Source organism: Pseudophryne corroboree, chromosome 4 (assembly GCF_028390025.1).
Source record: "Pseudophryne corroboree isolate aPseCor3 chromosome 4, aPseCor3.hap2, whole genome shotgun sequence".
NCBI classification, from domain to species: domain Eukaryota; kingdom Metazoa; phylum Chordata; class Amphibia; order Anura; family Myobatrachidae; genus Pseudophryne; species Pseudophryne corroboree.
Window position 1 is genome coordinate 71,352,993 of NC_086447.1, and position 72,089 is coordinate 71,425,081.

Consider the following 72,089-nt stretch of genomic DNA (forward strand, 5'->3'; position numbering starts at 1 on the left):
GTGGATGGTAAGCAGATGAGAACTTAAGTTTTATTTGTAAGGCTGAGCAGAGGGCCCTCCAAAATCTTGCAGTGAACTGTACCCCTCGATCAGAGACTATCTCCCGAGGTAACCCGTGCAGGCGGAGGTGTTCACGAATAAATAGTAAAGCCAACTTGGGAGCCGTTGGTAAACCGGTCAACGGAACAAAATGTGCCATTTTTGAAAAGCGGTCAATAATCACCCAGATGGTATTGTAACCCTTGGAAAGGGGTAATTCGGTAATAAAGTCCATAGAAATATGGGTCCAGGGTTTCTTAGGAATGGACAGTGGACGAAGCAACCCCGCAGGAGGCAGACGAAGAGTTTTGTGCTGAGCACATTGAGGACATGAATTGACATAATCTTGTATATCCTTCTACATGGTATCCCACCAATATGACCTTCGTAGAAATTCACACATTTTTTGAACTCCAGGATGACCGGAAAACTTGGAGATATGAGCCCACTGCAGTAACTTTGGTCGAAATTCAACTGGTACAGACATTCTCCCAGGAGGAGGACCCAGAGAGGTGGGAGCTGCTGAAATAGAGACTGGACTGAGAATTAAACTCTTTTCAAAGGAATTCTCCTCATCCGAGGCCGTTAAAGAACGAGACAGAGCATCAGCCTTAGCGTTAAGAGCCCCGGCCCGGTACTTAATAACGAACGAGAACCGATTGAAGAAGAGCGCCCCCATCTAACTTGACGGGGATTCAAGCACTGGGCCGTCTTGATATACAACAAGTTCTTGTGATCGGTGTAAATAGTAATTAGGTGTTTAGCACCTTCCAATAAGTACCTCCATTCTTCTAGGGCAGATTTTATTGCTAAAAGTTCCTGATCTCCAATGGTGTAGTTTCGTTCAGCAGGAGAGAACTTACGAGAATGGAAACCACATGGATGTAACTTCCCATCAGAAGAGTACTGTGAAAGGACGGCACCGATGCCTACTGAGGAAGCATCGACTTCCAAGAAGAATGGTTTTGAGAAATTCGGTTGTTGGAGTACCGGAGCAGACATAAAGGCTAATTTCAACCGGGCAAACAAAACGATTCTACAGCTTCGGAAAACCAGAGACTTGGGTCAGACCCCTTTTTGGTAGGGCAGTAATGGGTGCAACGATGGTAGAAAATCCCTTAATGAATTTCCGGTAGTAATTTGCAAAGCCCAGGAATCTTTGTACCGCTTTCAAGGAGAGAGGCTGAGTCCAGTCCCGAATGGCAGTGAGTTTTTCCGGATCCATGCAAAGCTCCGTACCCGAGATGACATAACCGAGGAACGGAATCGAAGGGACCTCAAAGATACATTTGGAAATCTTGCCGTAGAGACGATTCCTTCGCAAGCGAAGAAGTACTTCTTTGACCTGTACTCTGTGCTCTGCAAGATTCTTAGAAAATATCAGAATGTCATCCAAGTACACCACTACGCTTTGGTATAACATATCTCGGAAGATTTAATTTACAAATCCCTGAAAAACGGCAGGGGCATTGCTGAGGCCAAACGGCATTACCAGATATTCGTAATGCCCGTCCCTGGTATTGAAGGCCGTCTTCCATTCGTCCCCCTGTCGGATACGTATCAGATTATAGGCTCCTCTTAAGTCGAGCTTAGTGAAGACGTGGGCTCCACGAACCCTATCAAATAGCTCAGTAATTAGCGGCAAAGGGTATTTGTTCTTAACGGTGATATCGTTTAAGCCACGATAATCAATACATGGGGCAATATTTACTAATATTCGTGTTTGAGTCGGTGTGTGTAGTGTTTAAACTCGTTTTGTATCGGGTGCATTTTCATGCAACTTTTTGAATCCATATACGCAAAGTTACGAAGCAGTCGACTTTATGGTTGTCGTGTTTTCCGATGTCGATGCCAGTCGGTTTTTTTTTGGCACATTTACGGCCGTCATTGTCGTTTGCGTACGTGTTTTTGTTGTATTTGCTGTTTTTTTCCCTAAGTTAAACGCGGCAGGGTTTTTTTTTCCCCGCGGCCGCATTTTCACTTTCAGTTTCGATTTTCATCCCCGTTCGTGATTGGTTGTGTTTTAGATGATAGGAGTGTCTGTGCGCAACCATATAAATACGCCCCAAACCGTCCGCACCTCGTGGGTTTAGTTAGTGGTGAGGAGGAGGGAGGTTGTGCTGTGGAGGTAGGTGAATTTATGGTTTGGTGAGGAGTGTTGGTAGCGATTTCTGAGTGTGGTATTGTGTTTGAAAGTCGTCTTGTCATTCTTGTTGTCTTGTATTTTGTGGTTTTATCTAATTTTTAGTCCAAGTTATTTTTCTTTATAGTGCCTTTTCAGTGTGTGTGTGTGTGTGTGTGTGTGTGTGTGTGTGTGTGTGTGTGTGTGTGTGTGTGTGTGTGTGTGAGTTGTGTAGTGGTAGTGGAGGAGTGTGTTGTTTGTCTTTTTTTCCCTGTGTTAACTGTTTAGACACACAATTATGTGTGACTCAGAGGTGGGTGAGGTGGAGGGTGTGAGTGAGGGGGAGGAGGTCGGTCAGGTGGAGGAGGTGAGTGTTAGTGAGGTTAGTGAGGTGGAGGAGGTGGGTGAGGTTGCTGCAGCAGCCTCAAGTGATAGTGACAGTCAGAGTGCTCCGCAGCCACGCACCACTACTAAGACTGGGCGGAATGTAAAGTTTAGTTTTGCTGAAAATGTGGCATTGGTGCGTGAGCTGATGAAGTATCAGAGGCAGGTATTTGGCCCTGAGTCCGCCAAGGTGCCAACACGGAGGAAGACGGTGTTGTGGGCGAAAGTTGTTGCTGCTGTCAATAGTGAGGGGGTGGTCAAGCGGATGGAGGACACGTGCCGCAAACGGTACTATGACATAAAGCGACGTGTCGAGTCCAAAATGGCCAAGGAGGCGAAGTCGGCTCGAAAAAACAGGTGGTGGGCAGCCCTATATTGCAAGTTATCTGGAGTATGAGGAGCCCATGCGGAGTGTAATCCCTCCAGAAGTTGTCTCTGCAACCCATGTCCGGGATTCAGATAGGCCCAGGAAGAATGGTGAACATGTGTATTTGCATTTACATTCTATGTTTTGTTTTGTTTTTTAAATGTGTGTCATGTGACGTTGCATATTACTCCCATCTTCAAGTGTGTGTCAGCAAATACATTGTTTTGGTTAATGTTTTATACAAAAGCCAATGTAACATCTTACTTTATTGTATGTCATGTGTTTTTCTGTCAGATATTTTGCATGTGTAGTTTGGACTTGGTGTGTCTCTGAATTGTCCTGCAATAATGTTTTACTTTTGGCCGTTTTTTATTTAAAATTGTGACTATGTTTTATATTTAAGTGATCCATGTGCAATGTTTAAAAAACAGTGGTTGTCATGTTAGAGGCTGGAGTACTGGAAAGTGGTTTGGAAACCACTTACATTAATGTTAATTATTTAATTTAAAAAACAATATATATTATTTTTTTTTGCTTGTATTTGTACCGTGACACCACACTGCAGTGTAATTTTTATATAAATTGCTGCATTTTGTTTTTGCTCATATAGTGGTAATGTGTCTTTGGAGTGCCACATCACAGAGCAATTTATATATTGCATCTGTAATATTTTTCCTTTCAATACAAAATGAAGTTGTGTGTGTTTTTCTATTTGTTTTTGTTTTCTTTAACTTGTGGCCTATGTCAGTGTCCTGTACATGTTTTCCTGTGTTGATGTTGCCATAGTGCATATGTGTTTTGGTCAATGTTTTTAGTTTTTTGTTTTTTATTTTTTTATTTCTGGTCCTTATGTTTTTTATAAATAAAAACCAAGCATTTCTAAAAGAATAAATGTTTATAAGCATAATGGGTGGATGTATACACAATAGCATGAAATTATTTTTTTTTCATTTATTTTATACAGTTTTTGAAAAAAGCAGTACTACTCGTCGGCCAGTAACTCCTATCACATCTGATGATGATGACGCTGCGGAAGCAGGTAAAGTGTCCATTGTAGTATAAGGTATGCTTGTAAAGGAATGGCCATAACAAAATTGCACTTTCATTAAAAGGTCCATCAAAAGAAGTATGGAGCAGCAGAAGTGGCACTTCTGTAAGACATCACCACAAAAAATCTGTGGCCGAAAAGAAAGCAAGGTCGTATGTCCTGCCACAAATACAGCAGGCTACCCCGCCACGAAGATTATCGTCCGTATGTTCTGTACCCCCACTCCAAATTTTGGACACACCTCCAAGACATCATCCACACTCCCCTTATCTTGATTGTGAGTATCAAACTGAAAAAAAGTGTAAAATTTCAGAACGTAATCAAAATCTTTAATAACCGCATTAAGTCAAAACACATCAAAAATTAAAATACTTACCGCAGTAAGTAAAAGCTGAAATGGAATCCAAGCTAAATGGCCTTGTCCACATCCAGTAAAAATATGTATGTCCACTTGAGCCATAGAGTATGACATTGTGTGTAAGATGCTGCAACAAAAAAGCATGTTGTTTTTTTTTGCAAAAAGTAAGGTTGTTTTTCCAAAATTCACATGTGTGCTTGAGGTAACATTGCAAAATACATATAAAAACATTACTATGTTTGTTTGAACAAAGCTATAAGGTAACACATTATGTATTCCAATGTGTTTTTATGGTGGAGTATGTGTGAGCTACAATAAAACTAAAGTGTTTGCTTTCACAATTAAGTAACCAGACACATTTGCCACAATCAGGCATATGTATGTATTTAAGCTATGAGTGATGATGTTGCTAGGCAGAATAGTTGAAAGCAACAGTGAATGACATGTGTTCCATGTGTAGTGATTTGTTTACATTTCTCAAACATATGGATAGCTAACGGAGATTTGTTTAACATTTCAGCTTCGAGTCCTGGGAACAGCATCCCTCCGCAACAACAGCAACACATTGACATGGAGGAGACAAACATCTTAGAAATGCAGCCATTAATGCAAGGAATGAGCCCCCCAGCACCTGTGAGTACACCACCACAGCAAAGCACACCACCACCACAACACAGCCCAACAACACCAGGAACACAAGGCCCTGATCAGGTGTTTTGGGCTATTTGGGCTAGACAGCAGGCCACTAATGAAGATTGCCTGCGTAAGCAGACACAAATGTTTGCAAGCCTACCATCTCACCTCAGAAGAATATCAAGAAATCTGAGTAGACAAAATGAACAAACAACCAGAATAGGCAATACCATTGAACTCATGCGTACAGACATTACACAGGTCATGGGCAACTTACAGCGCATAATGGAAGAACAGCACAGACAACAGTAAAGTTATATGTGCATTTTTCAAAAAAAATCAAAAGATTAATGAAAGTTTATTCCGAATAGTAGACAATCAAAATGCTGCTACACGTGAACTCAATGCCACCCTCACTAACCTGAATGAAACACTCAGATGCATGCACCAACAGCAAACAAGCAGCAGTTCTGGTACGACTACTCCAAATATCACGCCAGTCTCATCACCACCAAAGCACGACAACATGACAGTGCTAAAGGCAAAGGGCTGGACAAGCAGCCACCCAAAAAAACGTGAAAAAAATACAAGTTAGACATTTGTGATAAGTAACTCAAAATAGTTAGCAAGTGTATTTTTTGCTAAAAATATATAACACTTAGCTCCTTGACACTTTTTTCTACATCATTAATTATAAGTGGTACAAACAAAAACATAAAATTTGTACGCACATTTATTCTTTACCATTTTTTTTTTGTATTGGAGGAGGGAAATGTTGATGGAGCCACACATACATGTTAGCAGGAAGTAAACAGACCACTTGATTTTTTTTTTTAATCATTACTCTTTCTAGATTCCAATTATTCTCTTTTCCTGCAGATACAATAATTGCCAGCCAGGCAGAATGTCTTTAGCAGGAAGTAAACTGACCACTTGATTTTTTTCTAATCATTACTCTTTCTAGATTCCAATCATTCTCTTTTCCTGCAGATACAATAATTGCAAGCCAGGCAGAATGTCTTTAGCAGGAAGTAAACTGACCACTTGATTTTTATCTAATCAATACTCTTTCTAGATTCCAATCATTCTCTTTTCCTGCAGACAATCCAAATTACAATGTTATTGATACATATTTTAGCTTTCTTCTCTATACAACATTACAAGAACACAATTGAGTTGCGTAAAAAGCTTGTAATATGTTGGCTTTGTTTTGTTTTAAAAACATTGTCAAAATGAATGTCAGTATTGTTGGGACATGTTTGTGTGTGTTAAAAATTAGTAAGAATGTTTTTACACATGATGCTGAAACAAACAAATATGTACTTTTTGAACAAAAAACAAAGAATGTGTATAATAATGTATATGTGTGGCAAACTGTGTATTTACTTACACATCATCAAGTTTACAGCATCAAACATTAGGAAATAAATTATTCCTGATTACAGTAAGTTTATGTGTCTTAAATATGATGGTGCATCACACATAGGGACACATGTATTCCTCAAGGCTAACATATTATATGTTGAGGAGTGTTTTTTGGGAACACAGGTTCACAAACTCGGCCCTCAGGAACCCACACAGTGCATGTTTTGCAGGTCTCCTCACAGAATCACAAGTGACATAATTAGCTCCACCTGTGAACCTTTTAACATATGTCTGTGAGTAATTCATACACCTGTGCTTCTACTGGGTTACGTGAAAAACATGCACTGTGTGTGGTCCTGAGGGCCGAGTTTGTGAACCTGTGCATTAGGACATTACACACAATGATAAAGTTAAATACTAAATGGATTATGTGGGCTTGTAAGAAATTAGCACTGCAAGTTTACGATCACTTATCCAGACTTAATGCATGCCACTCATAATCTGTTGTTTTGAGAATAAAAATACACACAATACACATGCGACATTTGTTTTTCATAAAGCGAGGGTACATTACTAGGAATGTGTCTGTCAAGGAGACAGACACATTCCTAGTAATGTTTTTTGGGGAAAAAAGGCAAAACATCTATTTATGATTACACAACAAATGAAAAAAGCAAACCAAGCTTACTTTAGAAATAGCGATTGATGATCTCTTGCCTAACCTGCCTCCCTACATCTGTACTCCAAGTATCACCAGATGTCTCTAATTCCTCTGCTTGCTGGCTGCTTTCTTCCTCCTCCTACTCCTCCTCCTCCTCCTCAACATGTGGCAGATGTTGTTGCAAGCACATGTTATGAAGAAAGCAGCAGCAGAACACAATTTGAGTCACCTTGGAGGGACTATACAACAAAAGGCCACCAGACTTATCCAGACAACGAAACCTAGATTTCAGCACACCAAAACATCGTTCTATCACATTCCGCGTGGACTTATGTGCATGATTGTTATTGTGTTCAGCAGGGGTATCAGGTCGGGACAATGGAGTTAGAAGCCAAGAGAAACAGCCATATCCTCCATCACCTAAAAGACAGATATAGTAACGTGATTCATGTTAAGATACAGCAACACATAAGTAACACAGTGTGGGGCAGATGTATTAACCTATAGAAGGCATAAGGAAGTGAAAAACCAGTGATATGTGCAAGGTAATAAAGGCAGCAGACAATCTGTTCCTAAATGTTCATTTACATATTGGAGCTGATTGGCTGGTGCCATTATCACCTTGCACAGATTACTGGTTTCTCACTTCCTTATGCCTTCTACAGGTTAATACATCTGCACCTGTATTTGGACAAAGTATACGCAGGCCTACACATCTGAAATTACATACCCAGCAGCCATCCATCTGGCATTTGTCCGTCCTCAAACTTAACAAAGAGGGATGACTGACTGAGGATGAAGGAGTCATGGCAGCCCCCAGGGTAACCAGCAACAACACTCATTATTTTGAGATTTGCATCACAAACCACCTGCACATTTGTGGAGTGTTCAAAATGGCGGTTTGTATATATGTGCTGCCTGCCCCTAGGTGGTCTCAGCTGAATGTGTGTGCAATCTATAGCTCCAAGCACATTGGGCATGCCAGCCAGCTCATAGAAATCTACCCTGACGGCATGCCATTGAGACTCCTGGGTAGGGAAGCAGATTGAGGCCTCGATGTGGGGCTGCAAAACAGCCAACACCTGTGTGTATATTTTAAAGAACAATAAACATGAGATTTTAGGACAGAACTGGCCACCGAGAAATTAAAACAAACACAAAACAGAAGAGGTAGTTAGGTATACATCACCTGTGTTAAGATTCTGGAAAATGAGGGCTGTGAGATTCCTATGACATCCCCAGACACAGCCTGAAAGCTGCCAGTAGCCAGAAAGTGCAACACAGCCAGGAGTTTGTGCAGGCCTGAGACAGAGCGAGAGCGTGCTGTCTCAGGGTCTAGGCCCAGTTTGACAAGGTCATACAGACGGAAAATGTTGTTACGATTTAGACGGAACATCTGTATGACCTTATCATCGGAAAATGCGTTCAAGTTTAAACGCCCCCTAAAAAAACGAGGCCTGCGCAGCCTCCGCGGAACCTGTACAACCTGCTGACCATGTTCAGTTTCTTGGCCCTGTTAACTTACAGGCTGATGTCTGAGTCTGAGGAATCCCACAGCACACAAAAGATCACTGGCCCAGAGTCCTGCTGCCATTTCTGAGTGTAGGTGTATTGAAATGGGCCTAAGATCGTTTTATAGGCATCCTAATTCAGGTGTGAGTGATTTTTTATTTGCAACACATGTAAACACGACTGAAAAAAGCAGGTCTATTTTTTTGCCGCTTTTTTTTACAAATCGCAAAAAAAAACGACCGCATTTGGACACTCAGAGACTAACACCCAAATACGAATGAATAGTGAATTCCCGTATTCTATGTAATAACAGCCGCGTTTGACCGATGGTCTATTCATTCGTATTTGTGAACGTTGTCATTCAAACCATTACGAATAGTCCAAACACTGCCGAGATTTGTGCTTAGTGAATTCCCGGATTGGGACTTAGAAAAAAACACAAATCAGACAAACTCGGATTCTTAGTAAATACTGGCCATGGTCTTAACCCCCCATCCTTCTTCTTCACGAAAAAGAAACCTACTCCAGCCGGGGAGGTAGAGGGGCGAATGAATCCTTTCAGTAGATTAGATTTGATATAGTCCGACATAGCTTTGGTCTCGGGTAATGACAAGGGATATGTGCATCCCCAGGGTGGCATTTTTCATGGGATAAGCTCAATGGGACAGTCCCAGGGTCTATGGGGTGGTAACTGATTGGCCGCCTGTTCCGAGAACACATCTGTAAACTCCCGATAGGCCTCCGGAATGAGCTCCTCATCCGACATGGAAGACGCACGGAGCGGGTAAACAGGAGTGAGACAACTAGAGTGACAAAACGAACTCCAGGACAATATTTGTGACGACTTCCAGTCGACGTGAGGGTTGTGAATTTTAAGCCAAGGTAGACCAAGAACAAGATCGTGAGGCATCTCCGGAATTACTAGAAACTCCAAATGTTCTTGATGCAGAGCTCCAACCTGCAGCTTGATTGGCTCTGTGCGACTTGTAATAAGACCATTAGATATTTTGGTACCATTGATGGCAGTCAACGTTATAGGTCGTTTGACAGTCTGTAACTGTAAACCCAGACTCTGAACACAAGAAAGAGAAACAAAATTCCCTGCAGCCCCAGAGTCCAGCAGGGCCTTAACAGGTTTGGCTATAGACTCAGAAAACAGAGACACGGAGAGTAAACAATCCACTGTCGGAGAAGATTTAGATGTAACCCCTAACTTGACTCCTCCGGAACAAGCTAGGCCTGCCCGTTTCCCGGACGGGACTTGCAGAACTTGATAAAGTGATCCACGGCTCCACAGTAGAGGCAGAGTTTACCCTCACGACGGCGCTGTCGTTCCTCCGGGGACAGCCGGGATCGGTTGATTTGCATGGGTTCGTCCGGACTCGGGGTAACTGTTTGCTTAGGCGGGAGAAGCCGGAATCTGGATCGATCTGACCGACTACGTTCGCCACCTCGTTCCTGCATGCGAAGATCCACCTTGAAACAGAATGAGATCAACTCTTCTAAAGGATCCAGCAGATCCCTAGTGACCAGCTCGTCCTTCAGACGGTCAGAGAGCCCGTTCCAGAAAGCGGCCCTGAGAGCATCATTATTCCAGCGTAGTTCTGAGGCAATGGTCTGAAAGTGAACCACATACTGTCCCACAGAACGGGAGCCTTGACGGACTCGGAGCAGGTCCGAGGAAGCAGCGGTCATTCTGCCGGGCTCATCAAAAATCCTTCGGAATGACGCGATGAAATTAGTGTAACAGGAAACCAATGGGTCAGATCGTTCCCACAACGGAGACACCCAATCCAACGCTGAACCTTCAAGCAAGGAAATAATGTATGCCACTTTGGACCGATCCGTGGGGAAATTGTGTGAGAGAAGTTCAAAATGCACCTCACATTGGTTGAGAAAACCACGGCAATTCTTTGGATTCCCATTATAGCGAGAGGGAGTGGGAAGCTGAAGGCGTGACCTGGTTCCAGACGAGGATTGAACATTACTGGAGACGACTACTGGAGCGGGTACTGGAGCAGGAGCCGGAACTACTGAAACCAGGGAGGCCTGAATCTGATCCAGCCGGCCGAATAATTCCTGGAGATACTGCATCACCTGGCTCTGTGCCGCCTCCTGACTCTGAACTCGGGAAGCCAAGTTTTGGATGGCGCTTGACTCTGGGTTCCGATCCCCCGGGTCCATGTGGCCTGAGTATACTGTCACTGACCTGGGTTGGGAGTGTTGAGAACTCGGGGGTTCTTCCGATGATAGGGAAGAGGAACCACAGCTGGGCCGGAGTAGGGATGGCCGGATGTAGGTTTTCCTCATGCAGAACTTAGCCGTTGTAACCGACGTGTAATGCTAAAGAATTAGTTGTGGCCAAGGCTTGGGGGCGATGCTGAAGTACACAGAAGAATGAAGAACTTGTGAGCGATGTTGAAGAAATGAATGAAGATTTGAGAACGATGTTGAAGCACACAGAAGAATGAAGAACTTGTGAGCGATGCTGAAGAGATGAATGAAGGTTTGAGAACGATGTTGAAGCACACAGAAGAATGAAGAACTTGTGAGCGATGCTGAAGAAATGAATGAAGATTTGAGAACGATGTTGAAGCACACAGAAGAATGAAGAACTTGTGAGTGATGCTGAAGAAATAAATGAGGATTTGAGATTCAGTGTAACTCTGGAAGTTTGAGAGGCGTTCCACTTAGGGATACCCTGTAATACTGGAAGCACAGGAGGTGTCCCTCTGAGAGATACACTGTAACGCTGATAGCACAGGGAAGGTTCCACTGAGTGATACACTGTAACGCTGGTAGCACAGGGAATGTCCCACTGAGAGATACTCTGTAACGCTGGTAGCACAGGGAAGGTTCCACTGAGTGATACACTGTAACGCTGGTAGCACGGGGAAGGTTCCACTGAGTGATACACTGTAACGCTGGTAGCACAGGGAATGTCCCACTGAGAGATACTCTGTAACGCTGGTAGCACAGGGAATGTCCCACTGAAAGATACTCTGCAACGCTGGAACACAGGAGACGTTCAGCTTGAGAACACGCTGAACGCTGCTAGCACTGGTGATCATTGGAAAGATGATACTCAGGCGCCGGGGCTCTGTACGGCGTCTGCCTTTGAACTTCCCGCCCTCTCCCGATTGGCGGAAGGGGCCGATGACGTCACCCGCTCACCACGCTCTCGTGGATGCCGGGCGCAATGGCGGCGCCCACACCCCGGGAACCCGCCGGAGGCAGCGCCAGCAAAACGCGACGACCCGGAGCCCACCGGGGGTGACGACCGCCGGGAGACCCGGCGCACCTGGAGCGGTAAGCGCGGCAGCCGCAGCGCCGCGAGTGTGACAATACGGTGGTAATGTTTAGACACTACCCCTTTTCTGGCCTGAATAAGTGTGGGAATGACTTCACTGGGAATACCCTTACGGGCTAGGATTTTGCGCTCAACCGCCATGCCATCAAACGTAGCTGCGGTAAGTCCTGATACACGCATGGCCCCTGTTGTAACAGGTCCTCGCGCAGAGGAAGAGGCCAGGGATCTCCTATGAGTAATTCCTGAAGATCTGGATACCAAGCCCTCCTTGGCCAGTCTGGGACAATGAGGATTGCGCAGATCTTTGTTCTTCTTATGATCTTTAGAACTTTTGGAATGAGAGATAGTGAAGGGAATACATACACCGACTGAAACACCCATGGTGTCACCAGTGCATCCACTGCATTTGCTTGAGGGTCCCTTGACCTGGAACAATATCTCTGAAGCTTCTTGTTGAGACGAGATGCCATCATGTCTACTTGAGGAACTCCCCAACGACTTTTCACCTCTACGAAGACTTCTTGGTGGAAGCCCCACTCTCCTGGATGGAGATCGTGTCTGCTGAGGAAGTCTGCTTCCCAGTTGTCTACTCCTGGAATGAAGATCACTGACAGAGCGCTTGTATGCTTTTCCGCCCAGTGGAAAATCCTTGTGGCTTCTGCCATTGCCACTCTGATTTTCATTCCGCCCTGACGGTTTATGTACACTACTGCTGTTACATTGTCCGACTGGATCAGCACAGGCAGATCTCAAAGAAGATGTTCCGCTTGCAGAAGGCCATTGTAAATGGCCCTTAACTCCAGAACATTTATGTGGAGACAAGTTTCCTGACTTGACCATCTTCCTTGGAAGTTTTCTCCCATTGTGACTGCCCCCCAGCCTCGGAGGCTTGCATCCGTGGTGACTAAGATCCAGTCCTGTATCCCGAACCTGCGGCCCTCTAGGAGGTGAGAGCTGTGCAGCCACCACAGGAGTGATACCCTGGTCTTGGAAGACAGGATTATCCTCCGGTGCATGTGTAGGTGGGACCCGGACCACTTGTCCAACAGGTCCCACTGGAACACTCTGGCATGGAACCTGCAAAACAGAATGGCCTCGTAGGCCGCAACCATCTTCCCCAGCAACCGAATGCATTGATGGATTGACACTCTTGCTGGTTTCAGAATTTGTTTGATCAGACTCTGAAGTTCCAGAGCCTTTTCCACTGGAAGAAAGACTCTCTGTAGTTCTGTGTCCAATATCATTCCCAAAAATGACAACCGCGTCGTCGGAATCAACTGTGATTTTGGCAAGTTTAGGAGCCAACCATGTTGCTGAAGAACTGTCAGGGAGAGTGCAACGTTTTGCACCAACTGGTCCCTGGATCTCGCCTTTATCAGGAGATCGGCCAAGTATGGGATAATCGTGACTCCTTGCTTGCGAAGGAGAGCCATCATCTCCGCCATCACTGGTGAAAATCCTCATAGCCGTGGACAGACCAAACGGCAACGTTTGAAATTGGTAATGACAATCTTGAATTGCAAACCTCAGGTAAGCCTGATGCAGAGGATAAATGGGAACATATAAGTAGGCATCCTTTATGTCCACCGACACCATAAAATCCCCTTCCTCCAGACTGGAGATCACTGCTCGGAGAGACTCCATCTTGAATTTGAATTTCTTTAGGTAGAACTTTAGGGATTTCAGGTTTAGGATTGGTCTGACCGAGCCGTGCGGCTTCGGGACCACAAACGGGCTTGAATAAAAATCTTCTCCCTGTTGTGACTGGGGAACCCTGATGATAACTTGATTTTGACACAACTTTTGTATTGCGTCGCAAACTACCTCCCTGTCCAGAAGAGAAACTGGTAAGGCCGATTTGAAAAAACGGCGAGGGGAACGTCTTGAAACTCCAGCTTGTACCCTTGGGATACTATTTGTAAAACCCATGGGTCTGGGTCCGAACGAACCCAAAACTGACTGAAGAGTTTGAGACATACCCCCACCGATGCGGACTCCCGCATAGGAGCCCCAACGTCATGCGGTGGAATTGGCAGAAGCCTGGGAGGACTTCTGCTCCTGGGAGCCTGAGAAGGCTGGTGACCGTTTACCTCTTCCCCTTCCTCTAGTAGGAAGGAAGGAAGAACCTCGGCCCTTTCTGTATTTATTGGGCCGAAAGGACTATATCTGATAGTGATGCGTTTTCTTTTGTTGTGGAGGAACATAAGGCAAAAAGGATGACTTACCCGCGGTAGCTGTAGATACCAAATCATCAAGACCGTCACCAAATAAGGCCTTACCTTTATATGGTAGAGACTCCATACTTTCCTTGGAATCAGCATCAGCATTCCATTGGTGAATCCACAACGCTCGTCTAGCTGAGACTGCCATGGCATTGGCCTTTGATCCCAAAAGACCAATATCTCTCGCAGCTTCCTTAAGGTATGCTGCAGCGTCCTTGATATAACCCAGCGTTAAGAGGATGCTATCTCTATCTAGGGTATCTATTTCAGAAGACAAGTTGTCTGCCCACTTTTCGATAGCACTACTACTTACCCACGCAGACGCAATGACAGGTCTGAGTAGCGTACCTGTGGTCACATAAATGGACTTTAACGTAGTTTCTTGTTTACGATCCGCAGGATCCTTAAGGGCCGCCGTGTCAGGTGACGGGAGAGCCACCTTTTTAGACAAACGTGACAGGGCCTTGTCCACAGTGGGGGGTGACTCCCACTTTTCCCTATCCGCCGAGGGAAACGGATAAGCTACCATAATTCTTTTGGGGATCTGAAACTTTTTGTCAGGACCTTCCCAGGCTTTTTCAAATAGCGTGTTCAGTTCATGAGAGGGAGGAAACGTCACCTCAGGTTTCCTTTCCTTATACATACAGACCCTTTTATCAGGGACAGCCGGGTCCTCAGTGATATGTAATACTTCTTTAACCGCCACAATCATGTACTGAATGCTCTTTGCCAATTTTGGATCTAATCTGGAATCGCTATAGTCGACACTGGAATCAGAGTCCGTGTCGGTATCAGTGTCTGCCAACTGGGCCAGCGTACGTTTCTGCGACCCTGAGGGGACCTGACTTTGCAATAACATATCTTCTACAGATTTCTTCCATGCCTGGGTCTGAGACTCAGACTTATCTAGCCTCTTACTAATAAGAGCCAAATTAGCATTCAAGGCGTTCAACACATTTACCCAATTTGGCGTCAGCGGTGCCGACAGGGTCACCCCTGCAGCCGTTTGTGTCCCTAATACAGCCTCCTCCTGGGAAGAGTCTTCAGCCTCAGACATGTTGACACACATGCACACATGCACCAAACACCCACACCGGGCATATAGGGGACAGACCCACAGTAAAGTCTGTCAGAGAGACACAGAGGGGATTTGCCAGCTCACAACCCAGCACTAAATCAATGGGTCCGAAAACACCAAGAATTTGCCTCAGACCTAAAGCGCTTTTAGAATCACACATATATTGCACCAATTGACCAGCCTCCCTCCCCCTCCCCCCCCCCCCCCGTTTTGTACCCCTGGTACTTGTCAGTGTGAGGAGGACCAGCGTCTCTGCAGCCTGCGGAGAGGAAATGGCGCCGTGAGCTGTGAGGTAGAAGCTCTGCCCCCTCAATTGCACGCTTCTGTCCCGCTTTTTCTGAAGTTTATACTGGCAGGGGTTAGGACAGTGCCGTGGCACTAATGTCTCCTCTTGCCAGTGGAATAATGAGCATGTTCTTTAGCTGCCCAGTGCCACCCCCCCCCCCCCCCACGCCCTGCACCCTGTAGTGCTGTGTGTGGGAGCTTAGCGCGCAGCATCTGCCCGCTGCGTGGTACCTCAGAAAATGCCATCACTGAAGAAGAAGTCTTCTTTTCTTCTGTTACTTCTGGCTCTGAAAGGGGGTGACGGCTGCGGGAGTGAGCATCTAGGCGTACCCAGCGATCAGCACCCACAGGAGCTAATGCATACTTACCTACTTTTTGGCAGCTCTCTCCGGGAGAGAGCTGCCAGGACGGCTCAGTGGAGGGGCTGGGCTGAACAATGATGAGAGGAGGAGGCGTAACGGGGTGTGGCGGAGGAGGGGCAGAGGCAGAACGAGGGCGGGGTTACAGCGGGACACTGCTTAAGCCACGCCCCCGCTCTGTAATGCCGCTATAACCGGCATTTTACAGCAGGGGGCGTGACTATGATGACGCGATTCAACAAGAATCGCGTCATCTACTGTCCGGACCGCCCACTTTACTCTCAAAGTGGGCGGCCGGGCAGGGGGGTACTGAAAAACCGGGAGACTTGCCTGCTCTTCCGTGGGGCCGGGAGGGTCACCCGATTTTCGGGAGCCTCCCGGCCATTCCGGGAGAGTAGGCAAGTATGAGCTAATGGTGTCCTGTAGCCAGAAGCAGAGCCCTTGAACTCACTGAAAGTGGGTCATACTTCTCTCCCCTAAGTCCCACGAAGCAGGGAGACTGTTGCCAGCAGCCTCCCTGAACATAAAAAAACTAACAAAAAAGTATTTTTCAGAGAAACTCAGTAGAGCTCCCTGTAGTGCGTCCAGTCTCACTGGGCACAATTCTAAAACTGGAGTCTGGAGGAGGGGCATAGAGGGAGGAGCCAGTTCACACCCTTTCAAAGTCTTAAAGTGCCCATGTCTCCTGCGGATCCCGTCTATACCCCATGGTTCTATGATGACCCCAGCATCCTCTAGGACGTATGAGAGAAAAAATCTCAGTGTAATCATACATATCAATATAACAATCTGTTATGGTCTGTCCCATCTCCAGCATGCATGTCCAGTGGGAGCCAGGTCACACACACCGCCAACTGATAGGCAGATGGGACAGTCCTAGCTGGAGAGGAGGAGGACCAGCAGGGACACCGGGCACAGTTTACGTATGGGGGTGGGACAGAGTGGGGGTAGGAGGCAGAGTGGGAGGTTGGGTCAGTGGGGGGGGGGGTGTGGGACAGAGCAGCAGAGAAGGGGTGGGACAAAATGGGGGCAGGTGGGAGTGGCAGAGCAGCAGAGGGACAAAGTAAGGAGCAGGAGGGGGCAGAGCGGGGGCAGCCTGAGGTGACCTGGCATATGCCTCGTCTCTTTAATAGTGGATAATAATATACTGTAGTAAGGGTTGCGAGGATACATCAGTTTCTATAGTATAGCCACAGTTTATATGCATTTAATTCAGAACTTGTAAACATTGGACATGTGATCAGGGCTGTGGTCACATGATCGTTGCACTCGGGAAAATAAATCCTTGTGCACATAAACAGTGGTTCTCAAACTCGGTCCTCAGGACCCCACGTGGTTCACGTTTTCCATGTCACCGGGCAGGTGCACTGTGTATCACCAACTGTCATGTTTTAAAAATCTACAGGTGACCTGGAAAACATGATCCATGTGGGGTCCTGAGGACCGAGTTTGAGAACCTGTGCACATAAATATGGCTAATTCCATTTTGTTTAGATTCATGTTGCTCCTAGATAGGTGACTATCAGGCTAAGATAGCTGCCACTGGAAGGGAGATCAAAGACTACAAGAGATATATATAGGGGTCTATTTATGAAGCAGTGAAAAGAGTGGAGAAGTGAGCCAGTGGAGAAGGTGTCCATAGCAACCAGTATGTGTAACCCCCTTTGACTAGCTACTCCCTTGGGTTACCACTAAGTACTGCTAACGAGTGCCTCCACCCAAGCTGTTTTGGGGCTAGCTTGGGAAAGCCCGTGGTATGAAAGGTGAATGATTTTGGTATACCTTAAGAATAGTACAGTATATGTTTCACTCTCACCTTATCTAGGTTCTTCTTTCTTTTCTTTCAGACCCGCACAAGTGATTTTCTCCGGAATCTCGAGTAACAGGTAAGTACAGTAAATAGGAAGACTACACAAACAACCACTTTTTTAGTACTTATATTGTGTTCTTTGACTTGTATAACGACCTCACTATAAACATTTCAATTCAAATATACTTTTTGTGTATATAATAGTATCTGCATGCACTACAAAAACACATTGGAAACCGGTTATGAATGAAAAAACAAAACCCCGTGACCAAATGATTACCTTTAGCATTTAGGCTCGCGCAAGAGTACCAATGTTTATTATAACTGTCCCTACCATCTGAGGGTTCGGTTAGTTGGTGCGCACGTTGGGGCCCAGTCGAATATGCTAACTGGTAGTTCAGTCCGTTGAGCTGACGATGATACTTATATATCCAACGGATATTATATAGTGTATATACCGTGTAATAATGTAATAATAATAATGCGCTGAAAGAGAGTCCGTCTCTCCGCGGCCACTTCACGGATACTAAGTCCACCTGATGCAGTAGTAAAGACAGCGGTAATCGCCAGATGCGGAGGAGACGTTTCCGGAGCCCTGGATCCCGCCGATCACCGAGGTACCTCACAGCTCCGGTCCCGGCGCCACACACTCCGCTCTCGTCCTTCCTCTATAGCAACTGTCCTCTCCTGCGCCACACTCTTGTTTCCCCGCTGCGCGGCTCGTGCGGCCACGTTCTCCGAGTATCTGTTACCCCTGCACCACTCCAGCGGCGCGAGGGCTTTCAGAACAGTCCCTGAAGTACCCTCGTGCCCCCCAATTCACCACAGTACATATAATTATATAATTTATTATAATACACGTTATAACAGTAATATATCATCTAACTTTGAACAATAACTTATCCTCCATTGCATTTACTAACACAGTGTTACATATGCAAATGATAATGTTACTTCAATGCTGATTGGTTGCCATGGGCAACTTCTCCACAGGCTCACTTCTCTACACTTTTCACTGTTTCATGAATAGACCCCATAAAGTGGAGAAATTGCCCATAGCAACAAATCAGCTTTTATGTAGCATTTATCAAGCACATTCTACAGAATTATATATTGTTATGAACCACAGGTAGTGGTTCATTCCTATTTTATGTTTATAAGTTGTCTTGCAGACCAGGATTTCCCGTTGCTCTGTTTTAGAATACTCTTGGTTCCTGCCACTGGTGAGTCTGTGTAATTGCAGCTTGTTCCCATGTGTTCAGCCTCACCTGGCTGCTAATTGCATCTTGTCAGTTTGGAGTCATGCAACAGGGCAGCTGCATGACATTATTAATTAGGCCTCTCTGTTATATGCTGGCTCAGTGCAATTCACAGACGCTGGTGATATTTCTAGGTTTCCAGTCTGCTTGAGTTCTGAGCTTGTACCTGCCAGTTCCTGAGCTCCTGTGTAGCTGTATCAGTCCCTGTGTCAGTCCCTGTGTCGATTCCTGTGTCTGATCCCGTGTCCTGCCGTGAAGCGTTCCTGTCCAGAAGTCCGGTGGCTTTGCCTATGCCTGGTCGAGTTTCTGGCTTCTTGGTGTCCACCGGTCTGTCGTTTGGGATTCTGCCTGTCCTCCAGTTCTGAGAGTCTGTGTCGGCAGCATTGGGGGTTCCTGTCCATTTGCCAGTATTCGTACCGGTTCCGTGAGTAGCGGCTCTGCCGCGTCCGTCGGCCTAGGCCGCTGTATTCTGTTATTATTGCTGTCACTGGTGTTTTGCAGAGGGTTCTGCTTATGCTGTCACCGCCGGTACACAAAAGTATTGTGTCGGCGTGTGGTCAGCATTTCCTTTGTTGTTCTTTTCCTTTGGCGGCAAGCCGCACATACTTTGGTTTTAGGTTTGTTAGTAGCCCCTGGCCTTGTTGTTTAGTCAGAGGGCCCCTTGTTATCACCCTGTCTCGGTTCACTCTTTGTCTCTCATTAAGACCTGAGGGGGCATCGAAGTTGGGCAGACGTAATCCGCTCTTCAAACGCGGCTGCCATGGGCTCAAGCAACCATAGTCTCGCAAGAGTGTACTGACAGCACGGGCGAGACAACGGAGATAGGGCGCCAGGGGCTATTCCCTTTCCATTCCCCTTTCCCAGCATTACGTCCTGGTGCTCTGGACTCGCTTCATAACATCTCCATTGTTCTGAGCACCAGGAACCTAACATATATATATAAGCTGATTGGTTGTTAAGGGCAACTTTCCCAGTGGTCCATTCCTCTATTTTTTTACCTGCTTGATAAATCACCCTAGTGCTGCCAGTCTATGTAAATGAATGTAACCTCCCATACCAAGCAGCAACAGGATCTTCCGTTTGAAGCTGTAAAGATTTACTTTGGCACACAGCCCGTTATACGTGATATGGTAAGCGGTACGTCGCTCAACACAACGCAGTCACACCTGGAAGCTGTCAGGTCCTGTGGGTGCTGTTTAATGCCTCTGATGTGTAGATGGACCACTAAAGGTTACTGGATCATCTCAATGACCTTTACAGTTGGTCATGCATGACTGATCCTGCCATATGGTGGCAGGATGGGCCCATGCGGTGGGACAAATTGGATGAGGAGATTGTAGGTGTGTCTGGATGGTGACCATAGACACATTGCAACAGAGGTTATCTTATGGCTAGATTTACCACACCTGATTTCATCATTGCTGGGCGTCACAATCATTCTTATGTCAACTGCTGTGTCAGAAGACCTGACATTGAATATTCACTCAGGATATGTTTTTCACAAAGGTTCTAAGTTGTCAACTGAGCTTGCATATACCTGCATCTCAATATATATATAAATATATATATATATTTTAATTTTTTAATTTTTTAATTATTATTATTATTATTATTATTTTTTATTAAACCTTGGATCGGGGTAAAGTGGACGGAGATAAAGTACCAACCAACTAGCTCCTAACTGTCATTTTTCAAACAAAGCCTGTAGCATAGCAGCTAGGAGCTGATTGGCAGAGCCGTCTCTAGACATTTTGGCTCCCAGTGCAGACAGCTAAAAAAAAAAAAAAAATGCGCGCCGCCCCCATGGGCATTATAAAAAGTTATTTTTGAGCACGTGCCCCCCAGAGAGGGGACGTGGCCTCACAAAAGTGGGCATGGCTTCACTAAAATGGGCATGGTCTTGCAGGAAAGAAAAAAATCCACAAAATTATGCCCCACAGTAATGCCCCCTGCACCATTATATGCCCCACACAATAATGCCCCCTGCACCATAATATGCCCCACATAGTAATTACCCCTGCACCATAATCTGTACACTGTGTGGCATAATAAATTCTCCTGGGCAGTACTGTGTGGGGCATAATAAAGTGATGAAATGATACACAGTAATTCCCCTGACAATTTATTATGCCCCACACAGTACTGCCCAGCATAATTTATTATGCCCCAGTTATGCCCTGGCCTGCCTCAGTATTAGTATCTTTTTGCCCATTGTCAAGGGGTTTCACGCCACGGGCTGACACCCGCATGGCGTCCACGGCACTGAAGCATCTCCGGGCGGGTCCTCGACAGGTGAATGCGGCTCCCGGCACTTACTGGTATCGGCGTTGATAATGCTGATTTTGATTACCTTATTACCTTCACTATATGGGTAAGAGACTCAGTACGCAATTGGCGTTTGGGGTACCGTAAGGGTACGCGCTTAGCGTAGCATACGCTCGGCCGTGATCGAGACGCACATGCGGCACGCTCGCTCACAGCTTAATGCGTGGTGTCGAGCACGCTATAGGCGGGCGACTACCGTAATGCTATGCTACCAGCGTAGCGGACGCTCGAGACCACGAGGAGATCACGAGCGGCGCAGACGCTCACAGGATGACAATCAGTAAACCTTGAATGTAACACACAGAAAGGATACTCTTATGCTGTAAACCTTGTACTGAAATACTGCAGCGATATAACGCTGCTTAACCTTGTTAATCCTAAAGCTGTTTGAGCGATCGAGACGCTCCTATTACCCTCTGCAATGTAATGAACACACGATACCGTGCTAAGGTTCCAACACCTTTACTAACAAGCTTTTAGTTATATCGAAAAGGGGTAAACAGTTTACAAGTCATACACTACAAGCTAACATATAATTCTAACAGAATATCTAGACAGGAATATACAATAGCGTCACAATCTTATACTATAACAGAGAGAGAGAGAATGGCCAATACAAACAAAGAGTGAGTTGATTACAGAGAATTACTTACACACACTGGGAACGATCGCTGCGCTATTCCTGGTACCAGCTCCAAGTTAGTCAATATGAAAACCGTTTGTGGAGTGAGAGAGTGAGCTGTCCAGGCTGTCTGATCTTATATACACTGCATACAGTATACTACAAAGGGACCTATAATCTCATTGTTCATTGGACACAGGAATGTCTCCTCGCATCATAACAAAAGGTCATAGGTTAGTTTGAACAGGTGGGCTGTGACTATTACAAACAGCTCAGGTGGGAGGGAATCGCCGGATTCCCGCCGCATGGATAATGAACTGCAAATATAAGAAATGTCCAGAAACTACTAATGGCCATAACTATATGCAGGAGCGATTAATCTTTACCTAACCAACACCGGATTGTTGCTATTAAAATACTCTTCGGTTAGGTACCAGACACAACTGTTCTACCTTAATCAGACCCTTTGTACCACGTAAAGAGGGATTCCCAAGTCCGTGAACAAGTCACATTAAGCAAACTTACAGTTATCACTAAGGGGAACATTACCTATTAAACCTGCTATATGGATTTATTAAGTAGCGATTGTGTCGCTCGCTAGACGCACACAAACTCTACCGTAAATGCACATACCATGCGTTCAAGCGCACGCCCGTAGGTGCGCCGTCACGCAACTGCGAATATGTGCACGCACGCCAGAGAAAGTGCATGTGCAGCGGGCGAGCGCATGAGGTGAATATATGGCAACGTGCAGCATGATATTTTTCTGACTTTGACAGCGTCCTCATCCCTGACAGATGCTAGAGGTCCATTAGGACCTCTAGCATCTGTCTCCTCTATGGCGGCGGCCATTTTGGGTAGAACATTTTTATCAGTAGTCTATTCGGTTGGCTAGACCGCATAGAATACTGCTGAAAACAGTGGCATCGGCGCCCTGTGCGACTGCACGGCCCAAGAAACGTCCCTGCTGATTGGCTAGTACTTTATCTCTCTCCACTTTAGCTCCATCCAAGGCTTAGTAAATAGACCCCCTAAGTTTGTTTGTTTGCGAATATCTTCCACAGCTCTCAAGATGAAGCTGCCAAACCTTACATAGTTATTTAGTATTGATAAATTAAGCTATTAGACCACATAGCAACAATGCAACAGAGTGACAAATATTGAAAACATAATTTTTTGGTTGTGAACAATTGTGTGACTGATGGAAGGAAACCTTGCGATAAATTTGGAACCTCCAGGATTGCCACCCCACCAAATCCAACTTAAAATAGGAGCTCCTATAACGCTTCTACTAACTGTAGATCCGCCCTAAGCTCTGCATTGTTACAACGCTAATAATAAAAGATTTACGTTCTCATGTCATTGAAACACAAATACAAACTGGTTGTGGCAAAGGAGAAGACACTTTTATTCTTAGCACTAATAACATCTGAGATACGTTAGAATTTAAACGCTTGTAATTTCCAGTAAGATTACGTTTTGCCATGTCGATCAATAATTCCCAGGGACAAACACTTAAAGTTGTTGGGCTTCAACTACAAGAGGACTTCTTCTCCCATGGCCAACTGTATATAGGATGTTCTAGAGTAAGGACAAATACAAATCTTTATGTATACTCTCCTTTAAAACAAAACTTGCAATATTGTATATAACGAAATTCTGGAAATTCTAATTTTACTTTAAACTTTGTTTATAAAATAGTATAAAGTATAATATAATCAATACTGCAAATATTAGCACTACGTTTTGTTAAAATTAAAGAAATTAATATAAATGTTTTGTTTTTGTTGATATTCTGTTGGAAAATAATTATTGGAGTAAGGAAAGCATAAAATAATAAATGTAGCTAATTATTAAAGCATAGTCGCGATTAAATGAATTTTTACTGAAATAAAATTTTCCTTAGTTAAAAATTTTTTCTCTCTCTAATCAGAGCTTTTGTATATTTTCTCAATAGCATTTTTCGGTCTATTCACCAAATAATTTGCTCACCTATAAAAACTGCTACACATTACAAATCGGACCCGTGCAATATATAATACACCTACTCTGATGGCTATTCTCCAGCAAATTTGGGATAAAGTGTAATGTGATAGCAACTGCCATGTTTATAATTGTACCGAAACTGTAGCCTAATATAAATATATAAGGAAAGGTAATATCAGGCGTCTTTGCTGCATATTATTCTCATTATTGTGTTTCTGTTACTCATACTATTTTGTTATTATTGCTGTAATAAAATATTAAAACAATAATAATAATTACTTAGGCATTAAGGCGAAAATATTATTGCCTTAATACCCACAATTGCTATTCAGGAAACAAATTCCTGGCAGACAATGGCCAGATTAGTTTTTCATCTCCCTCTGTATACAATACCTTGATGATCCTAAGGCCAGCTCATTTCCTATTTCCCAGCATCCTCCTTTCACTCCCCGCACCCTCCCGTCCTAACATTCTGTCAAGCAATGGTCTGTAAAATAGTTATCCAGCCCAGCAGACAGGCAAGTGCCGTTTGAGGGTAATTTCAGCCCCCAGCGTTTAGCCAGGGGCAATGCAAGCGTGCTCTCTAACTGATCAACCTGGATATTTCATTATTCATTAATTTACTGTTTAACCAAATCCCGCTCATTATCAGAGGCAACGCTTGGCAGAGCCCAGAGAACAGTAGCAGTTGGTGTCATGCGTGGAGAATTGGCCCATTTGATCCTGGGCTGTTTTATTATTCAACACCACTGACTGAGAAAAAGGCCCATGAATAATAAAGAGGCGAAGCGTGTTTGAGCTGAGATGCATGACACAGCCTTGCAAAACAGTAGCATTTAGAAAATTAAAGGGTGGTTGCCCCGTCCTCGTATTTTTTTTCTTTCTTTCCTTATTTTCTTCTATTGCCCAAAGAAGATATATTCTATTATTGTCTGTATAATGACACAGTGCCAAAACGGCAACACTATGTTATGTTTCAGCAAGCAAACAAACAAAAGCAGCAATGCGAGACAAAGCACCCAGATCCACGTTTTTTTGTTTTTTTAAATTTATAATTTTTTTTTTTTTTAACTACTTCCTGCATTTGTTTTGCAGTTGAACACTGTATGGCGGCTTTGTTGGAAAAGGTATGGCGTCCATTAGGAAAGGTATAGCAGCTTTTTAGGAAGGGTATGGAGGCTTTCTAGGAAAGGTATGGCGTCCATTAGGAAAGGTATAGCAGCTTTGTAGGAAAGGTATGGCAGCTTTCTAGGAAAGGTATGGCGTCCATTAGGAAAGGTATAGCAGCTTTGTAGGAAAGGTATGGCAGCTTTCTAGGAAAGGTATGGCGTCCATTAGGAAAGGTATAGCAGTTTTGTAGGAAAGGTATGGCAGCTTTCTAGGAAAGGTATGGCGTCCATTAGGAAAGGTATAGCAGCTTTGTAGGAAAGGTATGGCAGCTTTCTAGGAAAGGTATGGCGTCCATTAGGAAAGGTATAGCAGCTTTGTAGGAAAGGTATGGCAGCTTTCTAGGAAAGGTATGGCGTCCATTAGGAAAGGTATAGCAGCTTTGTAGGAAAGGTATGGCAGCTTTTTAGGAAAGGTATGGCGTCCATTAGGAAAGGTATAGCAGCTTTGTAGGAAAGGTATGGCAGCTTTCTAGGAAAGGTATGGCGTCCATTAGGAAAGGTATAGCAGCTTTTTAGGAAGGGTATGGAGGCTTTCTAGGAAAGGTATGGCGTCCATTAGGAAAGGTATAGCAGCTTTGTAGGAAAGGTATGGCAGCTTTCTAGGAAAGGTATGGCGTCCATTAGGAAAGGTATAGCAGCTTTGTAGGAAAGGTATGGCAGCTTTCTAGGAAAGGTATGGTGTCCATTAGGAAAGGTATAGCAGCTTTGTAGGAAAGGTATGGCAGCTTTTTAGGAAAGGTATGGCGTCCATTAGGAAAGGTATAGCAGCTTTGTAGGAAAGGTATGGCAGCTTTCTAGGAAAGGTATGGCGTCCATTAGGAAAGGTATAGCAGCTTTGTAGGAAAGGTATGGCAGCTTTCTAGGAAAGGTATGGCGTCCATTAGGAAAGGTATAGCAGCTTTGTAGGAAAGGTATGGCAGCTTTCTAGGAAAGGTATGGCGTCCATTAGGAAAGGTATAGCAGCTTTGTAGGAAAGGTATGGCAGCTTTTTAGGAAAGGTATGGCGTCCATTAGGAAAGGTATAGCAGCTTTGTAGGAAAGGTATGGCAGCTTTCTAGGAAAGGTATGGCGTCCATTAGGAAAGGTATAGCAGCTTTGTAGGAAAGGTATGGCAGCTTTCTAGGAAAGGTATGGTGTCCATTAGGAAAGGTATAGCAGCTTTGTAGGAAAGGTATGGCAGCTTTCTAGTAAAGGTATGGCGTCCATTAGGAAAGGTATAGCAGCTTTGTAGGAAAGGTATGGCAACTTTCTAGAAAAGGTATGGCAGCCATTAGGAAAGGTATAGCAACTTTGTAGGAAAGGTGTATGGCAGCTTTCTCGAAAAGGTATGGCAGCCATTAGGAAAGATATAGCAGCTTTGTTGGAAAGGTATGGCAGCTTTCTAGGAAAGGTATGGCAGCCATTAGGAAAGGTATAGCAGCTCTGTAGGAAAGGTATGGCAGCTTTCTAGAAAAGGTATGGTGTCCATTAGGAAAGGTATAGCAGCTTTCTAGGAAAGGTATGGTGGCTTTCTAGGAAAGGTATGGCAGCCATTAGGAAAGGTATAGCAGCTTTGTAGGAAAGGTATGGCAGCTTTCTAGGAAAGGTATGGCAGCCATTAGGAAAGGTATGGAGGCTTTGTAGGAAAAGGTATAACGGCCATTAGGAATGGTACGGAGGCTTTGTAGGAAAGGTATGGCAGCCATTAGGAAAGTTATGGTGTCCATTAGGAAAGGTATAGTGGCTTTGTAGGAAAGGTATGGCGGCTGTGTAGGAAAGGTACAGCGGCTTTGCAGGAAAGGCATGGCGGCTGTATAGGTATGATGGTTTTCTAGGAAAGGTATGGAAGCCATTAGGAAAGGTATAGCAGCTTTGTACGAAAGGTATAGCGGCTTTGCAGGAAAGGTATGGCAGCTATATAGGAAATGTATGACGTTTTTTTAGGAAAGGTATAGAAGCCATTAGGAAAGGTATAGCAGCTTTGTAGCAAAGGTATGGTGGCATTTTCTGGCCTATTACTGTCAGAGCGGCCATCAGGGGGGTACTGCCGGGCCTGGGTGACAGAAGCAGAGTAGACCTTTTCCATGTTGACCTTGTGGGATCGACCTATTGACTGTAGACCTTTTGCTTGTAGATCTTATGATCCACACCAATTTTCCCTTACTTCCAGGTTTGCATGACCCGCATTTGGGTGAAAATGCCCTCTCCAAACTTTGAATCATCACACCCACTTTCCTTCTGTCACGTCATAAGTATAGGAGCGAAGTACGTGCAGCAAAACGGCGCACTTTGCCAGTAAGACATTACTACAATACAGCGTGACTTGGTCACAGTTTGCAATCAGACATTTACTTGCACTGCCTAAGTTACAAACCCTTTTTTAATTTTATTTTTTTTATATTGAATTGTTTTCTATTACACCGTGCTAAGCTGTATTTGTAATTTTTCGGATTTATTTATTTATTCAAAAACAACGTCTTCCATATGTTTCATCATGTAACGTTTGTGTCGCGATGAAAACATTTACTCGGCCTAGCGTGTTAAACATTAAACGGTGATATATCTTTACACTGACACAGCGGCGAATGACCTTTTATTGTTTGTTTTTGTCTATAATGCATCTTAGTAAAATGTAATGGTTCAAAAATACTAACTTAATTGCCAACATTTACTTGAGCGGTGATCCGTGTCCGCTCCAGGTTTCGATGTTTGGGAAAGACGAGTGCAATTTTCTCATAGTAAATCACAGAGCCCTCAACACAGAACAATTATTTGTATATAGAAATAATATAGGCACAATGTATAAATCTTACACAGCCATGTGTCTTTCAGCAATAAGAAGTTATACCCTAATTATGTTAATATTTTAACCACCGTGTCAGCAGTTACCATACTATCGTATACAGTGTCGTACTGGGGTATGAAGGGCCCACCGGGGAATGCAGTGATAGGGGCCCATATTTAGGGGTGTGAACAGCCTACAAAGGGGGTGTGGCCAGCCTCTACAGAGGCTTGAAATGCACAATAGTCTTGAGCAGTGTAATGCAACATATCTACCATGTATAATACAAGTGCACAGTCTGGAACCTGATCCCTAGAGGAAGGAGTGGTCACTCAGGCAGTGGGGCCCACCGGTGGTTTCCCTGGTACCTTTGTGGGCCAGTCCGACCCTGACCGTATAGATCATAGAGGGAGGTTAGGGAAGCACAGGGGGTGTTTATGAGGAGACAGACAAGTCCTATGTGACTGTCGATTGGCTGGGTGGTATGTATGCTTGTGAGTGCTTGATATTTGGAAACACGCACCAGAGAGCACATTAACGTGATCAAATATTTACGTTTGAGCTATGGGGGGGATTCAGACCTGATCGCTGCTCAGCGGACAATCAGGTCCTAACTGCGCATGTGTATGCAATGCAATGCGCATGTGCGTTGGACAAAAACAACGGGCATCTCTGGTCAGCGACGGGAAGGTGCTAAAATTCAGATCGCACGGGCGTTCGCAAAGGTGATCGACAGGAAGAGGCCATTTGTGGGTGGCAACTGACCGTTTACAGGGAGTGTCCGGAAAAATACAGGCGTGTCCAAGCGTTTTCAGGGAGGGTGTGTGACGTCAGCTCCGGCCCCGATCAGCTTGTTCTCATCGTACTGGAGGAGTAAGTCCTGGGATGCGTACACAGTGGATTTTTGCAGCTCGGCGTACACATGGGATTGCACACTTGCATGGCGAATATACACTCCCCCTGGAGGCGGCGACTATCTGACCGCAGGACAGCAAAATTAGCAGCCCAGCGATCAGATCTGAATTAGCCCCCATGGCTTGTATCAATATTGCAATTATAGCATACCTTCCAACTTATAAGCACCGTGAAGCAGGACCTTCCCAGAAAAGGAAGCGGAGCCTCAGGTGCTTAGGGGCATGGCCTCAGGTGGGTGGGCGTGTTCTCATGTCACATCCCCCGTTTTTGTCATTTTGGATGGCATGCCCAGTGCTCCACGGGCAGCTGGCCAGCCCCCAGGCTCACCTCCCTGCATGCGCACAGCATCTATTCAGAGATCACCTGCTGCTCTGTTGTGGTGATAATAGGTTCTCCAACCTTCTCCCCGCCCATAGGACACTGCGGCCTGCGGGAGGGACAGTGGGACATTGTCCAAATAGCAGGCCTGTCTCACTGAGAAAGAGACAGGGCCGGCTCTACCATTAGGCAGCTATAGGCGGCTGCCTAGGGGCGCCGGCCACTGGGGGGGCACCACTGACTTCATCTAGCAAGAAACTGTATCTGTATGCGGGTCAGTAATGAACTTACAGATGAGGGGATGAGACACAATAAGGAGCATACAAATCGATGTATGTCTGTGTGTGTGTATATATGTATGCATACACATATAATTAAAGTTATGTAGTTGGTATCCCGGAGGACAGGATGTTGGCGTTGAAAATACTGGCACCGGAATCCCGACACATGTCAGAATGGTGACGATAGAATCCCGACAGCTGGCAGCTTGAATCTTAGTATGCTGGTGGTCGGGATGCCGCACTCGGTGTTCTGTCACCCCAGCCCCACTAGTTTCCATCTCCGAGGGGGGCTTGCAGGTTAGGGATCGCTAGGCTGAAGCTTTGCCTAGGGTGCAGAGAGACCTTGCACCGGCCCTGGAAAGAGACAGTTGGGAGGTATCTAGGGTTGCCACCTCATTCAAATTCAAGCCTGCATTCCACCTGGTTTTAATCAGCCACAAAACCTGTGTAAATCACAGGTCTCCAGGATTAAAGGGATGAGGTGGCCACCCTAGGTATGAATATGGGCCTAATTCAGAAAAGTAAGCTGATGCCACAGTGGTGTACTCAGATACTGTGCCAAAATATGCACATGCTGCAGTCGCATGGATTTGTATTGACACACCCACCAGTGGCTTTGTGAGTCCCGGCAGCTGTATACAAAGAGGCAGCATCCAACGCAGATCAGTCAGCTATCAAACTTATCGGACAGTTGTAGGACTGCCTTAAGTTTACCTCTCCATTACCTCCCCCAATGGATCCTGACTGTCAATCTCTTTGCGTATAAATCCTCTCTGTGACCATTACAGTACATGTGAAATACCACTTAGATGCAACACATGCACCATATGCACAGACCACTGATAAATAATCGCTCAACTGTCAAAATATCAGGTTGTTGTTTTGTGGTTTATTATCCATGAGGGACTGTTCTTGTGCCTCCAGTGGAGCTCCTGCCAGGAGAAGTAGTGCTGAGTAAGGTGGTGTCTCCCGTGTAGGTGGAGTCCAAGTTCAAGCCTTTTGCATGGTTCCTCAAAGGAACTGACAATTAATTATTGTTGTGCAGGTTTAGGAGGGTGTGTGGATACTTATTTCCTGGGTTGTCCAGGTTAATTGTCCCAAGAATCTGAAATCTGTGCTTGACCTGCCCCATATAGTGAAGGACAAAGTTATGAAGGACGTGCAGCTGGGTGCAGGATTGGGTCTTTTTCCACTCCTCCACTTCTGATTTGGGACTTTCCAGGTTGGCATCATTCATATGACGGCACCTGTGAGATTTCAGCTGATTCTGCATCTGTCTTCTTTGGTGGGGACTTCAGTGAATGATGAAGGTTGAATTGTGTAGTGTGGGCTATAAAATATATGATGACGCTCTGTACATCGTGAAGGTCGAAGGGGTAAGCACCATGATAGATAAGATTGATATTAAACTAGCGTTCTGCCTTCTCCCCTTGCATCCTGGGTTGTGCCTGGAGCATGGTTTCTACATAGACAGGTGTTTGCCGATGGGTTGTTCTGGCTTCTGTGCATATTTGCAGCATTTCAGCACCTTCCTGTATTGATGTGTAGCTGCTGTAACCGGGGAACAGAGAACTGCAAACTATTTCCTTTGTGTCATCCCAAACCAAGCTTTATTTTCGAATCTGGCTCACTTTATGGTTCTCATTGCGCGCTACTATAGGGAAGGTCTGACACAAGCTCTCATCTCCAGGTACTGAGATTGAGGCATTGGCTTGTTGTTGAGTCCCTGCGGACATGGTGGATAAGCTGACTGCCACCACTACCTCGTTCTGGAGCAGTTGTTTGTGCCATTTCCCTTCTAGGGAGAGGCTCATGGGGAAGATTTTCTGTAGGATGCGTGAGAGCACCACAGATGGTAGTACCATGACTCAACATTTTATTTGGTTATCAGGAAGCATAAGAGGGATCCTTTGGTCTAACTGAGATTGATGGGGTTCTCTTGTGGGTTTCACCTGCAGGCCATAGTTCTCAGCTGGAATCACAGGTTTTAGAACTTAGCTGGAAGGTTCGTGTTGTGTAACTTCTTGACCTACTGACTGTGTTTCACATGGTCTCAGTAGGAGACTACTTCTCATGGACCTTTTCCCCATTGTAGCAGGTTTGGAATTGTGGGGCGAGCACCCGGCAGACATTTTCCCAGGAATTTAGTGTGCATGCGCAAAATGCCAGTATAAAGGCCACTGTGCAACTCCAGAAAGGTAAGTATTGAAGAAATGGGGGCAGGGAGTGCGGTGAGGCCCCACTTACCTGGACCAAGAGGCCCATGTGCACTCATAATTGATATGCACCATAGATGGTTACAGGCAGTTCTACTGCATTGGTGTATAGAATCAAAGCCAGGATTTCCTTATTAGCCTGGTAGATATCACTAATAACAAGTTCACACTTAAGTCCCAGCTCCAACCCAGGACACTGAACATGGGGTTGGAGCTGGGTTTTGGATTACTTACCCCTTTCACACAGGTGGATGGTCCCGAGTTATTCCCGGGTCATCACTGTTAACACTGGACCAAGGGTCTTCCAGTGTCCCGGGTCTTCCGCCTATCCGTGGACGCTTGGAGATGATGTCATCTCCAAACCCTACTGAGACCGCCGATCAGCCTATTTAGGCATGACCCGGGTCATGCCTTTAACACTGCAGGTTACCTGGGATGGATACGGGAATAGCGACCAGGGTAGACCCTTTTTCAATGAGCCAGGATCCGGGTCACCGCGACTTGCCCAGGCAATATCAGGGGTTTGTCACTCAGTGTGAAAGGGGTATAAGAGTGTTTTTCAAATGTCTGAAGGATTGAGTCAGGTAGGATCTATCTATCTATCTATCTATCTATCTATCTATCTATCTATCTATCTATTGTATCTGGGATGCGGCTATGCCACTCACTATACCGATGCTGGAATCCCGCCCGGTGGAAAGCTCGACAGTCGGCATGCCAACTGCAGGGACTATTCCCACTCGTGGGAGTCCACGACACCCATAGAGTGGGAATAGAACCTGTGGCAAGCGCAGCAAGCCATGAGCCCGCTGTGTGGCGAGCATAGCACACCCGCAAGGGTCTTCGATGCGCTAGCCTCCCCCCACCAGCGATCTAAAATCCGGTATCCCGGCATCGGTATGGTGACCGGCAGTATCGCAACCGCCGGTCACCCATACCCAACCCATCTGTCTATCGATCTTCTGCAGCCATAATAAAAACCAAGAGTTTCGATCTGCACAAGTTTCGTTCTGCCCTATGCAGTTGCCTTCACTCAAACAAAAATACAAACAACAATCTACAAAGGAGCGAGAAAGAGAGAGAAAATGAGAAATGCATAAAGGGTTATTAAACAACATAAGTGATTAGTTGTGTTTGGGAAGAAAAGGAGGAATAAAAGAAAGGAAGAAAAGGAGGAATAAAAGTTTCCCTAAAGTTGAGAATGAATGCTCCGTATTACCATAGCTAAAAACACAGCTGTAATAACTCATTTCTGCAGATGGAAACTGAATGCTTGTACACCATAAAATCAATTTGCATGAATTAGCTGGAAAATAAATTCTACTCAAGCAGGGCAGAGAAAGAAACGAGGGGAGAGAGACGGAGCATTTCCTGAAACCTGCCCCTTTCACCTACAGCTAGCTAATATTAGTCACCAGCAGCCTTCCGAAATCTAATTTGATCCACTTTTACATGACTGGAAACAATACAATTGCTTGTTCCTTCAGTGCTGGCTCGCGTAACTTAATTCTAGGCAAATCTAAAAATTTCCCCCCTTTATAAAACAACTCATAAAAGATGCAAATATTCTATTGAAACAGTTGGGTTTGGTTTTAAATCATAACCTCAGAATTCTTGCCCCGAGGGTGTGTGTTAGAGATTCAGAAACGCCAGAGATTCCACGGTTTGATCCACATATTTCAAGACATTATAAGCAGGAAGGTTGTATCGGTTTTTCATTTCCTGTTCGGATGTCGGAACCCGAAACAATAATGGAAGCTGGAATCGCTCTGCGGGGGGAGAGTGTGCTGCGTTATCTGCAGAGCAGCGTAGGAAATGATCGTGAGATGTTAGATAGAAAAATAATTTGGTCATTTCAAAGTGCTTTAATTCTTAAAACAGCATGTAAAGTCATGTCATTAGATGTCGAGATCGACCTGTTTTCCTAAATACTTTCCTGATGTCTAATTAGTTTGTATTTCCAACCCTGGCTAGATGGGCATTGAGTTTCAAGCGCCAGTGAGACTATTTATACCAAATTCGGTAACTAAGGGTTACGGCGAGACGGGAAAGAAACAAACAATAGTAAACAACTCGGGGAATGCAAATGCAACAGGAATATAATATCCATTTGTAAAATGAATTGGATTAATAAAATATACTCAGAAATGGAACACGATCAACAAAGGTTTAAGAAAATATTTATTAATTCGTCCGTTTATCCGACCTAAATTTAGTGGTAAAACAACTCTCAAACATCTTGGAGAACTAACCACAGATCTTCTGTGGATGTAGGCTTGCTCAAATCCTCCTGTCTCTTCATGTAATCCCAGAGAGACTGAATGATGTTGAGATCAGGGCTCTGTGGGGGCCATATTATCACTTCCAGGACTCCTTGTTCTTCTTTATGCTGAAGATAGTTCTTAATGACATTGGTTGTATGTTTGGGGACGTGGTCCTACTGCAGAATAAATTTGGAACCAATCAGATGCCTCCTTGATGGTAGTGCATGATGGATAAGTACCTGCCTGTGTTTCCCAGCATTGAGGAAACCATTACTCCTGATAAAATCCCACACACATACGCATCATATTTGTTTTCCCTTTTTTTTTAGGGAGTGAGGACACCAAACTCCAACTCGCCTCCAGGCGACTGGGATGAACTTACGCCACTGCTGTGTGTAGCCCCCTACACTTGAGTAAAAATCTATCTATCCATCCATCCATACATCTGAATAAGCATAGTTGGTGTAATGGTTATCATTGGTGCCTCACAGCACTGAGATCTTGGGTTCAACTCCCAACACAGCCCTAACTGTGTGGCGATCGTATATTTTCCCTGTGCGTGCATGGGTATCCTCCAGTAGCCCTGGTAGGTTAATTAACACTTAAACATCAGATATCAGCCACAATGAAGTCCTCATTCTATATTCTGAGGAACATAGCCAGAATCAAGCACTTATTTTTCTCTGATGCATTTGTATCTTCTCGATTAGACTACTGCAATGCTCTCTATCTTGGTCTTCCAGAAAAAGAACCGCGCCACTTACAGCTGGTACAAAATGCAGCTGTCGCGGTATTAACTAGAGATGGGCGGTTTGGATTTTAAGAACTCTAAATGCTCCCGTACTTCAGGGATCTGTGGTGATCCAAGACACAGCTTGGATCTCCCTGTCTGCCCCGGATCCTTACCTGAGGCAAAACCTTGAGATCTCGCTGTCGGACGCCAACTTAAAAAGTCCCATTGAAATCAATGGGCTGTCCACTGATTGGCTGAGAGAGCCATCTGTCCCGTATCTCAGACAATAAGCACTTCCCCATAGACTTCAACGGGGGAAAGATGCACGGAATATGGTGGCCCTCACCGTGCTGCATACACCGCAGCCCACAGCCGATACCGCTGGCACGCCTGCACTGCCAATACTGCTGGCACCCCATCACTGAGGACACCGTCGGCACTCCCGCACTGCCTACACTGCACTGAGGACACCACCGGCTCTCCCGCACTGCTGACAACGTCGGTACTCCTGCACTGAGGACACCGCCGGCAGTAAATCTAGTATTCACCAAACTGAAAGTTTTCAGAGTTCGCTTGCTTGAACGAAAGCTATCTTCAGATTGCATTGATTCCTGAAGCCCAGCTCCTTCCTATCAGAAGGAGGTCCAGAGTTGGGAAGAGGGTATGAATGAATCCCTCGCTGCCTCTGAACTGTAGGATCTTTGGCTGTGCGCATGTGTGAACTTAGGCCACACCAGGGACGGACTGGGGCTGTTTAACAGCCCTGACATTGTGCTGTACACGGCGGCACAAAAAGTGGGCATGGTCACGGCTCACGGGGGTGTGTTGCGAGTAATGGGCGCCTGGCCTAGCAGCAGGGGCGTATCTACCCATTGGCCAGGATGGAACTCGCCAGGGGCGCCAGCCAAGGAGGGGCGCCGCCCAGTGGTGCCATCCGCGGCCAGTAGGTAGATTTAATATAAATGTCAGCAGCTGTCCACTCCCGCCCCCCAAGATGTGTCTCCCCCTCCTGGTAGTTTGTCACCATGCACTGACATCTGAACTGAAGACCATAGCAGGCAGCCGCAGCCAATTACAGTGGCTGCCGCTGCCTGCTATGGCCGATCCTGGTCAGTGCGGGTGAGAAACTAATGGGGGAGGGGGGGGAAGGGGAGTGCTCGGGGGTATAACATATATAAAAAATGTATAATACACTGCTCAAAAAAATAAAGGGAACACTAAAATAACACATCCTAGATCTGAATGAATGAAATATTCTTATTAAATACTTTGTTCTTTACATAGTTGAATGTGCTGACAACAAAATCACACAAAAATTATCAATGGAAATCAAATTTATTAACCCATGGAGGTCTGGATTTGGAGTCACACTCAAAATTAAAGTGGAAAAACACACTACAGGCTAATCCAACTTTGATGTAATGTTCTTAAAACATGTTCTTTAAAACTAGTCAAAATGAGGCTCAGTAGTGTGTGTGGCCTCCACGTGCCTGTATGACCTCCCTACAACGCCTGGGCATGCTCCTGATGAGGTGGCGGATGGTCTCCTGAGGGATCTCCTCCCAGACCTGGACTAAAGCATCCGCCAACTCCTGGACAGTCTGTGGTGCAACGTGGCGTTGGTGGATGGAGCGAGACATGATGTCCCAGATGTTCTCAATTGGATTCAGGTCTGGGGAACGGGCGGGCCAGTCCATAGCATCAATGCCTTCGTCTTGCAAGAACTGCCGACACACTCCAGCCACATGAGGTCTAGCATTGTCTTGCATTAGGAGGAACCCAGGGCCAACCGCACCAGCATATGGTCTCACAAGGGGTCTGAGGATCTCATCTCGGTACCTAATGGCAGTCAGGCTACCTCTGGCGAGCACATGGAGGGCTGTGCGGCCCCCCAAAGAAATGCCACTCCACACCATTACTGACCCACTGCCAAACCGGTCATGCTGGAGGATGTTGCAGGCAGCAGAACGTTCTCCTTGGCGTCTCCAGACTCTGTCACGTCTGTCACATGTGCTCAGTGAGAACCTGCTTTCATCTGTGAAGAGCACAGGGCGCCAGTGGCGAATTTGCCAATCTTGGTGTTCTCTGACAAATGCCAAACGTCCTGCACGGTGCTGGGCTGTAAGCACAACCCCCACCTGTGGACGTCAGGCCCTCATACCACCCTCATGGAGTCTGTTTCTGATCGTTTGAGTAGACACATGCACATTTGTGGCTTGCTGGAGGTCATTTTGCAGGGCTCTGGCAGTGCTCCTCCTGTTCCTCCTTGCACAAAGGCGGAGGTAGCGGTCCTGCTGCTGGGTTGTTGCCCTCCTACGGCCTCCTCCACGTCTCCTGATGTACTGGCCTGTCTCCTGGTAGCGCCTCCATGCTCTGGACACTACGCTGACAGACACAGCAAACTTTCTTGCCAAAGCTCGCATTGATGTGCCATCCTGGATGAGCTGCACTACCTGAGCCACTTGTGTGGGTTGTAGACTCCGTCTCATGCTACCACCAGAGTGAAAGCACCACCAGCTTTCAAAAGTGATCAAAACATCAGCCAGAAAGCATAGGAGCTGAGAAGTGGTCTGTGGTCACCACCTGCAGAACAACTCCTTTATTGGGGGTGTCTTGCTAATTGCCTATAATTTCCACCTGTCTATTCCATTTGCACAACAGCATGTGAAATTGATTGTCAATCAGTGTTGCTTCCTAAGTGGACAATTTGATTTCACAGAAGTGTGATTGACTTGGAGTTACATTAAGTGTTCCCTTTATTTTTTTGAGCAGTGTATATATATATATATATATATATATATATATAGAGAGAGAGAGAGAGAGAGAGAGAGAGAGAGAGAGAGCTCAAAGTGGGCCGGTATGCACTGGAATAGATTTCAAACGGTGACGCCGCGGTCATAGGGACCGAAGGCCATCTCCACACAGCCACTGCCCCGGGCTTCCTCCTCTTCACCGCTGCCGCCCACATCCTCTGCCACTGCCGCCCATGTCATCCTCCGCAACGCCACCCAGGGCCTTCTCCTGGTCACCGCCATTGCCCAAGGCCTTCTCCTCACCGCCACTGACTTCAGCCTCTGCACCGCCGCCGACCACAGCCACATCAGCTGCTCCATTAGGTACTGTCCCTCTGTCTCTCTTTCTGTCCCTCTGTCACTCTCCCTGTTCCTGCTGTCACTCTCTCTGTCCCTGCTGTCACTCTCTGTCACTCTCCCTGTCCCTGCTGTCACTCTCTCTGTCACTGTCCCTGCTGTCTGTGTGGGATAATGTGAATTTTGTCTCATACTGTTTGGGATAAAGTGGGTGGGATAATGTGAATTTTGACTTATATTGTGCGGGATAATGTGAATTTTGGCTCATACTGTGTGGGGTACTGTGAATTTTGGCTCATACTGTGTGGGGTACTGTGGATTTTGGCTCATACTGTGTGGGGTACTGTGAATTTTGGCTCATACTGTGTGGGGTACTGTGAATTTTGGCTCATACTGTGTGGGGTACTGTGGATTTTGGCTCATACTGTGTGGGGTAATGTGAATTAATTTTGGCTATTGAGTGGCAACGCCCCCTTTTTGGAACATGCACCTTCGCTATTTCAAATATGGGCGGATGTGGGGCGCCAGTCCTTTACTTTGCCAGGGGCGCTCAGACCCCTAGATTCACCCCTGCCTAACAGCACACTCCCATGTCTCTGTATGTGGGGCGGCCAAGCACAGCACCGAGAGGCCACACACGCAATGGATCGGCTCTGGTAAGTAACACGGCCTGTGGCTGGGTGACCGGCGGTGGGGATCCCGGCCGCAGAATGACAGCGGGGTGGGGGGGGAGTGCAGAATGCTGGTGGTGGCTGGGGGGGGGGGGGTTGAGTGCCACAGGTTCTATGGGTGTCATGAACGCCCATAACTGGGAATAGTCCCGGTTAGTCTGTTGGGCTTTTGATCGCTCAAGACCTTGGCGTCGGCATGGTGACCGCCGAGATCCCGAGTGGCGGTCACATGACCAGATCCCAGTAGCACTGCCACTTCTGTAGCATTGAGTGATTGCATGGACAGCTGCTTAGGGCAATACTGAATTGTCATGATAATTAAGTACCACCTCCACAACTCGCAGTGAGTTGGATACTTCATTTTCCAGAGCCACCCGGCCTCCGATGATCAATAGGTACCTGGAAGAGAAGGAGTTTAACATTTTGCATAAAACCATGAAGCTTCATAAATTGTCATTGATTGGTTTGCAGCTTCCTTGGTAATGGAAATACTGTGTATACACTGTGATGACATAGAACGATGGAAAGGACATACCATACTTTGGTTGCTTAGCTGTTTTCTGTCGTCTCTTAATCATTATACAAGCACAGCAGGATGCACCTTTTGCTCTTTGTAATATAGTCAGAGCAATTACTCAATCAACAACGTTAACAATACAGCAATGGAAAATCAGGGTAATGCTGTCTGGAAATGTCACCGTGTAAGAGCAGCCACTGGTCCGATATTCACCATGCAATGATTTTTATTAGCTTCCACGGAAAATGTATATTTAGGTTAAGTTGTCCCTTTACTTCAACGTACTGTAAGAATGGTGACATAAGACCTACGATGCTGGGCTGCAGCACAACCGTGTTTTAGTTGACAATAGTTATAAACAAGACATCCAATGCTAATGGAGAACAGTTCTATAAATCTTCAGCTGAAGAAAAAAAAAGAAGAAGAAAAGAATGGAAATGGCTATCTGTCATCAGCCGGATTCAGACGCTCACAATCCCAGCATTTGTCTTCCCAAGCCCACCAAAGAATTAAAACATGTCAAACAATTAACATAGAAAATGTATTTTAAACACATCTTTTTTAATAGGCCAACATCTGGAACCTTTTATACATTCATGAGGAATGCAAATGTGATATGTAGCTATTTAGAGAGATGCATCAAGATTTTCTTTATTTTCTTCCTTAGAAAAATGGGACATTTAGAAAGCTTTGTTTATTTTATCACTGTCAACAAATTAAATGGTAAAAAGCAGCAAATCTCAAGAGTGTAAAGATTTACTAATGTACGGAGCGATATAACTGAGCGATTTTGACTATATAGTCAAAATCGCTCAGAAAGTTAGTGCATATCTCTCCGTGTGTACACAGCCAGCGATAGCAATGCGCGTCCCCGCCAGATCGCTATCGCTGCTAAAAATAGACTGTGCAGGCAAGTAAATTTTGGCTAGGTCGCTGGGAAAGAAAAAGCATCCCCTTGCTTGAATGAGTTAGCCAAAATTGCCCATAGCCAAAATCGCTGGAAAACTTAGTCAAAATCTCCCACTGCCAGTTCAAGGGAAATCGCTCAGTCACAATCTCTCATAGACAAAATCTTTCCATGTGTATGCACCTTTACAGTCACTGTGGCTTCCTGCTGCCTTTATTGCCCCCCTCACATCATGTCACTGCCCCTGTCACATGTAGCCCTGTCCTCACTGACACATCACTCATCTCCTGATATACTCTGTGCTGCTGGGGACCCTGCTCCTCTAACTATATAACTCTCAGCCTGTGGCATCCTGCTGCCTCCATTCCCCTCCTCGTATCATGGCCCTTGTCACATGCAGCCCTGTCCTCACTGACACATCACTCATCTCCTGATATACTCTGTGCTGCTGGGGGATGCTGCTCCTCCCACTATATAACTCTCAGTCTGTGGCTTCCTGCTGCCTTTATTGCCCCCCTCACATCATGTCACTGCCCCTGTCACATGTAGCCCTGTCCTCACTGACACATCACTCATCTCCTGATATACTCTGTGCTGCTGGGGACCCTGCTCCTCCCACTATATAACTCTCAGTCTGTGGCTTCCTGCTGCCTCCATTCCCCTCCTCACATCATGTCACTGCCCCTGTCACATGCAGCCCTGTCCTCACTGACACATAACTCATCTCGTGATACACTCTGTGCTGCTGGGGACCCTGCTCCTCTAACTATATAACTCTCAGCCTGTGGCTTCCTGCTGCCTCCATTCCCCTCCTCGTATCATGGCCCTTGTCACATGCAGCCCTGTCCTCACTGACACATCACTCATCTCCTGATATACTCTGTGCTGCTGGGGACCCTGCTCCTCCCACTATATAACTCTCAGTCTGTGGTTTCTTGCTGCCTCCATTCCCCTCCTCACATCATGTCACTGCCCCTTTCACATGCAGCCCTGTCCTCACTGACACATCACTCATCTCCTGATATACTCTGTGCTGCTGGGGACCCTGCTCCTCTAACTATATAACTCTCAGCCTGTGGCTTCTTGCTGCCTCCATTCCCCTCCTCACATCATGTCACTGTCCCTGTCACATGCAGCCCTGTCCTCACTGACACATCACTCATCTCCTGATATACTCTGTGCTGCTGGGGACCCTGCTCCTCCCACTATATAACTCTAAGTCTGTGGTTTCTTGCTGCCTCCATTCCCCTCCTCACATCATGTCACTGCCCCTATCACATGCAGCCCTGTCCTCACTGACACATCACTCATCTCCTGATACAGAGCTGGATTAAGCATTTGGGGGGCCCGAAGCACTAAAGACAGGGGGGCCCTCCCCCTGCCGTCATCACCACCCCCTGGCTGTGCCCGCGGTTTGTTCCCCACTTCCGTCCATGAGGCAGCAGCATAGGGCAGGTCCTACCTGCACACCTGCGGTGGGGGCGGACTCCAGAGCCTCCTCTCGGGCAGCATGGAAACCGATTCTGCTCATCTCCAGCCTCCGCCAGCACCACCAGCTCTCCCAGTAATTGTGCTGCTACTGGTGGCGGAGACTGGAGGTGAGCAGAATTGTCAGTGAATAGTAGCAGCGCCAGCAGGGGCAGAACTATATTTTTCTTTTAGGGGGAGCTGGAAGTGGACGTCCCCCCACTGTGAGAAGTTTGTGTTTCAGAAAGAGAGGGGTGCCAATAGCAAGAACTGGCGCAGACGTTTAAGAGGAAAGAGAGTGTAAGAGATGCGGAGAGGGGGGCAGAGAGAGTACATGGGGACAGAGAGGCAGAGAGAGGGGTGCTGAGAGGTGAGAAGGGGGAAGAGGGGGGGGGTAGAGAGGTGGCAGAGAGGAAAAAGAGAGATGGGCAGAGAGGGAAGAGGGGTGAGAGAGAGGGGTGTGAGAAAGAGAGAGAGGATAGGAGAGCGAGGTGCAGAGAGATTACAAAAGACATAAAAATCCAACAGTCCATAGGCAAAAGTAAATACAGCCATACAACGCTGTTCTTCCATTACTGTAGCTCCAAGCATAAAAGAAAGATACTAACATTAAATATGTGTAAGTAAATAAAACAATAAATATATCCCGGCGGCACCGCTACCTTTTGCTGCCTCTGAGTCCATGTCATGTACTGTATGTGGGATACTTACTTCTCTTGTACATCTCTCTCCCTCTCCTCCCATTGCATCTGCGCCCTTTTCTTCTTCTCTCTCCCCTCACTGCTGACAGACGAACCGGGGCTAACTGATGGTGGGTCTCAGACACTCAGAGCCTCCCGGCCACCCAGAGGAAGTGCGGGCACTGCGGGGCTGCTGTAGGGTCCGCCTCCGGAAGGAAGAGCAGAAGTGTGGTGATGATGGCTATCTCTAGCCAGTGCTCCGCGCTCGGATGCCGCCTAGGCTGCTGCTGACGTTATATGGTCGCAGCTATGTTAATCAATGTACCTATAGCTACACATAAGTACACTGTCACTGTGGCTGTGTGTTACAGGGGAGAGGGTGGGTGTGGATCTGCCACTGAATGCTACAGTTGGGTAGGAGCGGCTCTGGACAGGAGGGCCCCCTTATAGGGGGGCCCAGGGTTACTAACCCCCAGTGACCCCCTTAATCCGGCTCTGTCCTGATATACTCTGTGCTGCTGAGGAACCTGCTCCCCCCTCTATATAACTCTTAGTCTGTGGCTTCCTGCTGCCTCCATTCCCCTCCTCACATCATGTCACTGCCCCTATCACATGCAGCCCTGTCCTCGCTGACACATCACTCATCTCCTGATATACTCTGTGCTGCTGGGGACCCTGCTCCTCCCACTATATAACTCTCAGTCTGTGGCTTCCTGCTGCCTCCATTCCCCTCCTCACATCATGTCACTGCCCCTGTCACATGCAGCCCTGTCCTCACTGACACATCACTCATCTCCTGACATACTCTGTGCTGCTGGGGTACCATGCTCCTTCCACTATATAACTCTCAGTTTGTGATTTGCTGCTGCTGCCTCCACCCCTCACCCACACCACCCCTCACATCATGTCACTGCCCCAGTCACATGCAGCTGTCCTTACTAACATATCACTCATCTCCTGATATACTCTGTGCTGCTGGGGACCGTGTTAATTCCACTATATAACTCTGTCTATGGACGCCACACATGCATGGTCAGAAGACAGTGCATGTGCTGTAGTCCCGATATAGGAGTGGAGAGACCAATGATGTGGTGACTTCACTCCGAACACATCGCAGGGACGGCTCCTTTCGGAACCCATGTCACTACATTGATACATCCGTCAGGTATTTAATTCCTTATTGGCGCAAATAACAAATTATAACTATTGGGTCTAAAACTTGATAATTGATGAATATGCTCCTATAAGTTAAATGAATAATGTTATGCTCTTAGTATTTGTAAGTTATGTTACACTTTATTCTATCATTTTAACATTTACACAGTGGGGGTAATTCCAAGTTGATCGCAGCAGGAATTTTGTTAGCAGTTGAGCAAAACCATGTGCACTGCAGGAGGGGGTAGATGTAACATGTGCAGAGAGAGTTAGATTTGGGTGGGGTGTGTTCAATCTGCAATCTAAATTGCAGTGTAAAAATAAAGCAGCCAGTATTACCCTGCACAGAAACAAAATAACTCACCCAAATCTAACTCTCTCTGCAAATGTTATATCTGCCCCACCTGCAGTGCACATGGTTTTACCCAACTGCTAACAAATTTGCTGCTGCGATCAACTTGGAATTACCCCCAGTGTTCCAATGTAGTTCAATTAGATAAATAAGGAATAAAACTGTTAGCTATAAATGTCCGGACCACTCGCTTGATCATCCCCAGGAAAAATGTAATTAAGATTGGCAAACCCACCAATTTACCTTATAGATGGGCAGCCAATCAAAAGCCATCTTTCATAACCCAATCAGGAGTGGGCTTTCAAAAAACCAATATCTTGCCATTCCCCCCCTAATAGTGATAGGCCCGATTGGTGAGGTGAACGTACACCTGTTTGCGTAGCGTATATTACATATTTTCGCACTGCGTAGGCTTGAGAACTGATCGGATGCAAATAGAGGCCGATACCTATTTTAATTGCCTTTTCAGTTTCGAGTTGAGAAGCAGTGAGGGTGTGTCTACGCACTCAGGAGCGGTTCTTGGTGCAGGCAAGCAGTGCCTGCGCCCGGGGCGCTGCGGCCTGGGGGCGTGGCTGCAGTCACCCCGCAGGAGCACGCCGCCTACCCGCACCCCACTCCCCAGCTGCAGCAGACACCATGGGCTGTGTGGGCGTCCGCCACAGCCGGCACACCTGTCAGACGCTAGAGGTCATTATTGACCTCTAGTGTCAGTGCGGCGCTGCTATGGGAGAAACGTCATGACGTCTCACCCATAGAGAGGAGCCGCGGGAGGCCAGACGGAGCAGTAGCAGCAGCGGTCGGGAAGCGGGGCAGTGGTAAGTATTGGTTTTTTTTTTTGTGTGTGTGTGTGTGTTTGTAAGCAGCTACTAAGGGGCACAGCAACAGGGGGAACAACTATTGGGGGCACAGCGACAGGGGGCACAACTACTGGGGGCACAGCGACAGGGGCCACAACTATTGGGGGCACAGCAACAGGGGGCACAACTACTGGGGGCACAGCGACAGGGGGCACAACTACTGGGGGCACAGCGACAGGGGGCACATCTACTGGGGGCACAGCGACAGGGTGCACAACTACTGGGGGCACAGCGACAGGGGGCACAACTACTGGGGGCACAGCGACGGGGCACAACTACTGGGGGCACAGTGACAGGGGGCACATCTACTGGGGGCACAGCGACGGGGTGCACAACTACTGGGGGCACAGCGACAGGGGGCACAACTACTGTGGGCACAGCGACAGGGGGCACAACTACTGGGGGCACAGCGACAGGGGGCACAAACTACTGGGGGCACAGCGACAGGGGGCACAACTACTGGGGGCACAGCGACAGGGGGCACAACTACTGGGAGCAAATCTACTGGGGGCATAGCTACAGGGGGCAAATCTACTGGGGGCAATTCAACTGGGTGGCACAACTACTTGGGGCAAATCTGGGGACACAGCTACTGGGGGCACAACTACTGGGGGCATAAATGTGGCCATGCCCGTCCCCTATGAAGCCACGCCCCCTTTTTTTACGCACGCCTTTGGCGCGCACTGTTTTACCGCAGGGGGGGCACCAGTGGAAACATTCGCACTGGGCGCCACAAGGTGTAGAACCGGCCCTGTACGCACTGCAGGCTACACAGAGTTACAGACGCAAATGTGCCTGTTTCCAGCTACAAACCATTAATGATTTAGCTGAGATTTTATTGTTTGAGGATATGACTGTATTTAAAGTTTCTATATTATATCTGAAACCAGTGGCAAACGCAGGATTTCTTGAGGGGGGTTTCCAAATCCACAGTCTCCGCGCTCTGCGGAACGTTGGAGCATGTGCAGGAGTCTGGGAGAGCAATAGAAGAACCTAGTGACAATCCTGGACATTAATGTACACATTGGTCTTTTTATACACTGTGTATTGTATGGAATACAGTATTAATATTTAACACTATAGATGTTCTCTAATTTAGGCTGTATCAAACATTTAAATAAGTGGTCAGGAAAAGGTTAAACATTCCATAATGAATAAATACTCAAACATAATAGAACCAGTACTGCACTTTTTAATCTCGCATTCTCCCCCCTCATGGTAAGGCTCCTGTCTCTTCTTCCTGGCAGCTACTCTCTGGTGACTGATTGAGGACTCACATTCACACACACAGCATACTTGGCAGAAGCAGCTGCTATCACTGGGCATGTGCAGCAGCTCTGCTCTGTCCCTTGAACTGCATGATGTGGTGGCAGCTGTTGTAATTGTACTATATACCATCACTATTGTTGTCATCATTTGAGCCACTTGCCAAGAGGAGGGGGGTTTCCAGACAACCAGAAACCCCCCCTGCGTTTGCCTATGGAAACAGAAACAAGAATAAGAAATATACTGAGGATTATTAAAGTTAGCCCTGCCCAGGAACTCGTTGTATCCATCTGGTTCAGTACGTTAGTTCAGCATTCATCATGTTGATATTCTTGGTGAATGTTGACATGTCGACGCAGAGAAATGTGAACAGGGTCAGAATGTCAATATTGTGTGTTTAACCTAAGTCTATCCCTAAACCTAACCCAACTCAACCCTAGCGCTTAGTCCTAACCCCTAACACTAACCCTAACCCGTAAGCCTATCCTTAATGCTGTTGACATTTATGATGTGGACTTTTTACCCATGTTGACACAATAACTGTCTATGTCGTAATTTTCCACGTGTCGACATTTATGATGTTGGATTTTTTTTCAGGTGTCGACATTTGTGATGTTGGAATTTTTCAGGTGTCGACATTGATTATCTTGGAATTTTTCAGGTGTCAACATTTATGATGTTGGAATTTTTCAGGTGTCGACAATTCTGAATGTGAACATTGTGAGTGTCCACAAACTGACTGCCTACTGCACCCAAAATGGCTGTATTAATGCCTGCTTTGTAGATGTTCTCACCAGGAGATCCCAGAAGGGGGTGGTGCTGGTTGTGCGACATTGTGCAGCAGGGGGCAGGGCCGCGATGGCGCCACCAAGCCCAAACGAAGAGGACAGAACCTGGGAAACTGATTTTTTTTTCATGGTCCCTGGCCGGGCTTCCCCAAAAATCCAGACATTCTGGAAGACTAGGTGAGTTTGAGAGGAACTAATGCAGGTTTCAGTAAGAGAAAGCAATGCAGAATGTGTAAAATAACCGACATACGTTCTCTAATCACATTCCAGCCTCATACAGATTATTGTAGGGACCTGAGCATTCAGGGTGGGATTGTAACTGCCCCCCCCCCCACACATACACACACACACACACACACACACACACACACACACACACACACACACACCCGCTGCGTTCATTTAAAATAAAGGCCTCGCTGTCCAATGCAGGAGTGTGAGCCTCACACACAGTAGGGGTGATTGGACTTTTACAGCCCCCAGGCACAACATATGCTACTTCCCATCATTTTAATAGACATTAGTTCCGCAGAAAACACTGGTCAAACGAACATTATTCACAATCACTTTAATGCAAATGTTCCAGACCCAGGGAAGGAATATCACAAAACATATTCTGCCAGTAGTCCTCCCATTCCGTCCCCCTTTTAATCCTGTTATTACTAATTATATCTGCTTATTTCAGCACTTTACATTAAGGAGGATACTTTATAGCGACATCATTAATCTCTGCCTCCAAGAGTCTCCATCCTTGTTTATTTTTTATTTATTTATTTATTTATACTTGGTGTTGACTTACAGGGAAATAAAAATAAATACAAATAAATAAATATATGATTAAAAATGAAACAATAGATTTCTGTGGTTAACTGGGAGATACTTTGCAGCTGAAACATTGATCCATTCTGCTCTCTAAACATATCACCTCTTCTCATACCCTCTGGTCTGTTTGACGTTCCCCTCATTGTTCTAGAACAGGGGTTCTCAAACTCGGTCCTCAGGACCCCACACAGTGCATGTTTTGCAGGTCACACAGCAGGTGCACAGGTGTATTAATTACTCACAGACACATTTTAAAAGGTCCACAGGTGAAGCTAATTATTTCACTTGCAATTCTGTGAGGAGACCTGCAAAACATGCACTGTGTGGGGTCCTGAGGACCGAGTTTGAGAACCTGTGTTCTAGAATACCTGCCTGGTTCTAGGACGCTGCTAACGAGAAGTCAGCGCCTATCAGAGGTAATTGAAGAAGAACATGATAAACATGATGTGTTTTTTATATTTATGGAGAAAGAACGCTTTAAATTGAGGTAAGTTGTTCTATGATTTGGAAAAACAAAGTATGTTGCAGAAATGTTACAATTATTATTATTATTATTATTATTATTAGAAGAAAAAGAAGAATCTTCCTGCATGAATGATACTATTATACTCTTTATTATAAATACACTTTTTTTGTTTTGTCTCTTAAATAGTTACAAGATGTCAATTATCTACTTTTCTTGTGTAACTTGGCAAAAACCGTGTTGCACTTGAGGGGGTAAAATATAAAATGAGCAGACAGATTTATGGGTCCATTCATTAATTATTGGGTATTTGACCAAATAATGATAAATTCTTATTGCCATTATTCGCAGCATTAAGAAAATTGTCCACCGCGGCATGGCACAGCACAAAGGGCGGCTTGGAGGTCTGGTGCAGCATAGGAGGCAGGGCGGGGGCGTGTTTGCATCACTGGCATTGTATAGTGTGTGTATGTGTGTGTGTGTGTGTGTGTGTGTGTGTGGGTGGGGGGGCTACAGTGACGCTATTCAGCACTAGTCTCGTCATCTGCTGTCTGGCGGCTGGGGATAGTCTGAGGGCCAGGCGCGCCACCTGATTTTTTGGGAGTCTGCCGGACATTTTGGAGGACTAGGCAGATATGGGTTAGAGATATCTGCAGTGGTCCACCTGTCAATATAAATGTCCAGGAGCAGTGGCGGGTGCACTATCGATTGCGGCAGCGCAGGCTGAGCGGTACCAGGTGGGAGCCGTCCTGTCTCCTATTGCAGGTGTTAGCAGGGCTCCTGGGACAGAGCTGATTAGCTCTGCAGTAGCAGCGGGTGCACCGCAGAGCTACATTGGAAGAGCAGCGGTCAGACGTGGATCCTGCAGTGAACCATACAGGTTCTGCTGCTGTACATGCAGGTGCCCCTTAAGGTCTTGGAGCCCGGAGGCAGGTGTCTCCATTTCCTCTGGGAGTTATGCACCTGGTCATATCTTAAGACTAATAAACTGCTCATGATTTGTATGGCTACTGTACTACCGCGAGTAGCCAGTATTTTTCCTGCATTTGAAAACAATAAATAAATATATGTACTTTTACCCCTCTAAAAGAACCTGATTATGAGTGGGATGTACTAAAAGAAAAATGCGGTAAAACCCCTGTTATTGGGGGTTTTACAGCATTTTCAAATGTACTAAGACCCGGCCGCTGGGTTTTCGCCACCCAGGGCATCGCCATCTTTGGATAGCGATACCCTATAGAAGCCTATGGGCTTCTTTTCGCCGGACATCGCAACCCGCTGCCCCACTGCCGCAGATGCATCCCCCCCGGCATACCTTCCTCCAGGAAGATGGGACCCGGAAGGTAAACTCCTCCTCCTAGCAACGCAGTTGGAGGTCCTTCCAGCTGAGGGGTAAGGAGGAGGCGCCGGGGACAGTCTGCTGCTGCTTCCTGGTGTGCGGGGAGTGTGGAGAGTCCAGGGATGTGATGGAGACCCCCCTCACAGGTATCGCGGAGGGCCTCCGTCACCGCATTGTGATGTTGATCGCATATATTAGTACATGTGCGCTCCACATCGCTGCGATGGGCTGCGATGGGCGGCGATGAATGTTAATACATCCCGCCCTATAACTCATTCATCTGGCATTTCTTCAATTTATAAATTATGGCCAATTGTCAAGCGAAAAGGGAACATACTGACGCTATACAAGTACATGTAAAAATATAAAAATTAGAAATAAATAAACAGTTAAAATAAAAGGAATGGTTCTAAACCAGCATACTGGATACTTAAAACTACAATTTCTTGTTGTACCGCTTGGTTTGCATAAGCACAAGCCGCCAAGCGCACGCCTATTCCGACGTTCTTAAATGACTTTTACTGTCTATGTTTCTAATGAAAAGAAGCCGAATATTTGGATTGGCCCTCTCACAGTAGCACTAGAAATTAGGAGAAGAGAATAGTAGGGTTTGGGGGGAGGGGAAGCTGCACTTGGAAACAGAACGCTGTAATTACCTCTCTGTTGTGCGTCCCAGTGCATGTGCCAAGTTAGCTGGTGAACCAGAACAACCAGTTCACCTAGGTGTCTTTTATTTACTGGGCCTCCGCTTTGAAGTCAAATATACCCTGAGGCCAACATGGGTTTGTTATAGAGGGGATCCCAACACACATTTCCTCAAACTTTATAGTCGGTATGTATTATGTTCAATAAACGCCACACACAGTACATATAGCAGATGCTATATACAGTGCACACCCTGCTGAGGAGAGCATGTGCTGTACTAGAGTATATTAGCATGTTCGGAAGAGAGGGAGGATTCCAGGCACCTGATTACCCCTCATGTGCTTGCTGTTTGTATCTGTAGGTCAGGACAATATGTACTAAGCATTACTACCCACTATGTGCTTACATGACGAGCGTTATACCAGCTTATGATAGTGACATTTTGTGGGATTTAATTATATTTATTTATTTATTTATTATTATTATTATTATTATTATTATTATTATTATTATTGTTGTTGAGTTACGCTTAGTGAAAAGCTATTAAAGCTCTTTGGCATGCATTAGTTGTGGCTGAGAGAGCCATGTGTTAGTGTGTATGAGACAGAGGTCATATTTTTACATAGCGTTGTATCCACTGTTTGAGGCATCACAGTGCCGCTTACCTCCGGCAGCACCTTCATATATGATACTGTATATAGGGGGAGGTTTACTAAGCCTTGGAGAGTAACAATAATAAGATTTTACTTACCGATAAATCTATTTCTCGTAGTCCGTAGTGGATGCTGGGACTCCGTCAGGACCATGGGGATTAGCGGCTCCGCAGGAGACAGGGCACAAAAATAAAAGCTTTAGGACTAGGTGGTGTGCACTGGCTCCTCCCCCTATGACCCTCCTCCAAGCCTCAGTTAGGATACTGTGCCCGGACGAGCGTACACAATAAGGAAGGATTTTGAATCCCGGGTAAGACTCATACCAGCCACACCAATCACACCGTACAACCTGTGATCTGAACCCAGTTAACAGTATGACAAACGTAGGAGCCTCTGAACAGACGGCTCACAACAATAACAACCCGATTTTTTTGTAACAATAACTATGTACAAGTATTGCAGACAATCCGCACTTGGGATGGGCGCCCAGCATCCACTACGGACTACGAGAAATAGATTTATCGGTAAGTAAAATCTTATTTTCTCTGACGTCCTAGTGGATGCTGGGACTCCGTCAGGACCATGGGGATTATACCAAAGCTCCCAAACGGGCGGGAGAGTGCGGATGACTCTGCAGCACCGAATGAGAGAACTCCAGGTCCTCTTTAGCCAGGGTATCAAATTTGTAGAATTTTACAAACGTGTTCTCCCCCGACCACGTAGCTGCTCGGCAGAGTTGTAATGCCGAGACCCCTCGGGCAGCCGCCCAAGATGAGCCCACCTTCCTTGTGGAGTGGGCATTTACAGATTTAGGCTGTGGCAGGCCTGCCACAGAATGTGCAAGTTGAATTGTGCTACAAATCCAACGAGCAATCGTCTGCTTAGAAGCAGGAGCACCCAACTTGTTGGGTGCATACAGTATAAACAGCGAGTCAGATTTTCTGACTCCAGCCGTCCTTGAAATATATATTTTCAATGCCCTGACAACGTCCAGCAACTTGGAATCCTCCAAATCGCTAGTAGCCGCAGGCACCACAATAGGCTGGTTCAGGTGAAACGCTGAAACCACCTTAGGCAGAAACTGAGGACGCGTCCGCAGTTCTGCCCTGTCCGAATGGAAAATCAGATATGGGCTTTTATACGATAAAGCCGCCAATTCTGACACTCTCCTGGCTGAAGCCAGGGCCAGTAGCATGGATACTTTCCATGTAAGATATTTCAAATCCACCGATTTGAGTGGCTCAAACCAATGGGATTTGAGAAAATCCAAAACTACATTAAGATCCCACGGAGCCACTGGGGGCACAACCGGGGGCTGTATATGTAGTACTCCTTTTACAAAAGTCTGGACTTCAGGAACTGAAGCCAATTCTTTCTGGAAGAAAATTGACAGGGCCGAAATTTGAACCTTAATGGACCCTAATTTGAGGCCCATAGACAATCCTGTTTGCAGGAAATGTAGGAATCGACCCAGTTGAAATTCCTCCGTCGGGGCCTTCCTGGCCTCACACCACGCAACATATTTTCTCCAAATGCGGTGATAATGTTGTGCAGTCACCTCCTTCCTGGCTTTTACCAGGGTAGGGATGACCTCTTCCGGAATGCCTTTTTCCCTTAGAATTCGGCGTTCAACCGCCATGCCGTCAAACGCAGCCGCGGTAAGTCTTGGAATAGACACGGTCCCTGCTGAAGCAGGTCCCGTCTTAGAGGTAGAGGCCACGGATCTTCCGTGAGCATCTCCTGAAGTTCCGGGTACCAAGTTCTTCTTGGCCAATCCGGAGCCACGAGTATCGTTCTTACTCCCCTTTGCCGTATAATTCTCAGTACTTTTGGTATGAGAGGCAGAGGAGGAAACACATACACTGACTGGAACACCCACGGTGTTACCAGAGCGTCCACAGCTATTGCCTGAGGGTCTCTTGACCTGGCGCAATACCTGTCCAGTTTTTTGTTGAGGCGGGACGCCATCATATCCACCTTTGGTTTTTCCCAACGGTTCACAATCATGTGGAAGACTTCTGGATGAAGTCCCCACTCTCCCGGGTGTAGATCGTGTCTGCTGAGGAAGTCCGCTTCCCAGTTGTCCACTCCCGGAATGAACACTGCTGACAGTGCTATCACATGATCTTCCGCCCAGCGAAGAATCCTTGCAGCTTCTGCCATTGCCCTCCTGCTTCTTGTGCCGCCCTGTCTGTTTATGTGAGCGACTGCCGTGATGTTGTCCGACTGGATCAACACCGGCTGACCCTGAAGCAGGGGTTTTGCCAGGCTTAGAGCATTGTAAATCGCTCTTAGCTCCAGTATATTTATGTGAAGAGACATCTCCAGGCTTGACCACACTCCCTGGAAGTTTCTTCCCTGTGTGACCGCTCCCCAGCCTCTCAGACTGGCATCCGTGGTCACCAGGACCCAGTCCTGTATGCCGAATCTGCGGCCCTCTAACAGATGAGCACTCTGCAACCACCACAGAAGAGACACCCTTGTCCGTGGAGACAAAGTTATCCGCTGATGCATCTGCAGATGCGATCCGGACCATTTGTCCAGCAGATCCCACTGAAAAGTTCGTGCGTGGAATCTGCCGAATGGAATCGCTTCGTAAGAAGCCACCATTTTTCCCAGGACTCTTGTGCATTGATGCACAGACACTTTTCCTGGTTTTAGGAGGTTCCTGACAAGTTCGGATAACTCCCTGGCTTTCTCCTCCGGAAGAAACACCTTTTTCTGAACCGTGTCCAGAATCATTCCCAGGAACAGCAGACGTGTCGTCGGGGTCAATTGAGATTTTGGAAAATTCAGAATCCACCCGTGCTGTTGCAGCACTACTTGGGTTAGTGCTACTACGTCCTCCAGCTGTTCTCTGGACCTTGCCCTTATCAGGAGATCGTCCAAGTAAGGGATAATTAATACGCCTTTTCTTCGCAGAAGAAACATCATTTCGGCCATTACCTTGGTAAAGACCCGAGGTGCCGTGGACAATCCAAACGGCAGCGTCTGAAACTGATAATGACAGTTTTGCACCACGAACCTGAGGTACCCTTGATGTGAAGGGCAAATTGGGACATGCAGGTAAGCATCCTTGATGTCCAGGGACACCATAAAGTCCCCTTCTTCCAGATTCGCTATCACTGCTCTGAGTGACTCCATCTTGAACTTGAATTTTTGTATGTACAGGTTCAAAGATTTCAGATTTAGAATAGGTCTTACCGAGCCGTCCGGCTTCGGTACCACAAATAGTGTGGAATAATACCCCTTTCCCTGTTGTAGGAGGGGTACCTTGACTATCACCTGCTGAGAATACAGCTTGTGAATGGCTTCCAATACCGTCGCCCTGTCTGAGGGAGACATTGGCAGAGCAGACTTTAGGAACCGGCGAGGGGGAGACTTCTCGAATTCCAACCTGTAACCCTGAGATACTACCTGCAGGATCCAGGGGTCCACCTGTGAGTGAGCCCACTGTGCGCTGAAATTCTTGAGTCGACCCCCCACCGCCCCTGAGTCCGCTTGTAAAGCCCCAACGTCATGCTGAGGGCTTTGCAGAAGCCGGGGAGGGCTTCTGCTCCTGGGAGGGAGCTGCTTGGTGCACTCTCTTACCCTTTCCTTTGCCTCGGGGCAGATATGACTGTCCTTTTGCCCGCTTGTTCTTATAGGAACGAAAGGACTGCGGCTGAAAAGACGGTGTCTTTTTCTGTTGGGAGGGGACCTGAGGTAAAAAGGTGGATTTCCCGGCTGTTGCCGTGGCCACCAAATCCGATAGACCGACCCCAAATAATTCCTCCCCTTTATACGGCAATACTTCCATATGCCGTTTGGAATCCGCATCACCTGACCACTGTCGCGTCCATAAACTTCTTCTGGCAGATATGAACATCGCACTTACTCTCGATGCCAGAGTGCAAATATCCCTCTGAGCATCTCGCATATAAAGAAAAGCATCCTTTAATTGCTCTATAGTCAATAAAATACTGTCCCTATCCAGGGTATCAGTATTTTCAGTCAGGGAATCCGACCAAACCACCCCAGCACTGCACATCCATGCTGAGGCGATGGCTGGTCGCAGTATAACACCAGTATGAGTGTATATACTTTTCAGGGTAGTTTCCAGCCTCCTATCAGCTGGATCCTTGAGGGCGGCCGTTTCAGGAGACGGTAACGCCACTTGTTTTGATAAGCGTGTGAGTGCCTTATCCACCCTAGGGGGTGTTTCCCAGCGCGCTCTAACCTCTGGCGGGAAAGGATATAATGCCAATAACTTCTTTGAAATTAGCAGTTTTCTATCGGGGTTAACCCACGCTTCATCACACACTTCATTCAATTCCTCTGATTCAGGAAAAACTACAGGTAGTTTTTTCAGACCCCACATAATACCCCTTTTTGTGGTACTTGCAGTATCAGAGATATGCAAAGCCTCCTTCATTGCCGTGATCATATAACGTGTGGCCCTACTGGAAAATACGTTTGTTTCTTCACCGTCGACACTAGATTTGGTGTCCGTGTCTGGGTCTGTGTCGACCGACTGAGGTAAAGGGCGTTTTACAGCCCCTGACGGTGTCTGAGACGCCTGGACAGGTACTAACTGGTTTGCCGGCCGTCTCATGTCGTCAACTGATTTTTGTAACGTGCTGACATTATCACGTAATTCCATAAACAAAGCCATCCATTCCGGTGTCGACTCCCTAGGGGGTGACATCACCATTACCGGCAATTGCTCTGCCTCCACACCAACATCGTCCTCATTGTTATGCACACCAGTGCCTGCAGGAAAGTACTGGTGTCAGAACTGTTATGCACTCCAGTGTCTGCAGGAATGTACTGGTGTTTGAACTGTTATGCAAAACAAATGGACTCACAGACAAACTGGGGAATATGACATAACGTACACAGAACGTGATAGGGTAACAAAATACACACAAAGTGAACAGAGAAGCCCAGAGGCTAAGGAACTGGGTATCTCCCTTGTATTAGAACTGCTCAGATGCAAAAAAAGCAAGATGTTGTGTTTTAATACGTAGAGAACCCGAAATGCTGTTGCTAAGGGCAACAGCAAAACCCTAAAGGGTTACCAACGGGTGTGGCAGTAAACTCCTTGGTCAGAGATGGAATGATAGACACAAGGAGATTCTCCACAATCCTAATTCTCACTTGCAGTGCACAGGTTTTAGCTTACTGCCACTAAACTGACCCCTGACACCTAGCACAGTGAGACAGGATTAGACAGGCAAGTCTTAGAATGCAGCCGCAAACTTGCTAAGTTCACAGAGTAGTAACAGAACCCCAGCAAGCTAAACGACTGACTCCAGTCTTACTGCTAGGTCTGGATTGGCAGAGTGTAATACCAAATTCCCAGGCCTATTTGCAGTAAGCAACAAACAAATACAAAGCTACACAGTACTGGCTAACTTTCATGAACTGACTAACCAACAAAGATTCAGCAGCATCTGCTTACCCTGAAAAGAGGCCTTATAAAGCAGGTGCTGTCCACGCCCCACTCAGACCTCACAGACTGTGAGCACAAAAACCAGCACCGGATCCCCTGCCGTGCACAGAGCCTATAACCACTGCACAGCAAAAGACCCGAACCGGAGTATCAGCTGCGCTCAGGTTACTCCACTAGCACTTGTCTCCCGGTTGCCATGACGACGTGGCAGCACAGGGCAGGAGACCCTAACAGTACCCCCCCTCTGACGAGGGGTCAAAGAACCCCTACCACCGGGTTTATCGGGGAACTGCGAGAAGAAAGAGCGTATCAGTCTGGGGGCATGAAGATCACAACTGCGCACCCACGACCGCTCCTCCGGGCCATACCCCTTCCAGTGCACCAAAAATGACAGCCGACCCCGAACCACCTTGGAGTCAAGAATCCTTTCAACAACAAACTCCCTCTGGCCACGTATCAGAAGAGGGGAAGGTCTTCCACTGGAAGAAGGATTACTAATCGCCCGTTTTAAAAGGGAACAATGAAATGTTTTATTGATACCCAAAGAACGGGGCAGATCTAACTGAAATGCCACCGGATTGATAACTCTGGTGATCTTATCAGGGCCGATGAACCGGGGCCCTAACTTATGAGATGGCTGTCTCAACTTCAAATTCTTGGTAGACAACCAGACGAAGTCTCCTAATTTGAAGCTGCAGGGTCTTTTCCGCTTATCAAAAACCCTTTTGGTCACTAATGACACAGACACAAGGGCTTTCTTCACTTTCCGCCAAATACCTCTAAGGACTGAAACCACAGAGGAACCACCAGGCGTGGAGTCCAGGGGGTCAAAAGAATTGGCCTTAGGATGATGCCCATACACACAAAGGAAGGGAGAGATCCCTGTAGCAGAGTGAGCCGCGTTGTTATAGGCAAACTCCGCCATGGACAGATGAGCAACCCAGTCAGTCTGACACTTGGACACATAACACCTGAGGAACTGCTCCAAGGACTGGTTCACCCTTTCAGTCTGCCCATTAGACTGCGGATGGTAGCCTGACGACAAGCTGACAGAAATCTGGAGATCGGAACAAAATGCCCTCCAGAATTTGGCCACAAACTGGGATCCGCGGTCAGAGACCACATCAAGTGGCAACCCGTGGAGACGCACAACATGCAGCATAAATAATTCAGACAGGCGTCTGGCTGATGGCAGCCCAACCAGTGGAACGAAGTGTGCCATCTTCGAAAACCTGTCAACGACAACCCAGATGGCTGTCATCCCCGAGGATTTGGGCAAGTCCACCACAAAATCCATTGAAATGTGGGTCCATGGCTTAGATGGGATAGAGAGTGGATGTAATGGGCCAACAGGAACCCCTCTAGGAGTCTTATTTCGGGCACAGATGTCACATGCCCGAACCCACTGATCCACATCCTTCGCCACCGAGGGCCACCACACCGCCCTAGATAGCAACTCCCGAGTTCTGGCAATACCCGGGTGACCTGCCGACTTCTTGGCATGGAATTCCAGGAACACTCGCTGTCTTAACCTAGGAGGTACAAACAAAAGACCTACCGGAAGGTCTGGAGGAGCCTGCTCCTGTGCTCTAAGGACTAATGATAAGAGGTCCTGGGTAATGCCCACTTTAATACATGATGGGGAAACAATGGGCAACGGCTCCTCGGTGGTCTCCTGGATTGGAGCAAAACTCCGCGAGAGCGCATCAGCCTTGATGTTTTTTGACCCAGGGCGATATGTTATCAAAAAATTAAAGCGAGCAAAAAACAAAGCCCATCGTGCCTGCCTGGCATTGAGACGCTTCGCTGACTCTAAATATGCCAGATTCTTATGGTCAGTGAGAATTGAGACCACAAACTTAGCCCCCTCAAGCCAGTGTCTCCACTCCTCGAGTGCATCCTTAATAGCCAACAATTCCCGGTTACCCACGTCATAATTCATCTCGGCAGGCGAAAATTTACGGGAAAAGTAAGCACAGGGATGAAGGCGATTATCAGACACTCCCATCTGAGAAAGCACTGCCCCAATACCCATCTCAGAGGCATCCACCTCCACCACAAAAGGACGCTCTGGATCTGGGTGTCGCAGCACCTTGGCCGAAACAAATGCCCTTTTGAGATGGGCAAAAGCCGCTTTAGCCTCACAAGACCAGTGAGCAACATCCGCCCCTTTCTTAGTGAGTGCCACCAAGGGCGCCACTATAGACGAAAATCCAGCGATAAATCGTCTATAAAAATTCGCAAAGCCCAGGAAACGCTGAAGCGCCTTCAAACTAGTGGGCTGCACCCAATCCAGGACTGCCTGTACCTTGGAACCCTCCATTTGGAAACCTTCTGGGGAGATAATATATCCTAGAAATGCGATTTGCTGAACTTCAAATTCGCACTTCTCCAGCTTCGCCCCAAGCCGGTGGTCTCTGAGTTTCTGGAGGACTAAGCGTACATGCTTCCGATGTTCCTCCAGGGAATGGGAGAAGATTAGGATGTCATCTAAGTATACAACTAAGAATCTATCCAAATATTCCCTGAGCACATCATTCATGAAATCCTGGAAGACTGCCGGGGCATTACAGAGCCCAAAAGGCATCACCAAATATTCATAATGCCCTGAGTGGGTATTAAAGGCAGTCTTCCATTCATCCCCCTCTCTTATTCGGATTAGATTGTACGCACCGCGTAGGTCAATCTTAGAAAAAATGGTGGCAGTACGAAGCTGGTCAAACAAGACCGAAATGAGAGGCAGTGGGTATGAGTTTTTAATCGTGATACGGTTCAATTCCCTGAAGTCGATGCAGGGTCGCAACGAACCGTCCTTTTTACCCACGAAGAAGAACCCCGACCCAACTGGAGACTGTGAAGGTCTGATAAATCCCTTAGCCAAGTTCTCCTGAATGTACTCTGCCATAGCCTGAGTCTCAGGACGTGACAGGGAGTACAACCTGCTCTTGGGAAGCTTAGCATTTTGCAACAAATCAATGGCACAGTCATAGGGGCGATGGGGAGGTAGTACCTCTGCAACTTTTTTGGAGAACACGTCCGCAAAATCTGCATAACACCCTGGCAATCCTGGCAAACTTAGCTGCGAGAGCCTGACTGGAAGGCTCAAGCAACTCCTGAAACAATCAGTACCCCAACTAAGAATCTCCCCAGAGACCCAGTCAAATTGAGGATTGTGGGCCCTTAACCAGGGTAACCCCAACACCAATGGGGCAAAAGTACAGACAGTCACATAAAAGGACAATTTTTCAGAGTGTGTGGCTCCAATAAACAAAGAAATCTGGCTAGTGCAAGAGGTAATTTTACCTTGGGATAATGGTTCCCCGTTTAACCCACAAATCTCAATTTCCGATGCCAAGGGTACTAAGGGAACAGAGTGTTTCAGGGCGAATTGGCGGTCCATAAAAACCCCGTCGGCCCCACTGTCCACAAAGGCCTCAGTCTTGACAGTTTGACCGAGGATCTTCAAGGTCACCGGAATGATAAAAGTCTTCTTGGGAAATTCTGACTTCTGGCCTGACAGGATATTTCCCATCACCCTCAGGCCCTGAAGTTTTCCGGCTTTTCTGGGCATGATACTACCACATGACCTTTATTCCCACAGTACAAACACAACCCCTGCTGTCTCCTCCGCGTCTTCTCACGCGAGGAGAGGCGGGTAGCCCCAATCTGCATAGGCTCCTCAGAAAATTCCTCAGAGTCTGAGGTTCCCTTGGGAAGGAAGGAAATCTCAGTCTCCCTTTCAAGCCTACGCTCTCTCAGCCGTCTATCCACCCGGATGGATAACTGCATGAGCTGATCCAAGCTATCAGGCAAGGGATATTGTACCAGTTGGTCCTTTATCTGGTTAGAAAGACCTCTTCGGTACTGGTGTCTCAGGGCTGGGTCATTCCACTGGGTATCATGGGCCAACCTCCGAAACTCCGTACAGTAAACCTCAACTGGCCTTCGCCCTTGCTTAAGGATCGAAATCTGAGCCTCGGTTGAGGCCGTCTTGTCAGGGTCATCATACAACATGCCCAGTGCCGTAAAAAAAACATCAACACTTTTAAGCGACGGACAGTCAGGCTGCAACCCATATGCCCAGACCTGTGGGTCTCCTTGTAGCAAGGAAATCACTATGCCCACCCGCTGAATCTCCGACCCAGAAGACTGAGGCCTAAGCCGGAAGTATAGCTTGCAGCTCTCCTTGAAACAAAAGAACTGCGAGCGATCTCCAGAAAAACGATCCGGGAGATTTACTTTCGGCTCCTTAACCCCTGCAGGTGCTGCTGCTGCGGGAGCTCCGCCAGCAGCCTGGGAGGTGTGCATTTTAATGGACAAATCATTAAATTGTCGAGTCAGGACCTGCACCTGATCGACCACCTGTTGCAACGTATTTTGAGGGGTATGCTCCATATTCCCACAAAATTTCAACAGGAGTATTAGGCTGCTGAATATGTTATGCACACCAGTGCCTGCAGGAAAGTACTGGTGTCAGAACTGTTATGCACTCCAGTGTCTGCAGGAATGTACTGGTGTTTGAACTGTTATGCAAAACAAATGGACTCACAGACAAACTGGGGAATATGACATAACGTACACAGAACGTGATAGGGTAACAAAATACACACAAAGTGAACAGAGAAGCCCAGAGGCTAAGGAACTGGGTATCTCCCTTGTATTAGAACTGCTCAGATGCAAAAAAAGCAAGATGTTGTGTTTTAATACGTAGAGAACCCGAAATACTGTTGCTAAGGGCAACAGCAAAACCCTAAAGGGTTACCAACGGGTGTGGCAGTAAACTCCTTGGTCAGAGATGGAATGATAGACACAAGGAGATTCTCCACAATCCTAATTCTCACTTGCAGTGCACAGGTTTTAGCTTACTGACACTAAACTGACCCCTGACACCTAGCACAGTGAGACAGGATTAGACAGGCAAGTCTTAGAATACAGCCGCAAACTTGCTAAGTTCACAGAGTAGTAACAGAACCCCAGCAAGCTAAACGACTGACTCCAGTCTTACTGCTAGGTCTGGATTGGCAGAGTGTAATACCAAATTCCCAGGCCTATTTGCAGTAAGCAACAAACAAATACAAAGCTACACAGTACTGGCTAACTTTCATGAACTGACTAACCAACAAAGATTCAGCAGCATCTGCTTACCCTGAAAAGAGGCCTTATAAAGCAGGTGCTGTCCACGCCCCACTCAGACCTCACAGACTGTGAGCACAAAAACCAGCACCGGATCCCCTGCCGTGCACAGAGCCTATAACCACTGCACAGCAAAAGACCCGAACCGGAGTATCAGCTGCGCTCAGGTTACTCCACTAGCACTTGTCTCCCGGTTGCCATGACGACGTGGCAGCACAGGGCAGGAGACCCTAACACTCATACATGTCGACACACACGTACCGACACACAGCAGACACACAGGGAATGCTCTTATCGAAGACAGGACCCCACTAGCCCTTTGGGGAGACAGAGGGAGAGTTTGCCAGCACACACCCAAGCGCTATAAATATATAGGAACAACCCTACAGAAGTGTTGTTTCCTTTATAGCAGCTTAATATATCAATATCGCCAAAAAAGTGCCCCCCCTCTCTGTTTTTTTACCCTGTTTCTGTAGTGCAGTGCAGGGGAGAGTCCTGGGAGCCTTCCTCGCAGCGGAGCTGTGCAGGAAAATGGCGCTGTGTGCTGAGGAGATAGGCCCAGCCCCCTATTTCGGCGGGCTCTTCTCTCGGTGTTTGTGAGACCTGGCAGGGGTTAAATACATCCATATAGCCCCAGGGGCTATATGTGATGTATTTTTAGCCAGAACAAGGTATTATCATTGCTGCCCAGGGCGCCCCCCCCCAGCGCCCTGCACCCTCAGTGACCGCTGGTGTGAAGTGTGCTGACAACAATGGCGCACAGCTGCAGTGCTGTGCGCTACCTCATGAAGACTGAAAAGTCTTCTGCCGCCGGTTTCTGGACCTCTTCACTTTTCGGCATCTGCAAGGGGGTCGGCGGCGCGGCTCCGGGACCGGACTCCATGGCTGGGCCTGTGTTCGATCCCTCTGGAGCTAATGGTGTCCAGTAGCCTAAGAAGCCAATCCATCCTGCACGCAGGTGAGTTCACTTCTTCTCCCCTAAGTCCCTCGTTGCAGTGAGCCTGTTGCCAGCAGGACTCACTGAAAATAAAAAACCTAATAACTTTTTCTAAGCAGCTCTTTAGGAGAGCCACCTAGATTGCACCCTGCTCGGACGGGCACAAAAACCTAACTGAGGCTTGGAGGAGGGTCATAGGGGGAGGAGCCAGTGCACACCACCTAGTCCTAAAGCTTTTATTTTTGTGCCCTGTCTCCTGCGGAGCCGCTAATCCCCATGGTCCTGACGGAGTCCCAGCATCCACTAGGACGTCAGAGAAAATAATAATAATAATAATAATAATAATGTTACTTATATAACACTTTCTCTCAGTAGGACTCACAGTGCTTTATATTTGCATTTACCACTCAATATATAAATAAGCTTAGCAAGGTACATTAGCGAAATGCGTGGGTACACAGGTAAGTCTTCAGTCTGATTTTGAAGGATTCTAGAGTTGGGGCTTCTTGCACTAGAGAGTTCCATAGAGTCAGAGCCGCAAGGCTGAAAGATCGACCCCCAGATGAATTCCATGATAATGTGGATGGAGATAAAGTGCCAGCCAATCAGCTCCTAACTGCAATGTCACAGGCTGGGTTTGGAATATAGAGTGGATCTCCTATGATATCTGTAAGTTTGGTTTAGAGTGGAGGATTCTAGGCATCTGTAATGAAATGACTAGATCTGGTACAGAGGCGGGATTCCAGGTACAGTTACTGCAATCTACCACTATGCCTGGCATTACTAGATCTGGTATAGAGGGGGATTCCAGGCATCTGCAATCTATCACTATGCCTGCCTATGGCATTACTAGATCTGGGACAAAGGCGGGATTCCAGGTACAGTTACTGCAATCTACCACTATGCCTGGCATTACTAGATCTGGTATAGAGGGGGATTCCCGGCATCTGCAATCTATCACTATGCCTGCCTATGGCATTACTAGATCTGGGACAAAGGCGGGATTCCAGGTACAGTTACTGCAATCTACCACTATGCCTGGCATTACTAGATCTGGTATAGAGGGGGATTCCAGGCATCTGCAATCTACCACTATGCCTGCCTATGGCATTACTAGATCTGGGACAAAGGCGGGATTCCAGGTACAGTTACTGCAATCTACCACTATGCCTGGCATTACTAGATCTGGTATAGAGGGGGATTCCCGGCATCTGCAATCTATCACTATGCCTGCCTATGGCATTACTAGATCTGGGACAAAGGCGGGATTCCAGGTACAGTTACTGCAATCTACCACTATGCCTGGCATTACTAGATCTGGTATAGAGGGGGATTCCAGGCATCTGCAATCTATCACTATGCCTGCCTATGGCATTACTAGATCTGGTACAGAGGCGGGATTCCAGGTACAGTTACTGCAATCTACCACTATGACTGGCATTACTAGTTCTGGTATAGAGGGGGATTCCAGGCATCTGCAATCTATCACTATGCCTGCCTATGGCATTACTAGATCTGGGACAAAGGCGTGATTCCAGGTACAGTTACTGCAATCTACCACTATGCCTGCCTGTGGCATTACCAGATCTGGTATAGGGGGGGGGGCATTCCGGGCATCTGCAATCTACCACTGTGCCTGCCAATGGCATTACTAGATCTGGTATAGAGGGGGGCATTCTGGGCATCTGCAACCTACCAAGGCGCCTGTCTATCACATCACTAGATCTGGTATAGAGGGAGGGTTCCAGGCATCTGCACTCTACCACTGTGCCTGCCTATGGCATTACTAGATCTGGTATAGAGAGGGATTCTGGGCATCTGCAATCTACCACTATGCCTGCCTACGGTAGGCATCTGCAATCTACCACTATGCCTGCCTACGGTATATGTAATGTTAGATTTAATGTAAAGCTCCTGGAGAATAAAAGCTTATTCATACCGAGTGTAATGAAACGGCTGCTTTGCGATTGATGTCACCTAGCTTGTGAAGAATAAATCCGGGAGTATTATATTTTGGCAGCCCTGTGGATGCCTCTGATATGGTAATGGGGTAGCGTGGACAATAAGAGATATTCGGTGACAGAACATTGAGTCACTAGGTGTGGCTGTAAAACTCCCAGATTTGCTTTTTTCTTGTCTGAAGTCTGAGGACATTGCTGACACCTTCTGAGAACTCGCATTGTTACATTACACAGAGGAGCAGGCACAGGGGACACGCGATCTATACTGTACCACAGGCAGGGCTCCCACTACCGGTTTATCCTTCATTGTCAGAGACTCTATCCAGCAAATTACTACTGCCTACTGCATGATGCCACAGATCTGCATTTAGGGTTGTGCATACTGCATGAGCCTGCTCACTGTTATCTAAAGCAGCACGGCTGGCTTAGTGGTTAGCACTACTGAGGTTTTGAGTATGATTCTCACCAGGGCCCCATCTGTGTGGAGTTTGTATGAGTTTTCTCTGAGTGCTCTGGTTTCCTCCAACAAGCCAAAATAATACTGATAGGTTAACTGGATTCTGTGTGTATGTGTGGGTGTGAGAACATGTGGTAGGACATAGAGGGTGATTCAGACCTGATCGCTGGGCTGCAAACTTTGCTGTCCTGCGTTCAGATAGTCGCTGCCTCCAGGGGGAGAGTATATTCTAGAGATGAGCGCCTGAAATTTTTCGGGTTTTGTGTTTTGGTTTTGGGTTCGGTTCCGCGGCCGTGTTTTGGGTTCGAACGCGTTTTGGCAAAACCTCACCGAATTTTTTTTGTCGGATTCGGGTGTGTTTTGGATTCGGGTGTTTTTTTCAAAAAACACTAAAAAACAGCTTAAATCATAGAATTTGGGGGTCATTTTGATCCCAAAGTATTATTAACCTCAAAAACCATAATTTACACTCATTTTCAGTCTATTCTGAATACCTCACACCTCACAATATTATTTTTAGTCCTAAAATTTGCACCGAGGTCGCTGTGTGAGTAAGATAAGCGACCCTAGTGGCCGACACAAACACCGGGCCCATCTAGGAGTGGCACTGCAGTGTCACGCAGGATGTCCCTTCCAAAAAACCCTCCCCAAACAGCACATGACGCAAAGAAAAAAAGAGGCGCAATGAGGTAGCTGTGTGAGTAAGATTAGCGACCCTAGTGGCCGACACAAACACCGGGCCCATCTAGGAGTGGCACTGCAGTGTCACGCAGGATGGCCCTTCCAAAAAACCCTCCCCAAACAGCACATGACGCAAAGAAAAAAAGAGGCGCAATGAGGTAGCTGTGTGAGTAAGATTAGCGACCCTAGTGGCCGACACAAACACCGGGCCCATCTAGGAGTGGCACTGCAGTGTCACGCAGGATGTCCCTTCCAAAAAACCCTCCCCAAACAGCACATGACGCAAAGAAAAAAAGAGGCGCAATGAGGTAGCTGTGTGAGTAAGATTAGCGACCCTAGTGGCCGACACAAACACCGGGCCCATCTAGGAGTGGCACTGCAGTGTCACGCAGGATGTCCCTTCCAAAAAACCCTCCCCAAACAGCACATGACGCAAAGAAAAAAAGAGGCGCAATGAGGTAGCTGACTGTGTGAGTAAGATTAGCGACCCTAGTGGCCGACACAAACACCGGGCCCATCTAGGAGTGGCACTGCAGTGTCACGCAGGATGTCCCTTCCAAAAAACCCTCCCCAATCAGCACATGATGCAAAGAAAAAGAAAAGAAAAAAGAGGTGCAAGATGGAATTGTCCTTGGGCCCTCCCACCCACCCTTATGTTGTATAAACAAAACAGGACATGCACACTTTAACCAACCCATCATTTCAGTGACAGGGTCTGCCACACGACTGTGACTGATATGACGGGTTGGTTTGGACCCCCCCCAAAAAAGAAGCAATTAATCTCTCCTTGCACAAACTGGCTCTACAGAGGCAAGATGTCCACCTCATCTTCACCCTCCGATATATCACCGTGTACATCCCCCTCCTCACAGATTATCAATTCGTCCCCACTGGAATCCACCATCTCAGCTCCCTGTGTACTTTGTGGAGGCAATTGCTGCTGGTCAATGTCTCCGCGGAGGAATTGATTATAATTCATTTTAATGAACATCATCTTCTCCACATTTTCTGGATGTAACCTCGTACGCCGATTGCTGACAAGGTGAGCGGCGGCACTAAACACTCTTTCGGAGTACACACTTGTGGGAGGGCAACTTAGGTAGAATAAAGCCAGTTTGTGCAAGGGCCTCCAAATTGCCTCTTTTTCCTGCCAGTATAAGTACGGACTGTGTGACGTGCCTACTTGGATGCGGTCACTCATATAATCCTCCACCATTCTATCAATGTTGAGAGAATCATATGCAGTGACAGTAGACGACATGTCCGTAATCGTTGTCAGGTCCTTCAGTCCGGACCAGATGTCAGCATCAGCAGTCGCTCCAGACTGCCCTGCATCACCGCCAGCGGGTGGGCTCGGAATTCTGAGCCTTTTCCTCGCACCCCCAGTTGCGGGAGAATGTGAAGGAGGAGATGTTGACAGGTCGCGTTCCGCTTGACTTGACAATTTTGTCACCAGCAGGTCTTTCAACCCCAGCAGACTTGTGTCTGCCGGAAAGAGAGATCCAAGGTAGGCTTTAAATCTAGGATCGAGCACGGTGGCCAAAATGTAGTGCTCTGATTTCAACAGATTGACCACCCGTGAATCCTTGTTAAGCGAATTAAGGGCTGCATCCACAAGTCCCACATGCCTAGCGGAATCGCTCCCTTTTAGCTCCTTCTTCAATGCCTCCAGCTTCTTCTGCAAAAGCCTGATGAGGGGAATGACCTGACTCAGGCTGGCAGTGTCTGAACTGACTTCACGTGTGGCAAGTTCAAAGGGCATCAGAACCTTGCACAACGTTGAAATCATTCTCCACTGCACTTGAGACAGGTGCATTCCACCTCCTATATCGTGCTCAATTGTATAGGCTTGAATGGCCTTTTGCTGCTCCTCCAACCTCTGAAGCATATAGAGGGTTGAATTCCACCTCGTTACCACTTCTTGCTTCAGATGATGGCAGGGCAGGTTCAGTAGTTTTTGGTGGTGCTCCAGTCTTCTGTACGTGGTGCCTCTATGCCGAAAGTGTCCCGCAATTCTTCTGGCCACCGACAGCATCTCTTGCACGCCCCTGTCGTTTTTTAAAAAATTCTGCACCACCAAATTCAAGGTATGTGCAAAACATGGGACGTGCTGGAATTTGCCCATATTTAATGCACACACAATATTGCTGGCGTTGTCCGATGCCACAAATCCACAGGAGAGTCCAATTGGGGTAAGCCATTCCGCGATGATCTTCCTCAGTTGCCGTAAGAGGTTTTCAGCTGTGTGCGTATTCTGGAAAGCGGTGATACAAAGCGTAGCCTGCCTAGGAAAGAGTTGGCGTTTGCGAGATGCTGCTACTGGTGCCGCCGCTGCTGTTCTTGCGGCGGGAGTCCATACATCTACCCAGTGGGCTGTCACAGTCATATAGTCCTGACCCTGCCCTGCTCCACTTGTCCACATGTCCGTGGTTAAGTGGACATTGGGTACAACTGCATTTTTTAGGACACTGGTGAGTCTTTTTCTGACGTCCGTGTACATTCTCGGTATCGCCTGCCTAGAGAAGTGGAACCTAGATGGTATTTGGTAACGGGGGCACACTGCCTCAATAAATTGTCTAGTTCCCTGTGAACTAACGGCGGATACCGGACGCACGTCTAACACCAACATAGTTGTCAAGGCCTCAGTTATCCGCTTTGCAGTAGGATGACTGCTGTGATATTTCATCTTCCTCGCAAAGGACTGTTGAACAGTCAATTGCTTACTGGAAGTAGTACAAGTGGGCTTACGACTTCCCCTCTGGGATGACCATCGACTCCCAGCGGCAACAACAGCAGCGCCAGCAGCAGTAGGCGTTACACGCAAGGATGCATCGGAGGAATCCCAGGCAGGAGAGGACTCGTCAGAATTGCCAGTGACATGGCCTGCAGGACTATTGGCATTCCTGGGGAAGGAGGAAATTGACACTGAGGGAGTTGGTGGGGTGGTTTGCGTGAGCTTGGTTACAAGAGGAAGGGATTTACTGGTCAGTGGACTGCTTCCGCTGTCACCCAAAGTTTTTGAACTTGTCACTGACTTATTATGAATGCGCTGCAGGTGACGTATAAGGGAGGATGTTCCGAGGTGGTTAACGTCCTTACCCCTACTTATTACAGCTTGACAAAGGGAACACACGGCTTGACACCTGTTGTCCGCATTTCTGGTGAAATACCTCCACACCGAAGAGCTGATTTTTTTGGTATTTTCACCTGGCATGTCAACGGCCATATTCCTCCCACGGACAACAGGTGTCTCCCCGGGTGCCTGACTTAAACAAACCACCTCACCATCAGAATCCTCCTGGTCAATTTCCTCCCCAGCGCCAGCAACACCCATATCCTCCTCATCCTGGTGTACTTCAACACTGACATCTTCAATCTGACTATCAGGAATTGGACTGCGGGTGCTCCTTCCAGCACTTGCAGGGGGCGTGCAAATGGTGGAAGGCGCATGCTCTTCACGTCCAGTGTTGGGAAGGTCAGGCATCGCAACCGACACAATTGGACTCTCCTTGTGGATTTGGGATTTCGAAGAATGCACAGTTCTTTGCTGTGCTGCTTTTGCCAGCTTGAGTCTTTTCATTTTTCTAGCGAGAGGCTGAGTGCTTCCATCCTCATGTGAAGCTGAACCACTAGCCATGAACATAGGCCAGGGCCTCAGCCGTTCCTTGCCACTCCGTGTGGTAAATGGCATATTGGCAAGTTTACGCTTCTCCTCCGACAATTTTATTTTAGGTTTTGGAGTCCTTTTTTTACTGATATTTGGTGTTTTGGATTTGACATGCTCTGTACTATGACATTGGGCATCGGCCTTGGCAGACGACGTTGCTGGCATTTCATCGTCTCGGCCATGACTAGTGGCAGCAGCTTCAGCACGAGGTGGAAGTGGATCTTGATCTTTCCCTAATTTTGGAACCTCAACATTTTTGTTCTCCATATTTTAATAGGCACAACTAAAAGGCACCTCAGGTAAACAATGGAGATGGATACTAGTATACAATTATGGACTGCCTGCCGACTGCAGACACAGAGGTAGCCACAGCCGTGAACTACCGTACTGTACTGTGTCTGCAGCTAATATAGACTGGTTGATAAAGAGAAGATGTCTATGTAACTATGTATGTATAAAGAAGACTGAAAAAAATCCACGGTTAGGTGGTATACAATTATGGACGGACTGCCTGCCGAGTGCAGACACAGAGGTAGCCACAGCCGTGAACTACCGTACTGTACTGTGTCTGCAGCTAATATAGACTGGTTGATAAAGAGAAGATGTCTATGTAACTATGTATGTATAAAGAAGAATGAAAAAAAACCACGGTTAGGTGGTATACAATTATGGACGGACTGCCTGCCGAGTGCAGACACAGAGGTAGCCACAGCCGTGAACTACCGTACTGTACTGTGTCTGCAGCTAATATAGACTGGTTGATAAAGAGAAGATGTCTATGTAACTATGTATGTATAAAGAAGAATGAAAAAAATCCACGGTTAGGTGGTATTACAATTATGGACGGACTGCCTGCCGAGTGCAGAGACACAGAGGTAGCCACAGCCGTGAACTACCGTACTGTGTCTGCTGCGACTGGATGATAAATGATATAAAAAATATATATATATCACTACTGCAGCCGGACAGGTATATATTATATATTATATAATGACGGACCTGCTGGACACTGTCTGTCAGCAGAATGAGTTTTATTTTTATAGAATAAAAAAAACAACAACACACAAGTGAAGTCACACGACGAGTGTTTAACTTTTTCAGGCAATCACAATATAAGTATACTACTAACTATACTGGTGGTCAGTGTGGTCAGGTCACTGGTCAGTCACACTGGCAGTGGCACTCCTGCAGCAAAAGTGTGCACTGTTTAATTTTAATATAATATGTACTCCTGGCTCCTGCTATAACCTATAACTGGCACTGCAGTAGTGCTCCCCAGTCTCCCCCACAATTATAAGCTGTGTGAGCTGAGCAGTCAGACAGATATATAATATATATAGATGATGCAGCACACTGGCCTGAGCCTGAGCAGTGCACACAGATATGGTATGTGACTGACTGAGTCACTGTGTGTATCGCTTTTTTCAGGCAGAGAACGGATATATTAAATAAACTGCACTGTGTGTCTGGTGGTCACTCACTATATAATATATTATGTACTCCTGGCTCCTGCTATAACCTATAACTGGCACTGCAGTAGTGCTCCCCAGTCTCCCCCACAATTATAAGCTGTGTGAGCTGAGCAGTCAGACAGATATATAATATATATAGATGATGCAGCACACTGGCCTGAGCCTGAGCAGTGCACACAGATATGGTATGTGACTGACTGAGTCACTGTGTGTATCGCTTTTTTCAGGCAGAGAACGGATATATTAAATAAACTGCACTGTGTGTCTGGTGGTCACTCACTATATAATATATTATGTACTCCTGGCTCCTGCTATAACCTATAACTGGCACTGCAGTAGTGCTCCCCAGTCTCCCCCACAATTATAAGCTGTGTGAGCTGAGCAGTCAGACAGATATATATAATATTATATATAGATAATAGATGATGCAGCACACTGGCCTGAGCCTGAGCAGTGCACACAGATATGGTATGTGACTGAGTCACTGTGTGCTGTGTATCGCTTTTTTCAGGCAGAGAACGGATTATAAAGTAAACTGCACTGTCCTCACTAGTAAACTCTCTCCACTCAGTCTCTACACTTCTACAGTAACAGTACTCCTCCTAGTCAGCTCCAGTAAATCTCTCTCAGTCTCTTATAATCTAAATGGAGAGGACGCCAGCCACGTCCTCTCCCTATCAATCTCAATGCACGTGTGAAAATGGCGGCGACGCGCGGCTCCTTATATAGAATCCGAGTCTCGCGATAGAATCCGAGCCTCGCGAGAATCCGACAGCGTCATGATGACGTTCGGGCGCGCTCGGGTTAACCGAGCAAGGCGGGAAGATCCGAGTCGCTCGGACCCGTGAAAAAAAACATGAAGTTCTGGCGGGTTCGGATTCAGAGAAACCGAACCCGCTCATCTCTAGTATATTCGCTGTGCAATTGTGCGATCCCATGTGTACGCCGAGCTGCAAAAATCCACTGTGTGTAGTCTGTGCGCAGCCCAGGACTTACTCCTCCAGTGCGATGAGAACAGGCTGACCGGGGCCGGAGCTGACGCCAGACACCCTCCCTGAAAACGCTTGGGCACGCCCAGGGGCACCAGAATGTGTTGTGGTTGGGGGGAGCGTAGATAAAAATAAATTTTGGCGCCCCCCCATGTGGGGAGTGCTTACCCCCAGATCCCCACGGAGACTCTGACTTCAAAACTCCGGTGCCGCAGCGTGCTGCCCTGTGTCCTGTCCTAGCCGGCCCTCACAGAGGCATTACTGGGAGGAAGCATGGCCATGCTGATTAGCCTGCTAGGACATCCCCGCCTCCTCCCGGTAAGCCTTTGTGATAGCCGGATAGGACAGGACACAGGGCAGCACGCTGTGGCGCCAGAGTTTTGAAGTCAGAGTCTTCGCGGTGATCTGGGGGTAATCGCTCCCCCGCCCCAGCACCTGCACCTCTGACATGTTACTAGATCTGATATAGAGGGGGCATTCCAGGTACTTCCAGGTACAGTATCTGCAATCTACCACTATGCCTGCCTATGGCATTACTAGATCTTGTAAAGAGGGGGGGATTCCCGGCGTCTGCAATCTATCACTATGCCTGCCTATGGCATTACTAGATATGGTAAAGAGGCGGGAATCCAGGCATCTGCAATCTATCACTATGCCTGCCTATGGCATTACTAGATATGTTAAAGAGGCGGAAATCCAGGCATCTGCAATCTATCACTATGCATGCCTATGGCATTACTAGATCTGATATAGAGGGGGGATTCCAGGCATCTGCACTCTACCACTATGCCTGCCTATGGATTTACTAGATCTGGTAAAGAGGGGGGATTCCAGGCATCTGCAATCTACCACTATGCCTGCCTATGGCATTACTAGATCTGATATAGAGGGGGGATTCCAGGCATCTGCAATCTATCACTGTGCCTGCCTATGGCATTACTAGATCTGATATAGAGGGGGGATTCCAGGCATCTGCAATCTATCACACTAGCCTGCCTATGGCATTACTAGATCTGGTAAAGAGGGGGATTCCAGGCATCTGCCATCTACCACTATGCCTGCCTATGACATTACTAGATCTGGTATAGAGGGGTTATTCCCGGCATCTGCAATCTACCACTATGCCTGCCTATGACATTACTAAATCTGGCATAGAGGGGGGATTCCATTAATAACTTAAGAAAAAAAATCAGCTGGGCAGGGGACATAGGCAGCCCTTGGTGCCGAGGGCTCGGTGCAAGATGCACTTTATTGATCTAAAATCCAGAAAAACTAAATAATTAAA